The sequence below is a fragment of the Sminthopsis crassicaudata genome, chromosome 2, assembly GCF_048593235.1.
Source record: "Sminthopsis crassicaudata isolate SCR6 chromosome 2, ASM4859323v1, whole genome shotgun sequence".
NCBI lineage: Eukaryota > Metazoa > Chordata > Mammalia > Dasyuromorphia > Dasyuridae > Sminthopsis > Sminthopsis crassicaudata.
The window spans coordinates 225,593,987-225,658,204 of NC_133618.1; the positions used below are offsets into that span (position 1 = coordinate 225,593,987).

At 37.9% G+C, this 64,218-nt stretch overlaps 2 protein-coding genes across 10 annotated transcripts; one reads left to right on the forward strand and one right to left on the reverse strand.

Moving 5' to 3' along the window:
- Positions 1 to 22,101: 22,101 nt before the first annotated feature.
- Positions 22,102 to 49,913, reverse strand: SLC4A1AP (solute carrier family 4 member 1 adaptor protein). 8 transcript variants are annotated; one of them, XM_074288299.1, is made up of 14 exons: positions 48,945 to 49,913; positions 48,579 to 48,774; positions 46,659 to 46,781; positions 45,989 to 46,049; positions 42,782 to 42,921; positions 42,047 to 42,207; positions 39,153 to 39,222; positions 36,335 to 36,521; positions 31,990 to 32,101; positions 30,049 to 30,274; positions 27,084 to 27,176; positions 26,115 to 26,176; positions 22,769 to 22,839; positions 22,102 to 22,496 (listed from the first exon to the last, which is right to left on the reverse strand). In XM_074288299.1, the coding sequence occupies exons 1-14, from the start codon at positions 49,647 to 49,649 to the stop codon at positions 22,484 to 22,486; spliced, it is 2,220 nt and encodes a 739-aa protein (XP_074144400.1). In that variant the 5' UTR covers positions 49,650 to 49,913; the 3' UTR covers positions 22,102 to 22,483. The 8 variants fall into 8 exon arrangements, 7 of the variants coding, with proteins under 7 accessions (XP_074144400.1, XP_074144402.1, XP_074144401.1 ...); XM_074288301.1 differs by having other exon boundaries at positions 22,348 to 22,496; positions 22,787 to 22,839; XM_074288300.1 differs by having other exon boundaries at positions 22,388 to 22,496; positions 22,742 to 22,839.
- On the forward strand, positions 49,255 to 60,603 carry SUPT7L (SPT7 like, STAGA complex subunit gamma). Of its 2 annotated transcripts, XM_074288306.1 has the most exons (6): positions 49,697 to 50,070; positions 52,864 to 52,956; positions 53,786 to 54,420; positions 56,477 to 56,801; positions 57,587 to 57,824; positions 59,783 to 60,603. In XM_074288306.1, the coding sequence occupies exons 3-6, from the start codon at positions 54,008 to 54,010 to the stop codon at positions 60,043 to 60,045; spliced, it is 1,239 nt and encodes a 412-aa protein (XP_074144407.1). In that variant the 5' UTR covers positions 49,697 to 50,070; positions 52,864 to 52,956; positions 53,786 to 54,007; the 3' UTR covers positions 60,046 to 60,603. The 2 variants fall into 2 exon arrangements, with proteins under 2 accessions (XP_074144406.1, XP_074144407.1); XM_074288305.1 differs by lacking the exon at positions 52,864 to 52,956 and having other exon boundaries at positions 49,255 to 50,070.
- Positions 60,604 to 64,218: the final 3,615 nt, after the last annotated feature.

The following is a 64,218-nucleotide window of genomic DNA, read 5'->3' on the forward strand; positions in this document are numbered from 1 at the left end:
TCCATGGTGCTGTAATTTTTCCTGACTTTGCCTGTCCCGAGGAAGATCCCAGACATTTTATCCTGTCATATGTAGACCTCTAAACAAGAAATCCCCAACCACACACAAAACTGCTGAATTGGGCTAATGAGTCAGCAACCCCTCACTTTTTCTTTTGGGGAATAGAGGAGAGGATTAGGGGACAAAAGGGAAGGACAGAAACACAAGGACTGGAGATTCTGAGTGTCCCTCCCAATGTGTCTTTCTTCTTTTCCCTTGCTTTCAGTTTAGTTGAGCCTTAGTCTGCTCCTCTCTCCTGATACTTTTGGGCAGGCAGGCTCCTCCCACCTTAACTTAATGAGCAGTACTCATAACTGACCTTCATTTTTCATAACTGACCTCTCTTTTTCCCTAACAAAGGATTGTCTTCATCAGGAAGCTTTCCTGTTTATTAGTCATTCTTCATCTTGTGTGCATTTTATGGCTATATAGACAAAGGGGTCAGAGCATGGGGGTTCTCATCTTAGCCTTACTTCTTACCAGTGGTGGGATCTTGAGTCAAATGTACCCTTTCTCTAGATTTTCCAAAAACATACACATGATTGAAGAAGCTTCAAGCCTGGATCCTCTGACAGTGAGTCTACCATCTTTTCATTGGACCACAATGCCTCCAATTATCTAGATTCTAGCCCAGTCCCCTCCTAATCAAATCAATACTACTCTTGTTATTGGAAAGGGTGGCTCAATCTATGCCCCTAAGGTTCCATTCGCCATTCTAGCAATTATCCAAACCAAAGTGCCTCTCCCCCAGCCTTCACTCCCTTCCTGAAGAAAGGGACTATCTTCAATTTTTTTTAAAATTTCTAGTTCTTGGCACCTTTTAAGAGCCTTGTAAATGTTGTTTAATTCAGAGATTAAACCCATCTTCCTGATACTTCAATCTAAATCTTCTTTAATCTGAGACCACTGACTCTTTAGATCATATAATTAAAAGCAGGTAATGGCATTTGTTTGTCATATACAATTCTGCTACCTATTAGCAGAGCAGAGATTCCAGATGGACAGATAAAGTCAGGTGCTTTAGTCACATCCCATCGTGCAATTAAAAAAAAAAAAAACACAGCTTTGCCTTGAGAATTATTTTTTTCTCCTATTCTGCAGCTTTTCCTTCCCCATCCCTGTTCTTATTCCTACATTCCCTCCAGGGAAGAAAAGACCTCCATCTAGTGAGAAAACAGTAAAATTCAAATTCAAACATCTGACCACCTGCCCTTCTGCCTCCTCTCCCCATTCTTCTGCCCTCACTTTCCCTTGGACTGAACTTCTGCCTCTTCTTGTTAGCCTGACTTACCATTTTTTAGTCCTCATTTCCCTCTGACAATGAGAAAGAACAAGAATAGACTCTTTGGAATATGGCAATTCAGGAATTGCCAGAGATTTTTTCTCTTTTAAACACAGAAACAGGGCAGCTAGGTGGCGCAGTGGATAGAGCAACAGCCTTGAATTCAGGAGGACCCTAGTTCAAATCAGTCTCAGACACTTAACACTTCTAGCTGTGTGACCCTGGGCAAGTCACTTAATCCTTTTTGCCTCAGTTTCTCCAACTGTAAAATGAATTAGAGAAGGAAATGGCAAACTACTCCATTATCTTCACCAAGAAAACCCCAAATGGGGTCATGAAAAGTCAGACAAGCTTAAAACAACTGAATAACAACAAAAAAGAAGCTATTAGAATCACGGTAGCATAAAGCTTTACCTTATAGAACATCCAGTGAGTCATGGAATTTTAGACCTTCAATATTATCTAGTGTAGGGATTCTTAACTGGGGTCTGTGGATTTGTTGTTGTTATTGTTGTTTTTTAAAATTTTGGTAACTGTTTTTCAGTCTCATTGATTTCCTTTGTAATGCTACATATTTTATTTTATGAATTTAAAAGCGTGATCTGAGAAGGGGCCCATATGCTTTGCTAGACTGCCAGAGGGATCTGCGACAGAAATAAAAAGTTAAGAATCCCTGCCCTGGTCCAACCATTGCATTTTACAGATACAGAAACTGAGACCTGGAGTAGGAAAAAGACATGGCTGAGATCTCGGAACAAGTTAGTGATGGGGAGAGCTAAGCCTAGAGCACTCATCCCCTGACTCCTAGACCTTTAGTGCAGTGCCCACAGAGAAGTGGATGGCTGCCCCTCCCTTCACACACACACACACACACACACACACACACACACACACACACAGGCTTCTTTCTGAGAGCCCTTTTTGGCCTCTGGGGGCTCAGAACTTTTCTGAGTTTTCATCATCATCGTATCCAAAATGATGATATTAATCCATAATTATGCACTCACTCTGGCTGGCTCTGACATGCAAAGTTGACTTAACACTGGCCTGGGCATCTCCCAGTCTCCACCACATTTAAAGCAGAATTATTTCTGGGGACCCCCACTCAGCCGCCTTGCTCCTCACTCCAAAATCCAACACAGAGCAGGTTCCCAGAGGCTCTCCATTCCTCACAGTCACTGTGGCAGCTGCATGGCATAGTGGAGAGAGCTATGGTCTAGGACCAGTGCACTTCCCTGCTGTGTGATCTTGGGTGAGCCGCTTCACCTCGGTTTCTTCAACCGTGTTAGAATAATAGCACCTCCTTCCAAGGTTGTTGGGAGGATATTATTACTATGTGACATGATATTTGTAAAGCACTTAGCATAGCGTCTGATACATAGTAGATGCTGAGTAAATGCATGTTCCTTTCCTTGCTTCTTCCAATCCTCACTCTGGATGCACACCTGTATCAGTTATTGCTTTTGTGCTCCATTCTCTATCACCACTCTATTTCACTAATAGGATCATACATGGAGCACTCCACCCCACCTTCCAATTCAAAGGTTGAGCCCTGAATAGAATTTCTTCATGCTTTGTAATATCTGGCTGTTTTTGTTACCTTTCTCCCTGACTTCCTATGATTACATCAGTTGGGTGGGAAGGGAAGGGAATCATTTATTCCTTTATATATTTACATTGTGTCTACTACATACTCCGTATGAAGCACTTTTTACAAATATTACCTCACTCTATCTTCACAATAAAAAGGGAGGGAGGTGCTATTATGACTCCATTTGAAAAAAAATTGAGGTAGACACAGGTGAAGTGACTTGAGTCACACAGCTAGTAAGTGTCTGAGGACAGATTTGAATTCAAATCTTCTTGATCCAGGTCCAACATTCTATCCATTGAGCCATTAGAGGCTGAGAAAATTAATTGACCAGTCTTCTTCTTCATGTCAAAGAATCACATGTCGTAAAATCTGGAGCAGAAAGGAATCTCAGAGTTCATTTAGTCCTACCCTTTCACTTTAGAGAAGGAAAACAAGGCATGAGGAGATTGGGTGACTTGCCCAAATTCACACAAGGAGTAAGAATCAGAGATAGGATTTGAATGCAGGGTTCTCTCTTCTGTACCACCCACTCCAGAACTATACTTTCCTCCATCTCAAACGCTGGGCTAAGGTAGGGCTTCACCTTACCATCATCACAGCCTTAAGGGAAAACATCTTTCCCATGTTGTGGGGGGAAGGGTAGGCTGGATGCATTAATTAACAATTGCAAACAGCTGTGCAAACATCTCTTCCCCACGCAGCTGTCTTCCTCCTAGAATCTCAACATTGATACAAGACCACATATGGTTAGTGACAGAGCCAAATGTAGAACCCAGGCTTCTTGACTTCCAGCCCAGAGTCAGTTCCAGTTTGGTCTTGAATTCCTCCCCTCCCACTTACTTACTCTGAGCTTCCACCAAACTGGACTCTCCCCATCTCACTAAACTTTCTACCTGCAGCAGCTGTAGCCTTCTGGTAACACCTTTTCCTCCATCTGGAATAGCCTTCTCTCCATCTCAACCTCCTGAAACGTACCCTCCTTCAGGTTCCCTCCTCCAGATGTTTGGCTTTGCACTACAGTAATTCACTATATGAAGGGGGTCTTCACGATTGTTATGCTATGGACCCTCTTGTCAATCTAGTGAAGCTTGTGGGCTTCTCAGAATCGTGTTTTTCAATAAATATAAAATACATTAGATTACAAAGGAAGCTAATTATAAATTTGTGGATCTTAGATTAAGAAACCCCAGAATGGACTTCCATGAGCTCAAGGACCCTGTCTGGTTTACCTTTTATATCTTTCCCATTGCGTATCACAGTGCTCTGTGTGCACACAGTAGGTACTTAATAAATATTTAGGGAATTCAGTTTGGTTTTGAATTTCCAACATGCCATCTCATTTTCTGTGTTTATTAGTGTTGTGGATTTGCTGCCAGCTGGGGGTACAGCTTGTTCCCAATGCTGGAATGTTATGATGAACACATTTGAAAATTGTAGCAAGTAAGGAGTTAGATGGCTCTGGAAGCTAGGAGGAAGGAGCAAGGAAAGGATGTCTGGGGCAGGAGCCAGGGGCGGAATTGGGATTCATGTTTCATTGCCCTTTGGCCCTTGGGAAACTGATGGATGGGAAGTCAAGGTGACTGCCTCACTGCCCTCAGTCCTTAACATCCTCAAAAGTCTCCCAAGGGAAATTCAGCTTAAAAATTTCCCTATTCTCTGGTTTCCATTCTTTTTGCTCCACTCATGCATCCAGGTTTCTGCTGGCTTCCCCTGAGAGTTGCCCTGGCCATCCTCATCATGCTGGTGGAGGTTGTGGGCTGGGGGATAGTTGGCCACAGCAACACTGCTGGGGGAAAAAGAAGGAAGGCAATTCTTTCAAGAAGCAAGGTAATACAAGGTAATACAGGAACTCCAAGCTAAACTCATTCACTCTCATAGTGACCTGAGATAGAAATATGGTATAGGGGAAACAGCATGGGATTTGGAGTTGAGACCCTACTTTTCTAACTCGCCATGGTCAAATCACTTTCCTAATTTCCTATTTTATATAGAATTTGAAAGGCTGTATTTAGTCCCACCTTCCACACTCTATTGTATAATTTAATCAACTGATTCCTTGTCATGGTAAGTGACTTATTTGCTCAACTGCTGTTACACAGGCATTAATCATTAAAGGTAGGATTTTAACCCAGGTTTGTTTACTTATCTATAAAAGGAGAATGGTTGTATTAGATAAAAGTTAGGATCCACTTCTATGTTTGTGATTCTACAATTGCTTCTGGATCTCTCTGTAGTATTTGGTCACTTTCTCTGAATTAGATTATTTTTTTCCTCTGGGTTTTTCCCAGACAGTTTTCCCCTGGTTCTCCTGCCTAATGCCTACTCTTTCTTGGTCTTCTTTACTGGATCTTTATCCTTGATACCTCCCTGAACTATGATTGACCCTTAAGTTTCTCTCCTCCGATTCTCCTTTCTACCTGTACTATCTCACTTAATGATCACATTTGTTCCCATAGGTTCAATTATCATCTCTATGTAGATGATCCCCATATCTCTACATCCAGCCCTTGTCTGAACTCCAATCCTGAATCTCCAATTGCTTGGTGGACAAATGAACTGGATGTCTACAGGCATCTCAAGTTCAAGGTGTTCAAAATAGAACTCATCATCTTTCCCCTAAACACGCCCCTCTTCTGAACTTCCCTACTACAACAGAGAAAACTTCCAAGCTCCCAGTCTCCTAGATTTGCAATTTCATGGTCCTTGATAATGTCCTTTACAACTAACTGCTCTTGACTTCCCGCTCTCACTCAGTTCAGATACTTCCTTTTGAATAAGACTTTTCCACATCCCAAGGTTACCTTCCTTTTGCTCTATATGTATCTGGTTTATTTATTTACAAGTTGTCTCCCATTGATATATAAGGGCATTCCAGGGGTAAATGACTCTACTATCCTCAGTAGTACAATCATCCACAACTACTCTGAAGGAGTTATGATGAAAAATCTTATCCATACCCAGAGAAGGAACTGATTATGTCTGAATACAGACCGAATCATTCCCTCTTTCTCTCTTTATCTCTCTCTCTTTTTTAAAACTTGAATTTTCTTAAGGGTTTCTATTTTTATTAGGGTGGGAGATCTATGTTTTCTTTTATAACTTGACTTTTATAGAAATGTTTTGCATAATTTCACATGAGGTTTCTTAATTCTGGGTAAGGATAAGGGAGAGAACCTAGAACTCAACAATTTAAAAAAATATATTAAAAAAAATTGTTTTGAATGTAACTGGAGGGGGGTAAAATTAAATAATTAAATGAATTTTTGAAAAAGCCTTTGTATCCCCAGTGCTTGGCACAATGCCTTGCTTATAGAAAGCACTTAATAAACATTTGTTGAGTGATTGATTTTCTCACCTGGACTCCTCTAGAAACCATACGCTGACAGTACCTTAGATCATACACCTCAGAGGCCATCTGATCCAACTCCTTCATTTTACAGATGAGAAAAGTGAGACTCAGAGGAGTGACTGAGCCAAGCAAAGTCACATAGGTAGGATCTCTGGAAAGGATCTGAACTCAGAACCTCTGCCTCTTTCCTTTGTGCTGTCTCCGTATCTCCAAAATCATATTCTGGAATATCTAATAAATATTCAGTCAACAACATTTATGATAATGATACCAAAGATGTCTTAGGATCATTCGTGATTATTAATGGATGTCATATGGAACAAGGCTGAATGCAACTCCCTCTCCATACCAACCTTCTCTTCCATTTTACTGGCTGATATTCCCCAGGACTATCCTCAATCCTGGTGATGTTTGGGAGCTGGGGAGGAGAGGTCAAACACTCTTCCCTACAGAGTAAAGTATCACTTTCTCCATTCCCAAGATGAGCTCAGCCTTTGAAAAGCTCAGCCCAGTGTTTGCTTCTCACCTGCCAAGGAAAACAGACAATGTCGGAAACCTCCTTGGGTGTCTGGAGGGAGACAGGCTGCCTGCTCTCTCCCACCCAAATATGAAGTCATCTGGCCAAACTATGTCTTCGTATGGGAGCTACTCTGGGCTGATGTCAGAGTGTTTCCCTCCTCTGCCCTTACTTCCCATCCCCACTCTCATCACCCACCATGGTTTTATTCTGAGATTTAGTTCAATTCAATCTAACTCAACAAACATTTATTAAGCAATTATCTTAGATTAGATTAGATACTCTGTGAGTTCCTTGATAGCACACTGGGTCTTTTTGGGGGGGAGAATTTCTCACCTTTTTTTTTTTTCAACTCCAATTCAGAGTAAGTATGGTACCTGGCATACCATAGGCACTTAACAAATGCTTCTTGACTCAAACACAGAGTCAAAACTAAAAATATCTTGGTCTCAGGGAATTTAACTTGTTACTGGTGAGAAGAAAAAATATACACAGATAAATAAATGCTAAATACATATAAAAACATGAGAAAAAATTTCAGGGAGGGAGGGGGCATTTAGAATTGAGGAAATCACAATGAGGAAAATTTCCGAAAAGATTTCTTGTAGGAAATGGTAGTAGAGCTGAGCCTTGAAGAGAGCTGAAGTTTCCAAGGGATTGAGAGCATTCCAAAAATAGGGGAAATAGCCAGTGCAAAGGCATGTTGATGTGGACTGGACAAACTACCAACTTAAGTCTCTTTGGAAAGCTATGAGCAAAGATTTCAAGTCTTTAACTCAATGCATGAGCATGACTTGTCTAGGTTTGATTCAGGGATGTGCTGGTAAATGTTTTACAACCAGCTCTCTGAAAAGAGGGAGGAAGTAAAATGATGTGTATGGAGAAAAATAAGTAGGATGGTTCAATTGGACTGTAGAGTATATGGAGGGATTGCAATGTGTCATTAGCCTGGAAATGTATATATAAATGCCAAATAAAGGAATCTATATTTTTGTCCTGGAAACATTAGGGAGCTACATAAGCTTTTTGAGTAGGGAGTGACATGAATATTTAGGAATATTTATTTGGCAGCTATTTACAGAATACTTTGGGGAGATTGCATGAAGATGAAACAATAAAAAGATTACTGCAAGAAATTAGGCAAGAAGTGATAAACGTCTGAATTGGGATATTGTCTGTGTAGTTGGGGAGAAGATGACAAATGAAATGTTGTAAAAATAAAGCCTCTGGAGCAGTGCCCTTAATATACACTATTACTGTCTTAGAATCTTGAGAGATGGGGGATCTTTCTGCCTGGAGCTTTGCAAAATGGAGGAATTGGCTTTCTGATCCATGTTCTCAACTGAGCAGGACAGGGCAGGGGAGGAGAGGAAAAATAAAGCTGTGCAGACAATTATAGGGGCTAGCTGAAATCAAACTAAACGAGCTGATGTATTATCACAGGATAAACTCAGGGCTATTATTGATCCTATTATAACCAAGCTTTCAATTCACAGAATATTAAAACTAGAAGTGATCTTAGAAATTATCTAGTCCTCTCATCTAATGCCTCCTCAAGCTTATAATAAGGATGTGGATAGAAAGTCTAGAAGGTACTAGATGGCAGAAAGAATCTGAACTAGCATTTCAAAAATTGCCATGAATAATCCACACATCAGTAAATTCAATATATTACTTTAAGGTTTTAGGCCTGAAGAAGGGAAATAACTTGGCCAAGATCACATTGATCGTAAGTAGCAGAGTCAATATCTGAACCCATATTTGATGTTCTTGACTCACTGTATTATGCTACCTCTAGCCTGCTGTTCCTGATACTGTAGAAACTAAGAAATATATTTGGAACCTTTTAGTATGTGCTCTGTAAATGTGTGCATAAAGTGTGTATAAGGCTTTTCCTTTCCTCCAAGAGTACCTTGTGTGGAGCACATTGGCACTAGCCACAGAAAGGCAGGTAGGTTAAGTAGCAGCCAATATCCACTTAGCTCCTACTTCCTCCAGAGGCCCTGCAGATTTTGAACTACCATTTTAAATCACTTTGGAAAGCCTCTAGCACATGCATAGGCACAACTTGCCTGGGCTCCTTTCAGGGGTGTGCTGATGTTACAACCAGCTCCCTGAAAAGAAATGTAAATTGGACTCACTTTTAAGTTTAATCTGCATTATTAAAAATTTCTGCATAGCTCTTTAACGTCCACACAATCAACAAAACAATAAACCAAGCTCTGAGGAGTAGTTTATCAATTTCTGAAGTATTGATACACTGAAAATGAACAGTAAATTAGGTTTGAGCTGGCTGCAGCCACTCTTGGTTCCATAACTCTTCCCACTTCTTTTAATGTCTTATAAAGTCCAGGTTCACTTTCATCTTGCATAGCTTAAGGGATAAAATATTCTAGCAACTTATAATTTAACAAAATTGTTATGTCCCCATTCCCTTTTAAAATTCTAATCTCCTTCACAACTTTGCATGACCCAATAGGACTAAATCATCATAATATATGATAATCAATCAGAAAGCATTTTTTAAGTACCAGGCACTGTCCCAGGTTCTAGGTATGCAAAAGCAAAAGTAAAGCAGTGCCTGCCCTCAAGGAGTTTATATTCTAATAGGAGAAATCACATGTGCATATGTACCATGTGGGTACATGGTAGATACAAGATATCCAACAGCCCCTGAAGGGATTAAAAAGACTTCATCCAGAAGGTGGCACTTGGACTGTCTTGAAGGAGAGCAAACATTTGGGGATGTAGAAGTAAGAAGACTGCATTCCCATTATGGGGGACTTGCCAATGCATGGAGATTGGAGAGTGTCATGTGTGAGGAACAAGAAGAAAGTCAGTTTGGCCAGCCTATGGATTGTGTGAAAGGGAATAATGTCGTATAATAAGACTAGAAAGATAGGTTAGAACAAGATGATAAAGGGCTTTAAATGCCAAAAAGATTTATATTTGACCAGATAATAGGGATAATAGGGAACTAGTAGAACTTAACTGAATAAGGGATAACATGGTCAGAATTGTGCTTTAGAAAGATCATTTTTGGCAGCAATCAGGAGGATGAACTGGAGGACAGAAAGACTTGAGGTGGGGATCTCAAGGAGGCTAGGGTAATGATCTAGACTGAAAGGAATCTGATAGTCTGTGAGGTTGAGCCAGCCATTCCTAGGAAGATCTGAAATTCCAATGACCCTCTTCCCCCTCATAAGCAGGGTATTTACCTAAGCACACTTCAAAACCACATTGGAAGTAGATCACCTCGGAGTTGTGAACTGATCCAACCATTCTGGAGAGCAACTTGGAACTATGCCCATAGGGCTATCAAAGTGTGCATACCTTTGACCCAACAGTGTTTCTACTGGGCTTTTATCCCAAAGGGATCTTAAAGAAGGGAAAGGGACCTGTATGTGCAAGAATGCTTGTGGCAGCCCTTTTTGTAGTGGCCAGAAACTGGAAACTGAGTGGATGCCCATCAATCTGAGAATGGCTGAATAAATTATATGAATGTTATGCAATACTATTGTTCTGTAAGAAATGACCAGCAGAATGATTTCAGAGAGTCCTGGAGAGACTTACATGAACTGATGCTGAGTGAAATGAGCAGGACCAGGAGATCATTATACACGGCAACAACAAGACTATACGATGATCAATTCTGATGGATGTGGCTCTCTTCAACAATGAGTTGATTCAAACCAGTTCCAATTGTACAGTAATGAAGAGCTACTCCCGGAGAGAGGCCTGTGGAAACTGAGTGTGAACCACAACATAGTATTTTCACTTTTTTTGTTGTTGTTTGCTTGCATTTTGTTTCTTCTAATTTTTTCCCTTTTTGATCTTATTTTTTTCTTGTGCAGCATGATATTTTCACATTCACCAAGTCAATGAGCACTTATTACATGATTACTATGTGTTAGGGACTGTTCTAATTACAGGAAGTTCAAAGAGAAGTCAAAAACCAGATCCTATCTTCAATAGTCTAAAAAGAAAGACAACATGCAAATAACTTCGTACACTGGAGATGTGTACACACACACACACACACACACACACACACACATACACATATACACATACACACACACTATATATATATATATATATATATATATATATATATATATATATATATATATAAAACAACTTGCAGAAAGAAGCATTTGAGCTGAGTCTTGAAGAAAGCCAGGGAAGCAGAGAATTCTGTGCTTGGGGGGCTAGACAAAGGCTTGGAGTTGGAGGATGGAGCACCTTGTGGGAGGAAGAGGTCAGTGTAGCTGACTCATAGAATACATGGAGAGGAGGAAAGGTCAAGGAAACTGGCAAATAGGAAGAGATCAGGAGTTGGAGCGGGGAAGCTATCCCGTATCTTAATTTATTATTGTATTTGGATGCTATTTAATAGGCCTGCTCTACAAATGACCTCTGGGAATAATTGTTCCCTTGGCAAAAATGAATCTGAGAGATTATAGAAAGACAAGACCTTAATGTGCTGTTGGGGAGAACTACAAATTGATTCAAATATTCTGGGAAGCAAATTGCAATTAAACTAAGATGACCAAAAGGTTCATATTTTTCAAAGCAAAGACCTGATTGCTCAGCCATATATACCAGAGATCAAAGATAGAAAAAATTGCATGTACATCAGAATATTCACGTGTCAGCAGCATTTTTTTTTGTAGTAACAATGAATTGGAAACAAACTAGATGTCTAGTGATTAGGAAACACTAAACAAATTTTGGTACATAAATGCAATGGAATATTATAGTGCAGAAATGATGAATATGTAGAATTCAGAGAAGCATGGGAAAAGTCATATGAACTGACACAAGGAAATAAGCAGAACCATGAAAACAACATACATAAGGACAACAGCAATATAAATGGAAAGAACATCACCAAACCCCCCAAAATCAACCTTAAAATAAACATTTTAATGACCAAGTTTAGCCTTAAGGAAGAGATGAAAAAACATACCTCCCTCCCTTCTTTGCAAAGGTGGGGAATTGTGGGTGTGAAATATTTTTATGGTCAATCAGATCATGGGTTGGTTAATTTCGCTAAACTGTTCTTCTAAATTCACAAATTCATTGTTTCGAGTTGTTAATGAAACTGTTACAAGAGATGGCTTGCTAGATAGGTCAAGGGGAAAAATGCATTCAGGAATAAAGATGATGTGAAAACAAAAGTTCTTATTAGTTATTAACTTTTCACAAAAGTTTAAAAGTTTTTTAAAGCTTTAAAAAAAAAAGTGAAGCTGAAATTTTGGACTTTTACCCAGACTTGGTGCAGTCATTTGGGAGATTAAATGTATCTTTTAAAAGTCTTATCTCAGCCAGAAATAATAGTTAGCATTTATAGAGTGCCTACTAGATTCCAGGCACTGTACTAAGCGCCTTACCAATATTATGTAATTTGATCAGTCAGTAAATGTGATCTAATCTCTAATGAGGCTGGTAATTCCTTTGGGTCACATGAAGTTGAGAAAGAGATTAAAATCTTAATGGGAATGGGGGGACAAGCCAATTCTGATAAACTTATGAATTATTACACAATAATGATCTCTCCATCCTCAATCCAGATTAAATGAGATAGAATCCAGGCAGATGCTAGGAGGCTGGGAACACTTTCAGTGCTCACGAAGTAGAAACAAGTGGGCACCATGTCCCTTTCAAAACATCATTAGCGGAAATTTATAACAATGAGAGTAGGTGCATTTATAAAGAGGAAAACAGTTCCCCCAGCTGCCCTGGCATTGGTAACATGATGCAGCCAACTTACGGCGAGGAGTTTTTCCACTGGATTCTGGATCATTTGAAATTTTGAGTCTTCAGAAATGTTCTGTAATGTTCAGCCATTTAGCATCACCAGGGATAAGGATGAGACCTGTAGGAACACTGGTATAGGGGATGCCAGGATTTCTGCAACCTGAAGTTTTAAAGAGTTGCCCAGGGCACGGAGAGATTAAGTGACAGTAGTTGTCAGAGGCAGGACTTTGAAACCAAGCCTCTTTGCCTTCAAAGACAACTTTCTATCCATTCTGTCATGCTACAGAAGATGGATTTTTGCAGTAGGTTGTAGCTCTGGTTCACCATGCAATTTGCTATGTGTGATCCAATACATAAATAAAAATGTTCGTTTCGGGGAGGGGAGAACCTGAGCTATGATTTTATCAGTATGGCTCTTTCCCTGTGTGGAAATTTCCTCCATTGATAGATGAATAATCCTCCCTAGATAAAATTAATATTATTATTATTGTTGAGGCAATTACCCAGGGTCACAACTAGGAAGTGTTAAGTGTCTGAGACCAGATTTGAACTCAGGTCCTCCTGACTCCAGGGCTGGGGCTCTATCCACTGCACCACCTAGCGGCCTCCCCTAGACAAAATTATTTAGTGAAATTCGGCTCAGATTTTTCAGTCACTCTCTCCCCCCCCCCCCCATTGAATGACACCCAAGGTTGATAATGGCTTTATATTTTCTGTAACAAAGTCCTAACCCAAAGGAATGGATTTCTAATGGTAACTAGAAGCAGATAAGGGGGAATATTTTGGAGAAGAGAGAGCTTCCCTCTAGTTCCACTATCTCCACTTGCCAGCGTGTCTGACTAAGACCAGCTGCATCTCCGTGACCCATGGCCCCATTTGCTGCCTTTAACACCTCTAAGATTCTGCTTGCTTTACACTTCGTTTTCCCTCCTCTCCGGGCCAGGAGGCTTTTATTTTCTGCCCAGCAAATTGGGCCACTAGTGAGACTTTACTGCCACCTAGTGGTCCCAGTAGGGCTATTTCATAGCTGGCCCATCAGCAGGGGTTGAGTTTTGAGTTTTACAAAGTGCTTTTTATCTGTAAAACAGCTGGGCTCGACTTATGTCTTGACACTGGACTCTGATGACTTTGAGCAGAGCGTGATTTTGTGCCGCCCTGCCTCACTTGAATTCAATCATTTGCAAATCAAGACATCATTTTTCTGATGTCCATGAATCCTCTTCAAGAGCAATGGGGAGTGTGAATGTTATTTATCCTTATTTTTCAGGTGAGCATATCTGGAATCTGAGAGGCAACAGGTAGGAGATAGTAGTGCTCCAAATCCAACATTCTTCCCTCCTGCTCCACGATTTCTCAGTCTCCTTCATTAGCAAAGGACAGGGGAATGGAGGCAAGCACAGAATCGAAGCTCTACCTCTTCCTTCTCTCAAGCCTCCAGTCTGCAAAGACTGATTCCACTCACACATCTTGATCCTACTTTCACAACTATTCATTTCTCTCTAGGTTGCATCCATTTTTTAAAAAATTAATTATTTACTTAATATTTTTCACCAGTTACATTCAAAACAAGGTGTTTTTTTTTTTTTACATTTGTTTTTAAGTTTTTTAGCTTCTAGGTTCTCTCCCTTATCCCCCACCCACAATTTAAAAAAACCACATGTGAAGCTAAGCAAAACATTTCCATAAAAGTCAAGTTGTGAAAGAAAACAGATCTTTCACCCTAATGAAAATAAAAATCCTCAAGAAAAATTAAGTCAAAAATAGAGAAATAAAAATTGCTTCTATCTGTATTCACACTTGATTAGTTCCTTCTCTGGGTATGGAGTGGATTTTTCATCATAAGTTCTTCAGTGTAGTTGTGGATGATTATACTACTGAGACTAATAAAGTTATTAACAGCTGTACATCTCAAAACATTGCTATTACTTTGTATACAGTATCTTTCATTTTGTTCATGGAGGACTTTCCAGGTTTGCTTGTTTTATTGTTGTTTTCCTGAAAGCATCCTGCTCATCCTTTCCCAAAGACAATAAGAAAAACTTGCTTTGAAAATTTTTTTGCAATTACTATAGCTAATTGTATTCCCCCCCCATTTATTTTCTCTCTCCTTTCACCCTGTCCCTCCTCAAAAGTAATTTGCTACTGACTACTCCCTCCCCCAATATGCCCTCTCTTTTATTATTCTCTTCCCTTTCCCATATTCCATTCCCCTCCTTTTTTTCCTGCAAGTTAAGACAGATTTCTACACCTTCTGGAGTATGTATGTTATTTTCTATTTGAGCCAATTCTGGTGAAATTCTAAGTTCACCCTCTCCTCTTTTTTACCCCTCCATTAAAAAAACTTTTTCTCGCCTCTTCTTTATAGCAGATAATTTTCACCATTCTACTTCTCCCTTCTCCCAGTACATTCCTCTCTCACCCCTTGTTTCATCATAAAAAAAAATAGTATCCCTTCATAACTCATACCCATGCCCTTTATTTATATTCCTTCTAATGCCATAATGAGAAAGTTCTAATGAGTTACAAGTTATCATCCTCTCATGTAGGAATGTAAACAGATAAACCTTATTAAGTCCCTTATGATATCACTTTCTTTTTTTTCTTTTTTAATTATAGCTTTTTATTAACAAATAATGCATGGGTAATTTTTCAACTTTGACCCTTGCAAAATCTTCTGTTCCAATTTTTCCCCTCCTTCCTCCCATCCCCTCCCCTGGATGGCAGGTAGTCCAATACAAGTTAAATATGTTATAATATATGTTAAATACAATATGTATACATATTTATATGGTTGTCTTGCTACACAAGAAAAATCAGATTTAAAAAGAAGGTATAAATAACCTGGAAAGAAAAACAAAAATTCAAGCAAACAATAACAGAAAGAGTGTAAATGCTATGTTATTATACTCATTTCCCAGAGTTCTTTCACTGGATGTAGCTGGTTCTGTTCATTACTGATCAATTAGAACTGATTTGGATCCTCTCATTGTTGAAGAGCCATGTCCATCAGAATTGATCATCATATAGTATTGTTGTTGCTGTGTCTAATGATCTGGTTCTACTCACTTCAGTTAGCATCAGCTCATGTAAATCTCTCCAGGCCTCTCTGTATTCCTCCTGCTGGTCATTTCTTATAGAACAATAATATTCCATAACCTTCATATACCACAATTTACCCAACCATTCTCCAACTGATGGACATCCATTCATCTTCCAGTTTCTAGCTACAACAAAAAGAGCTGCCACAAACATTTTGGCACATATATGTCTCTTTCCGCTCTTTAGTATTTCCTTGGGGTATAAGCCCAGTAGTAGCGCTGCTGGGTCAAAGGGTATGCACAGTTTGATAACTTTTTGGGCATAATTCCAGATTGCTCTCCAGAATGGCTGAATTCTTTCGCAACTCCACCAGCAATGTATTAGTGTCCCAGTTTCCCCACATCCCCTCCAACATTCATCATTATTTGTTCCTGTCATCTTAGCCAATCTGACAGGTGTGTAGTGGTATCTCAGAGTTGTCTTAATTTGCATTTCTCTGATCAATAGTGATTTGGAACACCTTTTCATATGAGTAGCAATAGTTTCAATTTCATCATCTGAAAATTGTCTGTTCATATCCTTTGACTATTATGCTATCATTTTCCTGATTACCTCCTTAAGTTTCTCCAGAGTTCCAGGCTATATCTTGACCCTGGCCTTTCTCACTGGAAATTCACTTCACCCTTGTATTTCTCACACTGACCTTTCTCCCTTTAGTCTATTCCTCTGATTGGCTGATTTCTCCCAGCTTCTCTTTAGGATCACCAAGTCAGCCATGTCTTCATTCTTCTCCAGACTTTCCCTACCATAAGTCTATACGAGTATCCTCCCTCAGTCTTCTCATCTGCCCATTCTTTTTCGGCTTCAATTTAATTGCTGTCTTTTCCCATTAGAATGTAATCTTCTCAAGGGCAGAGACTTTCTCTTTGTATTTACACTCCCAGATTAGCATAGTGCCTGGCTCAAATAGATGTTTTTTGTTTAACTATATCAGAATTCTTAACCTTTATTATTACTATTATTATTATTATTTGGTCACAGACTCCTCACTGGGTTGTCTGATGTAGCCTATGGACCGCTTTGCCGAGTATGTTTTTAAATGCATAAAATATCTACAATTACAAAGGAAATTAGATTGAAATACAGCTATAAAAATACTGTAAAAGCCAAATTTGCAGCTTCCTGAAATATATTCACTGACCCTTTGAAGGTCTGTGGGCCCTTGTTAAGAAATCCTGGCATTACTGCACAAGAAAATCTATAAATAACTCCAAGCTCTTATTTGCATTTTGCTTCCTTCCAACTTTCTTTTTTTAAACCAGAACCACTAACAAAGAAATAAAATGGTTGGAGTTCCCCCTTCTTCACTCTCTGATGGAAGCCCTGTGACATCTTAGCAAGAAGACTCTAGCTGAAGCTTCTGTTGCTACCAAAAAACCTTCAAAGTTTATGAATCAATGAAGGAGAAAGCCCAAGGCATAAGGCCAAAGTCCCAAAAACAGTCAGGGCAGGAAGCACATGTGTGGTTCATCAAAGCTTACTGACCAGGGTGGATCCTTTACAAGTCATTGAGCCATGTCCTAGAAACTGGCTTGGTTCCAGGACTGGGCTGGAAAGTTCTGGGTCTATTCCCTGTCATAGTGGAACCCTCTGATAAAATTGATTCCTATCTTCTAGACCAGTGGTTTCCAAAATAGAGACCAATATCCACCCGTCAGAGATATAATCCCTATGGAGCGATCAGTTAATTAGAGGCAAGAGCAGGAGTGACATCTCATCCTCCCCAGCAGAAGCATCATGGGGTTTGTCTCCAACACAACCACACTCCCCCATGTCCCAAATCTCCCAATACTCCACCTTCTCCAAATGCATCCTTGGACTGCGCAAACTTCTAATGTCTTCCCTCTTCTGCACTGGATGTTGGCCCCCTGCAACATTACAAGCAGCTCTCTAGATGCTGAAAATTCTCTGCTCCAACCTTACACAGACCCTGCTTCCAGATTCTCATGGCCATAATAGGCCAACCCCCATCTGGCTCTTCACTCCAAGGCAACGGCTGACAAAAGCTTCATTCTCATTTTCAACAGGACAAAGCAACCCAGGATGAATAGGCAGGAATAGATTCAGATCTCATTATATTATCTTTTCCTCAAAAGTGGCTTCTGTTCTTTTTATAATTAAAGGCACCATACCAGCCATCCTTCTTCTCACTCACACCACACAAGCCATTTCTAATTCCTGTCATTTCTACCTCCATGCTCTCCTATTTTTCCATTCCCACAGGTTTTCTTCTTAGTTCAGGTTTTCATCATCTCTCCCCTGGATTATGGCAATACTCTCATAATTGGTTTCTCAGTTTTAAATCTTTCCTGTCTCCAATCCATCACTCTAAGCAGTTGCCAATGATTTTACTAAAGGGCAAGTCTAAACATTTTATTTCCCTACTCAATAAACTCTAGGGACTCCCTACTGACTCAAGATCATTTCATACTTTTGAAATTTACTTTTTCTTTAAGTTATATAATGCCATTTTATAAATATACCCATATTGAAAGATGAGAGATGAGAGCTCAACTTTTTAGCCAATAGATGTTCATGATCAAAGTTGGAAACCACAGCTCTAGCCCAGTGGGTACCTAGATTTGGGCATGGTTCTAGGCAAGATCTTTTTGACTTCAACCCCTGTCTTTTCCAAGGAGTAGACATGATAAAAGCAGTGTTTCAGGAAGATCAATTGTGCATGGATTAGATAAGAGAGAATGGAGAGAGACCCATTAGATTATTGCTGTAAATTGAATTCTGAATTTTTCTTATTAGATCATAACCTGTTCTACTTTTTCCTTTGCCTTGCAGATTTTAATCTTTTCTATGACATCCAAACCCTTTACCCCTCATTCTTCCCAGGCTATCAACCTTTCACTGGCTACACTCTCCTCCTATACCCATTTGGACACATTCTTCTTTAAAGTCCCTTATCCTCTCATCCTATTGCAGGCAGGTTATATCTACTGGCTGCTTCCATATACCCTACAAACATGCTCATGTTTCCCTCATTCTCAAAACATGTTCTCTTAATCCATCCATCCCTGCTATCATTTCATATCTCTCTTTTGTGACCAAACTCCTTGAAGAGGCTTCTACTTCCTTTCAACTCTCTTAGTCAGGCTTCCACTTCCATCATTCAGTCAAAACTGTTCTGCAAAGGGACCAGTGATATCTTAATTACCACATCTAATAGCCTTTCCTCAGTCCTCAATCTTCGTGACTTCTATGCAGCTTCTGACCCTAGTGATGACCCTCGTTTCTGTGATAACTTTTCTCTGTTAGTTCCATTTCTTTGAGAATAAATACATACAAATATACTTGAGTATATGGATTTACTCTCTCATTTATCCTGTATATATTGTCTGTACATACTTATTTAAACATTGTCATCCCCATTAGACAATAAGTTCCTTGCGAGCAAGGGCTGGTTCTCCCTTTGTATCTTATCTTTGTATGCACAGCATCCTGCCCGGAATATTGTTGTGCAGGTACATCTAACTCTTTGGGATCCTATGGATCCTCCATCAATCATATTTCCCATGGAATTTTCTTGGAGTGGTTTGCCATTTTCTTCTCCAGTGGATTAAGGGAGACAGAGGTTAAGTGATTTGTTGAAAGTTCCATAATGAGGCCAAATTTTAACTTCCTGACAGGTTCAGTGCTCTATCCACTGCGCCATCTATTCCAACTATTTAGCCTGCAATATAGTAGACAATTAATAAATGCTTCTTTGAAAATTGCATAAGAAGTAACGAAACTGAGGCAGTATCAATAGGGGGAAAAAAAGAAACAACTAGAAACAATGTGCAGAAAGAATTGATGGGACATGACTGATTGGCTTTGGAGAAATAAAGGCCAGTGAAGGAGTCCAAGATACCTTCAAAATAGAGCCATACATAGGTTAAGCTGGTTTTTACTAACAGGTTTTTCTAATCAGAACGGCCCTTTCTGTACCACATCTTCTTTGGGAGAAAGGAGATTTCTAGGTTGTTTCATCATACAGATAGCTCCACATCCATCTTAAACTTGGAAACATTTTTAAACATCTCAAACACAGAATTTGGTGAGCAATAAATGATAATATTTAGAGGTGGCAACATCATAAATAAGAAGCCTCTATATCCTGGAGAGGTCATTATTTGATGTTATGTTATCCATAGAAATCTCTGAGCCAAATGCCAGATCTGTTCCTCTGCATGCTTGGGCTGCTGTTGACTTCAATGGATCTGGCCATGAGAGTTGACCAGCTATTACATTCTATCCCAGAGATAGGATTCATGTTGTAAAAACCGTCTTGCTATTGCAGGAAAGACCACAAGGAAGCAGCAATGGGCCATCATTGTATCCAGCACCATGGGAGAAGAAATTTCTCCCTCCAAAAAAGGGGAAACGGAAAAGCAGAATTCCAAGTAGATTCAAAGCTGCAAACAGGCTCTACATATTTTCAGAAGAAAGAGACAGCACATTTTAATCAGTATTCGATACTTTCCCTCCATCTCTGCTCCTAAATTTGTTAGAAACAGCAAAGGTGGATTAAAGGGCCAGAATTCTTTTACTCTGTTGCACAAGTGTCTTTCTACAGAACTAGGACTGGGCAAAACCCTGGACTAGGCAGAAAGAGGGTCACTTCATCTCAAGATATTAAATTCCACTACTGCCAACGAAGAGGCCAACCACCAATAATGTTCTTAAGGTTGTGCTGAGAGGATCTGGATTTATTGGGAGGGATAATTGCTGGATTATGCCCATGAAGACAGAAACAACAACCCTAAAGAGAAACATGAATTGATTCCTCTCTTTTTCCCTGATCATTTGGATCAGCCAGACTCTTTTGTGCTCAAGGAAACAAATGGTAATAGCCTATATTTAAGAATATATATCAAATTTGATATATATATATATATATATAATTTGCACATTTTCCCTCACACCAACCTTTGTTTACTAGATAGTGCAAATACTGATGCAAATATCTCCATTTTATAAATGAGGAAACAGAGGTGCAAAAATGAAGTAAGGTATCCAAGGTCACAAAATAATGAATTACTATAGCACTTTAAAGTTTGCAAAGTATTTTACATAATTTTTATTTAAGCCTCACAACAACTCAAATTATTATTATCCCCATCTAATAGATGAGGAAACTGAGGTTTAGAGTCATAGAGAAAATACCAGGATTTAAAAACAAGTCTTTGAACTTAGTACAAAGGGAATTTTTTTCTTTTTAATAAAATAGGGAAATCAAGTCTCTTTTCATACTGGAAATTACCACAATGTTTTTATATATAATTTCATATTTAATATTTGAAAGGAAATATCTCTATGACTGCCAATTTTCATGGACTCTCTTAGTCACAGTGTGTGGAACACTTGGTTTCTAGATTTGGTTTGGTAAATATTACTTTTTAGTAATGTCTTCCAAACAATCCAGCTAAAATGGCATAAATACAATATGTAAGGAACACATTTTTGTCTCTGGATAAAATGGGTCACTAAATCCAAAAGCTAGGTATTTCTGCCCTTAGCAATCCCAATGGCTCTGTCACTTCTTTCTACCAGGCACCAAGAAAGCTAGACATTACTTCTCCTCAAAGACAATGGGAAGCCTACAGTGTAGAGTAAACTGCTCCCGCATCTGCAGCGTGTTGGGGAGAAATCCTAGGAACCACAAGTCAAGTCAGCTACCAGCCAAAGACTCTTTTGAAATAATGAAAAAAAAAGGGAGAACAAATAGGACAGAAACACAAGGTTGGTTAATTCTATGATTATATATCCTAAAGTGAGACTTCTGACAACTTTAATCATCCTCAGGAACTCAGTCCCTACCTCCTAAACGGAAATTTAAAAAGGAAAGGCCTGAAACACTGATGACAAAGCCCTTATGCTCAAATTAGGTACTTCCTATTTCAGTTTGTTTGATTCCTGTTGGTACTTTGTACTTCAATGGACCTATGGCCTCAATGATGAGGACACTCTGCAATGATGCAGGTCACAACTCATCCACTCTTCAATCTATGACATCCACCTTTGTCTGTACTCTTTCATAAATCCTACAGAGAGGATTATGTGCCTTTTATGTGCCAGAGGTCTTCCAACATTTCATGGATACCAAGGCAGCCCTGAAGCTAATATATCCCTCAATCTTCTCTTGGAACTAAAGCCCTAAAAAAATGAAACTATCTTTTGACCAAGGAAAATTCCCACAGGATGACAACAATGAAAACAGCCGCATTCATGTACAGCTTTAAATGCTTTAAAGCTCTTTAACAGAGGATATCTCATTCATTCCTCACAACAACCCTGTGAGGTATGTATTGTTATCTTCTCTTTATAGAGGAGGGAACAATGATTCAGAACTTTTAAATGACCTGCCCTTGATCACACACCAACTGAATATTAAAAAGTGGCCTTGATTACAGTTGTCTGGACTCCAAGTCTAAAATTCTAACCACTATACAATAACTAGAAAAATATTTTTATCTCATTTTTAATAATGTAAAAAACCCATGAAAACATATTTTTTTCCATATTTTACTTGGCATAGAAATATACAGTTCTTATCTTACATACATACACAAACTTTCATTTTGATGCAGGAACACCAAGCACATGAATCTTTTCCAAAAGGAAACAAAGGTCATCTGTTCAGGAAGTCAAGAATCTGGGTGAAGAGATTTTTTTACAAATGGTCGCCTAAATGCCTCATCCTTGGCCATTCAACTTGAAATGATGACAAACTGCACTGGTTAACACATGTGCCACAATGTTCCCTTTTGGATAGTAACAAATATAAGAAAGGACTTGGGAGCTTGAAGAAATCAATAGCCATATTTTTCATTAAGATGAGTCCTGCCGTCACCGCTCTGGCCTGGTTCAAAATAAAGAAACACATTTACTTTTCTAAAATCAGGGAACAAAAGAAACTATTCAACAGTGTGTCAAAAGCAAATAAAAAAAAAAAATAAAGACAGGAAAGGAAACTGGTACTTGGTGAAAAGAATATTTTTCAAATATATATCTAAGTACCAGATATCTTTTGTCTTTATCCTGGTGTACATTAAATGAAAATCTTTAGTGTCAGAGAGCTAATAAAATCATTCATATATCAATAACCTGGTCTTTAAAAGAAAGAATCAACACACTTCAGGTGGTACCCACACACAGTAGTCTGGATCATCTTCTGGATACTTGGAAGAAAGTATTTGTGGTATCTGCAAGAAAAAATGGGCTAATTAATTCCAGACACCAAAGTCCCTAAACATTCTTTATCTATTGACAAAGATAAAGAATGTTTAGGGATTATGTCTTTGATTGTTCTTTTAATTCAATACAATAGTCACTGATTTTTAGTAATTTGGAAAAAATAGCAATTCAATAGGATATTGACTGTCCTTATTTTCCCTACCTCAAGTGAGTGACAATTCTATTCTGTGTTAAAGATCACTGACTTCTGAAACCGAAAACATAATTACCAATAAATCATATAGTTCATGTCTTAACTTATTATTAAGAGTACATTTGTTTGTAAATTAGATAACTGTTTGAAAAAGGACTCATCTCAGATTCATAAGAAACTTATTGAAATTTATAGGACTAAGAGCCATAGACTTAAATGCCCAGTAGCTAAATGATCAAAAGATATAAACAGGCAATTTTCAAAGGAAAAAAAAATCTAATTTATCAGTGGCCATATGAAAAAAATTCTCTACATTATTAATAACTGGAGAAATACTTTGAGATTCTGCCTCACATTCATTAGACTTACAAAAGAGGTAAAAGAGAAAACTAACAAATGTTGAGGGATTGTGGGAAAACAGGTATTTGAAAGAGTAGTGAATTAGTCCAGATATTCTGGAAAAATATTTGAAACTACCTGATTAAGTTACCAAACTGCATACTCTTTGGCCCAGTTATATCACAACTAGGCCAATGTACCAAAGAAATGAAAGTGAAGGGAAAGAGGAGTAAGTGAACCTTACTTTACCTTTCAGGAAAATAGGAGAGCAATGGGATGTAGGAAGTAGAAAGGGTAAGAAAGGGCATATTGGGGGAGGGAGTGCTCAGTAGCAAAACACTTTTGAAGAGAATCAAGGAAAAGGAGAGAGAGAACAGCCTGGGGAGAAATACAGTTAACAATAGTAACTGTAAAAAGAATTTTAAAGGAAGTTTTTCTGATAAGGTCTCATTTCTCAAATAGAGGGAATGGACTCAAACTTATAAAAAATAAGAGCCATACTCCAATGTTTAAGTGATCAAAAGATATGAACTATGCCCAAAGAGCCATAAAATCATATCCTTTGACCTAACAATATCACCATTAAGCATGAATATCAAAAAATACTTTTAAAAAAAGGATAGGCAGGGCAGCTAGGTGACACAGTGGATAGAACACCAGCCCTGAAGTCAGGAGAACCTGAGTTCAAATCTGGCCTCAGACACTTAACATTTCCTAGCTGTGTGACCCTGGGCAAATCACTTAACCCTAATTGCTGCAACAAAAGAAAATTTTTAAAAAAGGCAATGGACATATATATACAAAAGTATTTGTAGCAGCTCTCTTCCCAGGACAAAAAATTGGAAATTAAGGGGATACCCATCAATTGGGGAATGGCTGAATAAATTGTGGTATGTGATTATGAGCAGGATGTTCTCAGAAAAACATGAAAAGTCCTCTATGAACTCAAGCAAAGTGAAATGTACTATATACAAAATAGTAATGTTCTAAAATGATCAGCTGTGAATGAGTTTACTATTCTAAGCAATATAATGATCCATGATTATTCTGAAGAACTTATGATAAAAAATCCTTCCTTTACCCAGAGAAGAAACTGAATGTGTCTGAATACAGACTGAAGCATATTCTCTCTTCTTTTTTTTCCCCCCTGAGGGTTTTTTTTTCCCCCCAGAGGAGGAGTTCTATGTTTTCCTTCATAGCATGACTTCTATGGAAATGTTTTGTATAACTTTACATCTCTTAATGGGGACTGAGGGTAGGGATAAGAGAGAAAATTTAGAACTCAAGGTTTTTAAAACAAATGTAAATAATTATTTTTAATGTAACTGGAAAAAATATTAAAGAAAGAAAAAAATTAAAAATAATAATGACCATATCAAGAATTTCTAAAATTATATTTTAAAACATTTATATATTTTTTAAAAATTCTACATTTTCCCCCTTCCTCCAGCTCAGTCACCAACTTTCAAGAAGCAAGAAATAGGATATCAATTATATATATGAAGTCATAAAAAGATTTTCATATTAGCTAATGCCCCCCAAATAAATAAAGTGAAAAAAATTTTGCTTTAATCTCCATTAAGAGTTCATCAGTTCTCTTTCTGGGGGTAGACAGTATTTTTCATTATAAATTCTTTGGAACTATCATTCATTGTTTTGATCAGAGCAATGAGGTCTTTTACAGCTGATCATAATATTGATAAATTCTATATACAATGTTCTCCTGATTCTGTTCATTTTACTTTGCATCAGTTTATAGAAGTCTAAAATCATCCCCCTCATTACACCTTACAGCACAATAATATTCCATCACAATCATATACCACAACTTGTCTAACCATTCCCCAATTAAAAGACACTCCTTAATTTCCAATTCTTTGCCATCACAAAAAGAGCTGCAATTAATTTTTGTATATATAAGTCCTTTTCTTTCTTTCTTTTTTTTTTTTTTTTTAATCTCTTTAGAGTATAGATCTAGCAGTGGTATTGCTGGGTTAATAGCAGCACCAAGAATTTAGAAATGTTTGATCCTCATAATAATATTGTGAAACAGCAACAGCAATTAAATATCCCTTTCCTCATTTTACAAAGGAAGTGGACTATTTTACTTAAGGTAATAGAGATGATGGAGGTAAGAAGCAGATCTAAGATTTAGGATTCCTAAGTCCACTTCTTTCCACAATAAATAATAAAGTACATAGCACTTTAAAAAACACTAATTAAATGCTTACAATATATACAGCAGGGGAAATATAATTGCTAAAAAATATATATATATGTATGTATATGAATAGCAAAAGTACAAAACAGAATGTAAGAGATATAAACACAGCAATAAGAGTTTCTGAAAGGGAAGATTCAGGGAATGTTTCCCTGAAGGAGAAGGATAACAGTGAACAAGAAGGAAGGCATTCCAGACATAGTATAGGCAAAAACATGGGGGGTGGGGGGAGAAGGGAGGAAGCATGGCATGGGATTTTGGTAGGCCACAATTTAATTTGTTTGAAGTACAGAGGGAATGGTGAGAGAAAAGATTGAAAAAGTAGATTAGCACAAGTCTGAAGAATTTCAGTCTATGTAGTATAGACTTGGGCTTTTATGGAGTAAGGACCCACCCAAACATTTTAAAGCATTTTTGTGACATGATCAAAACGGTGCATGGATAAGAGTGAGAGCTGATGAAGGAGACAGCAAACAACAGCTGCAGAAATGGAAAGCAGCAACACACAATTGGCATTGGAAAGGACATACTCTGCTTGGACCAGCAGCTTTCTTCAGTACTTCCTTGCTCTGTTTGCAGCTATTCTTTGACTCTGGTGGGAAAAAAAATACAAAGCCAAAGCTTTATTACTCCAATAAGCAAGAATTAAAACACACTAATTCTTGCTCCACCAAAGTCATAATCTTTTGGTCAAATCTGCTTTAAAAAAATATACTTTCAAAACCCTGCAGTTAGAATAAGTAACATAGGAAGGAAGTAAAAATCCTGGATTGAGTGAAATATAGCAACTCATCTAGGGAAAACTTTTTGTATCATTTTTACAAGTTCATAACAATTCAGTAAAAATAAAATATGGAAAAGAATTTTCTCCTTTAAAAATTCACATATTTCTAATCTAAGCATTCAGTAATCATAAAATAAGTATAATTCATACCTTTGGGAGAGTTATATGCAAAGTCAGTCATAATAGAATCCTAGAGTCTGAACTTTCAATTCCATAATTTAACTCATAAAAGGTAAAATTAGTTGGCTATTATTAATCCTTTTTTGCTTCATCATAATAAGGAATCATACTACCATAAAGCCTTGAAGTTTACAAAATGCTTTCTTCCCTCACAGTGCTCTAAGTTGTTGTAGTTGAAGGATTATTATGCCTTTCTTTATAGTAAAATTAGAGATGGTAACAGGCAGAGCCAGAAACAAACACATAGCCTCCTTACCCAATTCTGGTGGCTCATCCTTCTAGCCAGACTTTCTTTTGAGTCCTGAAATCTCTCCTGGGATAACACTTACCCGGGAACTCCTAACTTGTGTGACTCTGGTTAGTACAAAGGTACTTAGCATAGGGAGGACAACAGAAAAGCAGGCAAGAAGATGACCAAACTCCTTCAGCAGCTCTTTTACAATCTTTCACAGTCCTAGGCACTTGTGTATACTGCTACCCTCATCCTGTCATTTTGTTTGCTACCTTGTGTCCACTGCTGAGTCAAGGTGCTTACCAGAGGATTCCTCTTGTGCTGGGGCCTCTTCCTCACTTTCTGGGCATCCTCTGTTCAGTCCTTCCTGACTAGGCTGACCTGAGGATTCTGTTTCTGAAAAAAGCAGCACCAAAGCATATAGTCAGGAATGCACCGGAGATGGGGAAAGGGTGCTCCAGGCAAAGCACACTCAGTGCATCCGACACCACCTCTAGTACCAGCAATTTCAACCACCAACAATTAGATTTGGCCTAATACAGAGTGATCAACTTTCAATTTTAACAAACAGTTTAGTTTGGATTTTCTTTTACTTTCTATTCTGGGAATGGAAAAGAAATGAATCTTTGTATGATAAGAAGAAATTTCAAAGGCCATCTGATTCAATTCATTCATTTTACAGATGAAGAGATGGAAGGATGGAAAGGGAAAGGGACTTACCCAGAGTAACTTCGCTGTTTAGTACTAGGGCTGGGACTAAGTATCTTGAGTCCTCATCCAAAGTTTCTTTTCCTCCACCATACATTAACCCAAGAGGTAGTTTGGCTTTGATATTTTCTGGACAGAGAGCCCTTATCATAACTCAGGATGTTTTTGGACCATAAATAAGGTTGCTAGTTTGGGTTATAGATTTCACCACTATCAATTTCTGGCAACTTTAGAAATGAAATTGTATGGAGCACCCAGGAGAATCAAGAAACAGGAAGCTTTTAAAAGCATAAAGACACACTGTATATAGCTAGAAATATTTCTTTTAAAAAAATGTGAAAGTGTCTAGAAGAGAAACTGGCTAACAAAATAGAAGTTACACTCAAATTGTTTAGACCTGCAAGTGTTAAATCTTTTTTGTGTGTGTGCCATGGATCCCTTCTGAGAAAAATACTTTTTAATGCATAAAACAGAATATACAGTGGTCCTTGAATAACAGACATGACACCTCTATAAGATTCACTTGTTCTAAAGCTAACATTCCTATGTAGAAAAAGTGTCTGTGTTACACTGTAAATACTGTCGAATGAATTACCCAAGAAAACTGAATAGCAAGGACTCAAACGTTTTTTACAGGACACAGGGCCAGAAAGAGAAATAGATGCCCTCAAGGTCAAGAGAATGGAAAAAGTATAGAAATCAAGAACAATATTTATATATCTTAGTCATAATAAAGCAATAGTCCCAATTTATGGTAAATTATTCTCTGATGGATAGATGGATACCTTTAGTAATAGATAGTGAGATCTGCTAACAATGGGGCCTGTCACTTATTGCTATAATTTAGGATTAAGTCTGTATAGCTGTCTATAGTCCAAAAAAATAAATGCTTTACATAAATGAGAAGAAGCTAAGGTAGAACAAAAAACCTCAGAGGCTACCTAGTCCAAACCATATCTGAACAATCTCAATAACTATCCAAAAGACCTTTGGAGTAAAAGGAAACTCACCTCCTCTTCATAAAACCCATTCTACTTCTGGACATCCTGTGGACATCTTTCTAGGACTTCTATCACAGTTCTTAGATCTGACCTCTGATGCAATGAGGAGAATTCCTCTTCTGCCTAAAAGCCATATAAATAGCTGACAACAATCATAAAATCCCTAAATCTCAGCTTTTCTTTCTTTCTTTCTTTCTTTTTTAATTAAGGATGAGACTTATGTCTGTAACTGAGAGGAGAAAAATAATTACCACAACCAAGACTACGAATTATTATTATTATTATAGATTATTATTAAAGGCTGGGCATCATATGGGCTGGAGGGAAATGTCTCTCTGGGTAGGCTAATTTTATTCAATTGCCCCTAGAAAAAAAAGTAACTGCTAGCATCCAAGCTACTAATAAAAAAAATTTCCCATTCACTGGCCCCACAAAAACCAAGTATGAGAAATGGGATGACTACCATAAGGCTACAAATTTCTGACATTACACACTCCCTTCCTGGTATAACCAATCATCAAGTCATATTTTTATTCAAACAAGGTTTAGCAAGGCTAGGAGGTAGAGTATTTCTCTTGCTATTTGGCTAGATCAGCAAACAGATCTTTTCCAGCCCAACCAAAACAAATAAATAAAAAGAATCCCAGAGGCCTCTAAGTATTCACAAGTAAATGTACCAATAGAAGTTAAAAGGTCTACCCCAAGTTCACTCTGATACTAAATTAGAAACAAAATTAAAAGAGAGTGAAAATACCATGGTGAGAAAGTTCCTTTACTAACTGGCATATCAGCCCAGATTCTCAAAATGTGATCTAGGAATCCTAAGGAGTTCCCAAGAGGAGGTCTATGAAGCTAAAACTCTCTCTCTCATAATAATACTAAGACATTTATATTTCCAGTATATTAAATGCTAAGCAAATAGGTGGTACAATGGATAGAATGCAAGGCCTAAAATCAGAAAGACTCATCTCCCCAGACACTTATTAGCTGTGTGACCCTGAACAAATAACTCTCTTTACCCATTTCCTCATCTATAGAGTGAACTGGAGAACGAAATGGCAAGCCACTTCAGTACCTCTGCTCAGGAAACCCCAAATGGCATCACAAAAGTCAGATATTAATGAAAAATGTTTGAACAACAAATGTTAAATATCGATAGCTAATAATCCACATAAAAGTTCTGTGGGAATCCTTGATAAAATTTTAAATATATAAAAAGGTCCTGAGACCCAAAAGTTTGAGAACCATTGCTCTAGCACAGTGGTCCTCAAACTTTTTAAATAGAGGGCCAGTTCACTGTTGGGAGGGCCGGACCATAGTAAAAACAAAAACTCACACTATGTCTCCATCCCTCAGCCCATTTGCCATAATCCAGGGGGCTACATAAACATCCTCAGTGGGTCGCATCTGGCCCGCGGGCCGTAGTTTGAGAACCTCTGCTCTAGCACGTGTATAAAATGGAAACAGAATTAAGAATAAGATTTCTTTTTGTAAACCCATGACTTTGTAACATCAGGAAAAATTCTCTCCCTAAAAGAGAAAAAATGAAAAAAAGTTACCCTGTCTGGTGTCTATCAGTGTGTTCTGATTTGAAAGATTTGGAGTTGGACAAATTTCTTGCATTGCTTCTTCTGACTGCATTTCCATTTTAAGAGATGTATGATCCAGTTTTCCTAGTTCTTCTTTGTGCTCTTCTTCTTCTTCTTCCTCCTCTTCCTCTTCTTCAGGCTCATCCTTCATTCTTATTAAACTTGGAGGGAGTGCTGGACGCTTAGGGGGCAATTTCTAGGATGGAAGAAAATGGATAAGTAGGTAACCTTACATAACTAAAAAACCAAATTTCTCTAAAAGGGATGACTAATAAGAAGGGGGACAGGAAATCACATTGCAAAACTGATAATCTTTAAAGAACTGTTGGAAGTACACATTCCATGTGAAACGTTAATCTTTAATGACTTTAGTGAGTCTAAAATTAATCTCTGAGCTAAAAAAATATTAATGACAATACATTCAGAGTAACCTGTAAGGATAGAGAAGCCGGTTCCAAGAGACTAGCTGAAAGAATACTGTACAATCAAAAGGGCAATAACAAGCAAAAGAGAGTCTATTAATCATCTAGGAGAGTCAGAGGGTATTTTTTTTTTTTTTTTTTTTTTTTTTGAGGCTGGGGTTAAGTGGCTTGTCCAGGGTCACACAGCTAGGAAGTGTTAAATGTCTGAGACCAGGGGTATTTTCACTAGAAAAGAAAAATGATAGATGAAGACAGCTACTTGCAAGGGCTTGTTTTACTAAGCTGGCCTAGGATGCCAGAGTCTCAAAAAATATCACTCTGAAGCTATACATGGACTCTATAGAAGGACTTTTAACTCAAGGAGACAAGGAAAGTACATAGTGACAAAGGTAACAAGACCTTCATCTTAAGTTTTTGTAATACACTTTAAATATAGAGGTCACATTTCAAAATGTGCTACATGAGAAGGGCTCTATCTTGATAGCTGGCTGTGGGGAATAGGGTCAGTCTATTTCCCCATCTATAAAATGTGCAAGTTGGACTAGAAAATATCTTTGCTGAGGCAATTGGGGATAAGTCACTTGCCCCGGGTCACACAGCTAGGAAGTATTAAGTATCTAAGGCCAGATTTGAACTCAGGTCTTCCTGACTTCAGGGAGGGTGCTCTATCCACTGTACTACCTAGATGCCCCTGAAAATATCTTTAAACTCTAAAATGCCATGACAAATTTCAGCTTTTTAATAGGTAACTATTCTTTTTCGCTAAGAAAGAAAAGTTATATTCCATTCCACCTCAAGTATAAGTCCAGTCTACAAGGCTAAGCTTCTTGGTGACTGTCTAACTTAAACACAAGTTTGTTTCAAGATTAAAAAAATCTCCCACTGTTGCATATGCCAAAGAAAACTTATAAAGTGGTAACAAATATCAATTTACCAATCATTTTATCCATCATTTGGTTTATTACTCACACACACACACACACACACACACACACAAAAAGAAGTGCCCACTGCCTAAAATCTCTCCCCATTCACAGAGGGTAAAATAACAAATTTTAACTATACAACAAATTCGCAACTGCCATTTAGCATCAATAAATTTCACTATACCCTGATCTCTCCAAATGAGCTGGTAAAGAGTCTCTGGTTGGCTTGAATGAGAATCAGGTGAAGAGGCAGCACAGTACAGTGAGAATCCCAAAATATAGGACTAATAATAATAAAGTACTAGCTCTATGGTGACTGTGTATGCAAGTCTCTGGTGCTTGTTTTTGTTACCTGAAAAATGAAAAATGAAGGAATTGGCCTAAAGGATTCTCTTTTAATTCCAAATTCTATGACAAATAACCTTATCATAGGCACTGTAGCTCCTCCATAAACAATCACTCTTAATATTATGAAAGGATTTTATCTATTAATAAAAAGGCGAGTGAAAAGAGCAAAGGAATAATTCAAAGACCAAAAGTTTATATTTTCTTCCACAACTTACCCCTACTGTTCCAGTTTTTAATTTAAATTTGCTTCCTCCTTTCATTGCACCAAAAAGAGGCAATGTTAGCTTTTTAGGCTTCTTTTCCACATTTTCAGCCTGGTTTTCAGTCCTATTAAAAAAAAGCAATTAATACTACTATTACTACTACAACTAGTGAGTTGCTGCAACATGTCTGCTATGATATATAACACAATAACAAGTGACACCAAAAGAGTTTTCATTACATAGCAATAAAAAATGTATTCCATTTGAAATGATTACAATTAACATCACTCTATATCACTGTTTTTCACAAAAGTAGTCAAAGCAATTAAGTGCTGGAAGATATCTATCTTCCAGCCTGGTGATTCCCAAGTATGAAGAAAGTAGCAGCAGCTGTAATATTTTCACCCCTGACCCCAGCAGCTGTTACTAATATTTTAAGATTCCTCACTAACAATCCTATTGGGTGGGCAGCATAAGTATCATTGGTGCTTTTTACAGATAAAGAAATGGAGGCTCTGAGAAGTCACATAGCTGAGAAGGGTCAAGTCTGGCCCTCTTTCCAAAATACTTCCCAGCTTCTCTCAACCTTGCTTTCACCAAATTATGACCCCATGACATGAGTCACACAAGTAAGAGGAAATATGCAGGAATTATCTGTGCAGAGGTAGGAATTGTAGCCTTATGCTAACATTCCTTTTCTTCCCATTAACTTCTGAAGGAATCACAGTGACAACAATGAGCAGAGCAACAACTTTTTAGAAGTGACAGGAGCTACAGAAGTCAAACAAGCTCAGAGACAGAAAACTGTAACAGCTCTGCAGTGTAGGGGAAAATGAGAGTAATAAAATAATAAAAAGCTAACAATAGTAATGTAGCATTTTTAGGAGCTTTCTTCACAATAATCCAGTAAAGAGAGTAGTACTAGTAGAATAACCTGATAAGTTTGTATTTGGCACAAAGGACAACTCCACAAAGACAGTGAGTACTCAAAAATCCTGTCTAAGGATATCATCAGAAAACCAATTTTTATCACCAATGTGAAGAAATGAGCTATTATTTTGTTATAAATCTTAAATTCCCTTTTAAAACATTAATGTAATGTCCTGGCTTAATAGCTATGACATGTCAAAAGTCCAGCACTGAGAAAAACAAAAGCTCTTCCCGCTGCTAAAAAGCTAAATTAGAAAAAAAGAAAAATTGAGCTCTTAGTAATTGCTGCTTTCCAGCTTATTATAACCATGTCTGGAGGACCTTTCAGAGATCCCAGTCATACTCATATCATTCTTTTACCTTGAGATTGTGTAACTTCCTTCTCAGCCTCCTCTAGCTACCTTGATATCTCCTATCTGGGTCACAGATCCAACTAGGTATCAAACCCACTCAGAGCCCCCACTCTCATTCAGGTCCCTACCCCTGGCTTGGCCTGGCCTCTTATCCAGGGCCGACTGTTCCTGCCACAGGTCCCTTCCCATTCCAATTCTTCTTTCACACAACCACCTATGTGTTTTTCCTAAGGTACCCATCTGGCCCTCAGACTCAAACTCAAACAGTTGCTCCCTATTACAGCCAGAATAAAATATAAATTTGTTTGAAATCTAAAGGTCTTGATAATCCTTATTCCCCTCATGGACTCCACTGGGCTTCTTGCTTTTCTTCCCATTCCTTCTCTCATACCCAAACCTTTGCACTGGTTCACTCCAAGCTCAGAATTTATTTTCTTCCCTCTGACTTTTTAAATCTTTTTGACTTCCAATGAAACTTGACTCAAGTGCTAGCTTTTGCATGAGCTTTTCTGTTTTACTAGCTGTTCCCCCAACTACCTCCCCCCACATCTCTTCATTTTGTACAAACCACAATGTGTACATGCTGCCTCCTTTACTGAAAGGTAATCTCTTTAAAGGCAGAATGTTTAGATTTTATCTTTGTATCCATAAGTCTCAAGCACATAGCAGATGCTTAAGGAGTAATAATTCACATTTAAATAGTACTTTAAAGTTTGCAAAATGCAACCAAGGTCAGGTCAAAATGAGTTCATGACCTAGGAATAAAGAATGAGATTATAAATAAATTAGAGGAACATAGGATAGTTTATCTCTCAGACCTATGGAAGAGGAATGAATTCATGACCAAAGAAGAACTAGAGATCATTACTGATCACAAAATAGAAAGCTTTGATTATATCAAATTGAAAAGTTTTTATACAAACAAAATCAATGCAGATAAGATTAGAAGGGAAACAATAAACTGGGAAAACATTTTTACAGTCAAAGGTTCAGATAAAGGCCTCATTTCCAAAATATATAGAGAATTGACTCATATATAAGAAATCAAGCCAATCTCCAATTTGTAGCGTGCTGTTGTCTCCAGAAGCTGCCGGATTACTCTCTGGGAAGAGATCTGCTGTGTCTACTCAAATCTCTCAGACAGATTCTTCTTCCTGTAGTGAACCGTTGTCTCCAGGCAGTTGCTGTTAACTCTTGTCCTTAGAAGTGACTTCCCTTCCTGCAGAGAGCCCCGTCAAGCCTGATGCAATGCAGAGTCTTTCTCTTGAATCCTGGCTCTGAATCTCCTCCAGCTCTTATCCTTCTCCAGGCCGATCTGCTCTCTGGGCCCAGTGTTCTCTCTTTTATTCTCCCAGAGAATGGGCGTGGGATAATGCAAGGGCTTCTGGGAAGAACCACCTCAGCCAATGAGCCTGTTCCTTCCATCAAGTCAACCTGAGTTCTCACCTTGTAATTGTCCAACCTGAATTCTCACCTTGTCACTATCCAGACAACCTGAGTTCTCACTTAGTAATCCTAACACCAATTGATAAATGGTCAAAGGATATGAACAGACTCAGATGAAGAAATTGAAACTATTTCTAGTCATATGAAAAGATGCTCCAAATCATTAATAATCAAAGAAATGAAAATGAAGACAACTCTGAGATACCACTATATACCTGTCAGATTGACTAGAATGACAGGGAAAGATAATGCAGAATGTTGGAGGGGATGTGGGAAAACAGGGACACTGATACATTGTTGGTGGAACTGCGAATACATCCAGCCATTCTGGAGAGCAATTTGGAACTATGCTCAAAAAGTTATCAAACTGTGTATACCCTTTGACCTAGCAGTGCTACTACTGGGCTTATATCCCAAAGAGATCTTAAAGAAGGGAAAGGAACCCACATGTGCAAGAATGTTTGTGGCAGCCCTTTGTGGTGGCCAGAAACTGGAAACTATGTGGATGCCCATCAATTGGAGATTGGCTGAATAAATTGTAGTATATGAATATTATGGAATATTATTGTTCTGTAAGAAATGATCAATAGGATCATTTCAGAAAGGCCTGGAGAGACTTACATGAACTGATGCTGAGTGAAATGAGCAGGACCAGGAGATCATTATATACTTCAACAATACTATACAATGATCAATTCTGATGGATGAGGCCATCTCCAACAATGAGATGAAGAACCAAATCAGTTCCAAAAGAGCAGTAATGAACTGAACCAGCTACACCCAGAGAAAGAACTCTGGGAGATGATTATGAACCACTACATAGAATTCCCAATCCCTCTAATTTTGTCTGCCTGCATTTTGGATTTCCTTCACAGGCTAATTGTACACTATTTCAAAGTCCGATTCTTTTTGTTCAGAAAAACAACTGTTTGGTCATATATACATATATTGTATTTAATTTATACTCTAACATATTTAACATGTATTGGTCGACCTGCCATGGGGGGGGGGGAGGGAAAGAGGGGAAAAATTGGAACAAATGGTTTGGCAATTGTCAATGTTGTAAAATTACCCATGGAAATATCTGGTAAATAAAATCTATTACTTTTTTTTTTTTTTTCTTTTTTCTGAGGCTGGGGGTAAGTGACTTGCCCAGGGTCACACAGCTAGGAAATGTTAAGTGTCTGAAACTAAATTTGAACTCAGGTCCTCCTGAATTCAGGGCTGGTGCTCTATCCACTGCACCACCTAGCTGCCCCAAATAAAAACTATTTAAAAAAAAAAAAAGTTTGCAAAGTACAGGGAAGAAAGAGAAGGTATATTTTTGTTGATTAAAAAATAAAATTTCATTCTAAGATAAATAAGCAAAAGTTTTACAAAGTACTTTCTCTGTAAAATCCTGTGCTATTTTACAAATGAGTAAACAAGTTCTGAAAAGAGAAATAACTTGCCATGTTCACAGAGCTGACATTTGAAACTATACTCCTGAATACGTCTCATATTTTTTTCTACTATATCATATATTGCTTCTAATCTCAGAATAGAAATAACTCAATTCCAAATGTAACATTACCAACTTTTGCTTATTTCAAATTCTATTTCAAGTTCTAAACACTGTTAACACTCACTTTTTTAGCTCTGGCATCTCTGTTGGTTTCACAAGTTTAATGAGCCCTTTAAGTCTCTGCTGCTCTTTCCTCAGCTCAAAGGTTCTTAAATGAAGCTTTTTCCGGGACACACCATCTAATGTACTCCCTGATTTGATTTCTGTCATGAATGCATCCAAAGAATCCTGAGGTATAGATTCTGACAGAGCTGGCAAAAAAAAAAAAAAAAAAAAGAGAGAGAGAGAGATAATATTAATAGATAATATGTCTCTAAAAGGTCTAGAGACAATAGTTACACAGGACTTAAAATATTAAGGGCATAATAGTAATATAAAATGATACTAAGGTCATAGAATTGGATCTTAAGCAATCATTATGATCATACCAAATGTGAATTCCATTAAGATTGGCACCAAGGAACAGCACTGCCAAACAGCAATGGAACATATTTAATAAAGAACATTTTGGAAGATAACAGAATAAGAATAAGGAAAACCAGGCTAACCAATCTCCTAAAATTTCCCTCAAAAAGTGACAAGATATATTAAAGAAGAAAAATGGGGGGAAAAACACAAAATATAATTTAAATATAGCCCCCCCCCGTAAAGCAAAAAGAGTACTAATATAATTTTTAAAATATTGTTGTTCTATTTCAGATATGGAACAGAGAGTTTATTTCTATACAGAATGAAGAATTTGCAGTTTAAAAGGCTCACAGTATATACTACAAGAATAGTTAAAAACTGAATTCAACTACTAAAAATAACTGGTCAAAATTGACTAGAAGGTTAATATTTTGAGCCTCATCAAAACAATAACACAATTATACAATACTATAAAATATTGTTTCAAAGCAACTGAAAAAAGCTAATAAACCAGAAGTAATACAGATGGAAAAAAAAAAGCATAAAGTTATTTGAGTTGCACATAGGTCACCATTATTAATCTAATTTCAGTGACCTGTCCTGGTCCCATATCCAGGATATATAAAGAGGGTGTGTCCTGAACCCAAGCATCTACTATGTGTCAAACTGTGCTTAGAAAAATATTATCTCACCTGATCCTCACTACCCTAAAAAGGAGGTGCTATTATTGTTCTCAATACAGAGTTGTAATATTATAAAGTAATTCTTTTTTGAGGAAAGTAAGGAAGGAAATGCAATCAGGATAAAGTGACCACCAGGGTCATATAGCTAGTAACTGTCAGGTGTCTAAGGCCAAATTTGAACTCAGGTTCTCCTGACTCCAGGGCTGGTGCTCTATACATTGCACCATCCAGCTGTCCCAAGGCCAATTTTTCTTTTTTTAGATTGAACATGTGCAATTCTTTTAAATATATTTTCATATTCATCATGCTACACATGAAAAAGATCAAAAGATGAAAGAAAAAAAATGCAAGAAAAAAAAAAAAGGAAATAAACAACAGCAATAAAAAAGTGAAAATACTCTGCTTTGATCCACATTCAATTTCCAGAGTTCTCCCTCTGGATGTAAATGGCTCTTTTCATCACAAGCCTATTAGAATTTCCTTGAATCACTTCATTGTTGAAAAGAGCCAAGGCCAATTCTTAAATTAGATAAGAACATTAGAAAAGTTCATTCAGAACACAGGCAAAAATATCAAAAGAAATTATGAACATTAGAAATGGAATAGGGCACTTGCCTTAACAGATTTCAAAATGTATTAAAAACTTCCTGGCAATAATGTAATACAGAGAAACAGATCACTAGAACTATCCCAAAATAAAATCTTAAGAACATAAAAAAATAATATTTAATAAAAACACAAAGAAATGGAATCATTATTCAATTAAAACTCTTAGGAAAATTGGATAGCTATATGGAGAAAATAAATTAAAATCCATAATTCATACTAAGTAATGATATACTTTTAACTTGATAAATAGTATTAGTATTCAAATTTTTAATTTTAATAATTTTATATAAGAGTGGAAGAAAAAGTAGTGATATATTTAATACAATTTTCAAGAGTAAAAAATATTCATCTAGCAATCTAAAATGAGCAGAATGATGAAATGAGCTCCTGTGTCAACAAGCTCTGGGATACTGTTAAAAGGGATAAAGAATCCAATTATGCAAAAATATTCATAGATATTTTATTTGCAGTGACAAAAATGGAAAACGACCGGTCTGTTTTTTGGGTAATAGATAAATTATAATACATAATAATGCCACACAACTCATCCAAAATGATTAATACAATGAATTATGGAACAATCTAGAGGAAATGATACAAAGTAAAACCTATAACATACCAACTCTGCAAAAATTTTATGGATGAGGAAAGTAAGGCTTACAAAAGGTGATTTTTCCAAGATCACACAAGTGGTTTGGTTTTGTTTTTTAAAATTGAAATTGAAATCCAAGTCATCTATTATATCATATTGCCTGCTGCTCAAGATCATAGAAACTCCTTTCAATTTATTAAAAAAAAACACAATTGGCACTCAATAAATTCTTACTGAATGATCACATAAATGAGTCACTGATTCATTCATTTCTGTGTCTATATCTATGTTTCCAAATTGATCTAGCAAGAAGAAAATCAATTTTTAAAAAATCAGCATTCTACTGTCACCTCACTACAGTAAAAGATAAAGCAATCCTATTCCTGGCTTGTTTCAAAAGTTTCATAAACAAATCCACAAACCACTAGTGTATGTCTATCACTGAGAGATCAATCTATCTAAATTTTGAAAATCACCAGAAAGTCGATCATAGTCATTTAAAGATTTTCTATTAAGTTGTGTCAGGGAGTGCAAGGAGTACCCAGATTAATAAATTTACAGATCACTTAGAAATAATGAATGCGTCTTACTTTTGCCTGAGACTTTCAACTTCTCTGAAATCTCAGCAAGTTCTTTCTCTGCATTATTCAACTTTCCAATCTAAAAAAAATAAAAAATAAAAAAGTTTAGCATCAGTAAACAATCAGCCCTTTCATCCAGCTATACTACTAGGTCCATATCACTAAAGAGATCAAAGAAAAGGAGAAAGAACTTACAAGCAGTATTTTAATGATAGCTAAGAACTGGAAAACTAAGAAAGTACCCACCAACTGGGAAATGTCAGAACAAGTTGTTGTTAAATGAAGGTAATGGAACAAGAAATGAAAAACAAGATAATCTCAGAGCAAACTAGAAGGAATGCTATGAACTCATGCAGAATTCATTTATATAATGACAACATTTTAAAGAAAAATAACTTTGAAATACTTGAGAACTCTGATCAATGCAATGACCAACTATGATTCTAGAGGACCAAACTTGAAGGATACTACTACCCCCCTGCTAAATAAGTGACAGACTTAAAATGCAGAATGACACAAGCATTTTTGGATAAGCTTTTGTTCTGCTTGATTCTTCATAGTTAAAAGGGTTTTTCCTTTTCTTTTTAACTGTTTAACTGGAAGTAAAGGAATTAAGAGTGAATTAAAATAATTAGAAAAAAATATATATATTGTATGTATTTTCCTTTCCTATTCTCAGATCTTTGATTTGGAAAATCTTTTTTCTTCTCTTTTTTAAAACTGAAGCTGTAAGTGTTTTATCATACATATTATACACACACATATACATATACATATACACACGTACACACAGAGAAGCAAGGTACTAGTGCTTAAAGTGGCAAGGGTGGGGGTGGGGGGGACGAGGTGTTGGAAAGAAAGTGTTAGGAAAATCTACATGTAGAAAATGGAGCCTAAACTACATCTTTTTTTTGCTAAGGCAATTGGGGTTAAGTGACTTGCCCAGGGTCACACAACTAGAAATGTTAAGTATCTGAGACACTGAGCTACATCTTAAAAGCAAGAGAGACTCTTGAGGCAAAGGTAAGGAGGGAGTACATTCCTATGAAAGCACAGAAAGGCACAAGATTAAGTGCCATATATGAAGATAAGAAAGAAGGCCAAATTGGCTAGATCTGAGAATAAGAAAGGAAGTAATATCCAACAAGGCTAGAAAGATAGATTTGGGACAGGCTGAACTTGGCTTTTTTTTTTTTTTTTAAGCTAAATAGAAGAATTTTAATTTTATTCTAGAAGCAACAGGAAGCCATTGAAGTGGGTTAAATAAGAAAGTAATATAGATCTTCACTTAAAGAAAATTACTTTGGCAGCAACGTGTGGGATGGCTGGAGTATTAAGAGGTTTGAGGCAGATACCAATCATGAGACTGTTAAAATAATTTAGGTGACAGGTGATGAGGACCTAAATTAGAGCAGCAACTGTGTGAGTAAAGAGAAAGAGTTAGATGTGGCATAAGTAAAAATGACAGGATTGCCAACTGCTTAGTTATATAGAGTGAGAAGGCATGTGAGGTCCAGGATAAGGCTAAGCTTAAGCATCTGAGATACTGGAAGGATGGTGTTTTGGATAGAAATAGATAATTCTGAAAGAGGACTGGATTTAGGGGGAAAGATAATGAGCCGAGGTTTAACATATTAAGATGTGTCTGGAACACCCAGTTTGAAATACCAAATAGGCATTTGGCAATTCAGAATCGAAATGGAGGGAGCAGGGAGAATACTACAACTAGATATTTAGATCTGAGAGTTATCTATAGCTAGTTAAAATTTAAGGGAACTGATAAAGAAAACAAAAAAGAAAGATAAAGGGAAAAGAGAAGACCCTCCAAGAGAAAATTGTGGGAAATCCTCATTGGTAAAGTGATCAGCAAAGATCGAAGAGGTCAGACAGATGGCAAGCAAACCAATAGAGACTAGTGTCACAAAAATCCAAAGAAAAAATATCTATTGGACAAATGCAAGAGAAGTCAAGAAGCATTATATATGAGAAAAGATTATTTGGGAATCAAAAGATCATTGGTAATTTTGAAGAGAAATGTTTCAGTTGAGTGATTAGGTCAAAAGCACAATGGCAAAGGGTTAAGGAGTGAGTCAGAGGAAAGAAGGCAAAGGCATGGAATTTACACAGCTTTGAAGAAGTTTGGCTGAGAAAAGCAGGAGAGATATAGAACACAAACTCGAGGGAATAGATAGTAGAGCCCAGTAAAATTAGGTTTTTTTGGGTTTTTTTAATTTTTGGTTTTGTTTTTTAAGGTTAGAAAGTATGTTTGAAGACAGCTAGGAGAGAACCAGTTAACAGGGAAAGGTTGAAGATTTAAGAGATAGTAAGAATGACTAAGGATTAAAAGTGTTGGAGAAGACCAAAGGGGATAGACTCAAATGCACACACTCTTGGTAAAGAGAAGGGTTCTCTCTCATAAAGACTGGAAGAAAGGAAAAATAGGAGATACTGAAAATGTCAGAAGAGTGAGATTGAAAACACGAGGCAGACTTCAAATTTTATTTCACTTGGTCCAAAAGCACTGGTTAGTGACATTTTTTTCAGTGTAAGTCAATGGAATAGGAATTGGCTATCTAAATTCTGTAAACTGCCTGAAAGAAGGCTTAGAATTACCCTAAACAAGTAAAAAAAACCAAAAACAAAAACAAAGCAAAAAAACAAAAAAACAAACAAAAAAAAAAGGTACATTTTGGAATCTAATGCAAATATAATCTCAAAATGCATTTTATTTTTCCTTGTGAGCCCATGCTAAGAGTTATTTTACTTTTCCTAAATCTTGAAGATCTTTTTTCTTCTCTTTTTTAAAACTGAAGTTATACTTATTTCTCTATTTCAACACATTAAAGTATTTTATCATATAACAAATCTAAATAAAATAATGCTATAACTACTTCCATATTTACCAGTGAATCATAGGTCTCTGGCTTATCATCAATTTTTCCAGCTTTTTTCATCCTGTTAAGTCGCTTCTTCTCAACTAAGCCAGTTCGATCAAGGAATGTATCATCATCACTGTCATAATAATCTTCATCCTCCCAGTTCTTGGCTTTCCTTTTTCGAGATACTAAAGTATATTAAAAAAAAAAAAAAAAAAAAAAAAGTGAAAAGTTAGAAAAAAAATTTAAGGTTTTTTTTTTTTAACTGTCTTTTGTTTTTGTAACAGTTATTTCTGAAAATACTCTCCCTCCTTACTAGATCAAACTTTCCCTGTAGCAAAGAAAATATCTGACAGTGTCAATAACCTTCTGCCCTATTAGTCTTTCTCCTTTCTTCTGAGAAGTATTACATTATCTATTCTTCAGTACCACCAATGATTTGGCTACTCATAGTACAACTTTCTTTTAGTGATGTTTTCATTTGAATAGTTGTAATCATTGTATATATTATTCTTTGTGATCTGTTTATTTCACTCTGCATCAATTCATAGGATTATTCCCAAGTTTCTAGTGATTCTTCATGTTCATCATTTCTTACTATACTACAATACTGTATTATATCCATACACCACAGCTTTTTAAAAGGATGGAGGAAGTTAAGGGCAAGCTAACTTAGATAACAAAGATATTATAGTTTCATCTTTGACAGTTTTCATAAGAAATGCTGTTAAATGTCATCAGATGCCTTGCCTGGCTACTGACCCGCCTCCTGACGTAGCAAACCCAAAGCATCAAGCATTCGACAGGCTTCCAGGGAGCACTGGATCATTGCTTCCTTTTTCTTTCCTGAGTGAATGGCCTCAGCCACCAGTTGTTTTCCTGATGAATCATCCACAGGCAACCTATAATGATTGCAAATATCAATGAGGAAAAGGAACTTCATAGGTGATAATATTTGCCCCACATATCTGAATGGCTTAATTTAATTAAACAATTCAGCACATTTATTAAATCCCTATTATGGATGAGGCATTGTGCCTCATAAAAAACAACTTCTGCTCTCAAAAAGCTACAATTCATTAGATTATAAGCACCTTGAGGGCTTTTGCCTCTTTTTTGCCATAACAGTTCTTGGCAGACAGTAGACACTTAATAAATGTCTTTTGATTGTTTGATTATAGGAAGGGGATGGATACAATATGTACATAAATAAATAAAGTCAAACAATATAAAGATGATTGGGAAGATGAGAGATATCCTAGACTGCAATTCTTCTCCCATTACCAGAATGCAAAGAGCCAATAATGCAGCAAAACCAGCAACGATAGGAAGAGGAAAATGGAAAGAACCTGAAAAAATTAATTTTTTAAAACAGAAAAACAACTTAATACCAGCTCACCAACTACTCAGTCTCATCCACTTTCCCCCTGGGCCCATCCCATTGGCCCCCTGTGGCCCACACCACCTGTGCTGATCTGGGGCCAATGTTTCTACACAGTTTCAGGTACTGTCTTTTAGAATTTACTCTTTAATAGTGGCCCAAAAGGAACTGATCTCAGAGTGAGCGGAGGCTCATGAATCGGACCACTTCCAAGAACTTCAAAGGGGGATAAAATGTAAAGGAGGGAGGAGCCCAAAGGTACAGCACCTGCTGCAACTCTTTGAGTTATAACTTTTCAAGTTGTAAGAACTAAATAGTAATATCCAGCTGTACATTCTAAATTGTAAGAACTAAATAGTATTGTACAGGAATACATAATAGACATTTAACAAATGTGTTGAACTGTTTAATTGAATCAAGCCATTCATATGGCAACTCTCCAGGAGAAAAAAGGTAACCAACACAGAGATTTAGAAAAGAAATAGGGCCACAGATTACTTTCAATCATGATACTCTGAAATAAAAAAAGAATAAGGACTGGAGAAAGGAATAAAAGAATAAGAAACACCTTTATTACAAAACTATCACTAAGGAAAATCGGCAGTGATTGATAAAAACAGATAAAAATTTTACCAAGAAGGAAAAATAAACAAATATTTGAAGAATCAATCAACCCATAAGCATTTAGTAAGCACCTACTGCTGTGGAGGCAAAAAAAGAAGCAAAAGATAATTCAGATTCTGCTCTCCAGGAGCTCATAATGTAATAGAGGACACAACATGCAAACAAACATATGCAAAGAAAATTATATCCAGGACAAATATGAAATAATAAAGAGAGAAGGCACTGCAAATTAACAGGGATAGGAGAGGTTTCCAGTAAAAGATGTGATTTTAGTTTGAACTAAATGGAAGCAAAGTAAGTCAGTAGGTAGAATGGAAAAGGAATAACATTCCAGATATTCAAGACAAACAGAAAAATGTTCAGAGCTGAGACATGGCCATGTCTTGTCTGCAGAATAGCCTGGAGGCCAGTGTCACTGAATCAAAGAATATATGTCTAGGAAAAAGGTATAAAAAGACTAGAAAAGTAGAAGGGGGCTAGTTTATGAAAACAAAAGTCTAATCTACAAAAATGTCATTTTCATAGATGAATACAACAGTCAAAATCAAGATTTTACAAATAGCTCTAAAAGATCCACTGAAACAGCAATAAAGCAGCCTTATAAACCTTCATATTGATTTAGAAGAGCAATGAATTAAGTGAAAATTTAAAAGAAATGACAGAAATGAGAACTAACAATAAAGAAATCATCAAGTGCCAAAAGAAACTAGAGAATTAAAGAAAGGCAGAAATGATGTAGTTAAATGTAAATAACTATAATCTCTGGGGGGAAAAACAACAGAATTGCAGGGGCAGAAGAAAAATTAACTGAACAAAATTAAAATGTATACAAAGTTGTATAAAAATTATTTCAAGAGGGAAAGCATACTTGTTATGGGCCAGAATTCTGAACTTGAAACAAGCATGCTTACAAGGTACTAAGTGGAATCGAGGGAAAAAATAGTTATCTAGTTTAACATGGTTCAGTTTGAATGATTTAATCCTACAACAAATAATGGTTTCCTAGTGATATGATTGGTTTATACTCAGTGTAGAGCTTATAAGCTGGGAGCCTCAGCTAGGTTCATTCAGATACACAGATAGACAAAGACAAAAGCCTGGAAGCAGAAGCTTAAGCTCTCAGAACCAAGGGGAGGAAATTCAATTCGATCTTTGATCTTCCTGGTGGCTGGCCTGGCCTCTTGCACTTCCCCACTAAGACCAAGGCCAGACTGAAAGGCTCTCCAGAAAGCCACCCAGCATCAGGAAAGGAGACAATAAAGACTTTTGGACTTTTAACACCTGGCTGTCTTTGTGGTGACTACTGAACTGAAACGAAGGCTGCCCCAGAGACCTCCAGAAAAAATGAAATAAGAACATTACACATACTAATAATGGGAAGATCACAAAAGCATTCCTACACTAACTAGCTGGTGAGTTCTTCAAAGGAAGTTAGAAATTTGGTGAATGGGAAATGAGAGAGTATAATCCAAACATGGGGACCATTGGAGATGAGATATCAAAAGTCAAATATGGAAAATGGCTAGTCTAACAATGTGATAGGAAAAGAAATTATATAAAGGGAAATAATATAAAGAAAAGATGAAAAGAAATAGGTTGATAATTTTTAATTTTATACTAGAGGTAACAGGAAGTGAATAAAAATATTAGAGTAAGGGAGTTAAAAGGTCAGGGCTATAGTTTAAGAATATCAATTTGGTGAACATGTGAAAAATCAATCAAAAAAAGGAACAGCTAGTTCTCAGGTAGTTTTTTTTTCCTACTCGCTACTATAATGCTTCAAATTCCCCCCAAAGAAAAGTAAAACCCCATACGGAGGCAAAATGCAATAAATATCATGAAATACCAAAACCCAAACTCAGAACTAACTTCTTTTATAAATCTAGTACTCTTAAAATTCTTATTTAGGTAAAGTAAAGTTTAAATGTAATTAACTTGTAAAGGGAAATGGGAAGAACACCAACCTAACTCTGCAAAGCCAGGTACTATGTCCCTGTTCATCATATTCATATTCTAATTCTTCTCCTACAAAGGAAGGGAGAAAAAGAGAGATTTGTAATAACAACTGAAAATACCTTATTATATAAAATTCAGTTATTAGTTGAAATTGTTATACCAGAGGAAGAAAATAGGGTTAATCCTATCTAAAATATATTTTTAACCACATGAAATTACCATATATGATGAGAATTACAGAATATTACATGGCTAAGAAACAGAAAGTCTTAAGAACTTGATTCAATTTCCCCAATACTAAAGTTTTTTGCTAAGGAACTTGATGCAAAGCTTTTGGAATATTAAAAAAATATTCACTGTATAAACCTTTTTGACTGCAAGACTTTTGAGGATATCCTTCTCATTTAATCTAAACTTTTATATCCCCAGTACTTAGCAAAATGCTAGGTAAACAGTAGGTATTTAAATGTTTGCTGAAATTAATTACTGTGGAATCCAGAAGGAACACATTATCTTTGAAGGCACAGGTTAAGGCAGAATTTGAGCAGTTATACATCATACACAGGGAAAGTAGGTTTTAAGACATTTTTAATGTACGGCATTAAACTAGAATCTAAACCATAGAATCTATGGTATAGGATATGCACAACTTCTATTATCAAAAGTTATTTCACAGACCTTCTCTTTCAAAGAACCCCTGCAGAGCCTTTTTGGGATCCTTTATATAAAATGCCTCACGTTCCTGTTGAAACTCTATAACAATAGGATTCTCTTCAACTTCATCTTCAATGGCATCTTCTCCTGCAGGAGAGGGGTTAGGGGTAGAGTAAATCAAAGAGAACATTAGATATATTATTTAAGCAGGAAGAAAAAACAAATAGAAAATCTCACCAAAATCACCTATCTTATTTCAATAAAGAAGAGTTACGCTATACAAAATTGAAATAATAAATGATAATTCTCACCACAAATACCAAATGTGTTCCATTCATCAATATCTTAAAACCAGAAGGAAACTGATATAAAGGACAGGCCAGAGAAGTATAGCCTTTTAGGTGAAGTAGGTAAGTGCTATGAAAAAACTCACACCCATTTAAAAAAGGAAAAAAAAAAAAACTGAAACCATTCATTTACCAATTTGCCTTCAGGAAAAAATCTAAATTTTTTAATTTGGCAATCTCAGGCCTACCTCTACAATTTCCCTAAAATAGGAGTTTACTGGAATAGACTGTGGACCAGAACAAATTGTCAGCGTTTTCTCAAATTTCCCATGGTTGGTATGCGCTCACATTCTTTCATTTTAAGTCCTACCCTGATTTTAAAGCCCAGCTTCTCTGAAGCATTCCCCAAATGTTCAAGTCCTCAACTCCTGCAAGCATACTGTTCTTGTTATTTATTTGGTATACGTAGGACAGCTTATTTTGCTATTCTTCCTTTTATGCACATACATATTTTATATCCCTAGTGCTTAGCAGAATGCCATGACATGGTAGGTATTGGGAAGTTCCTTGATGCTATACAGAGATGAAGAGAATTAAATAACTTCTCTAGGCCCCATCTGTAAGAGGAAGAGTTTGACCTAAATGATCTTCAAAGTCTTTTCCAGCTCTATGATTCCATAAAACATCTGTCTTTTTCCTGAAAATATACATACACCTCTCTATATATAAACACACACATGCAAAGGAAAATTTTAGTATTTTTATTGGGTTCCTTTTTTTTTTCCCTGATGCTGGGGTTAAGTGACTTGCCCAGAGTCACACAGAGCTAGGAAGTATTAAGTGTCTGAGATCAGATTTGAAATCGGGGCCTCCTGAATTCAGGGCTGATGCTCTATCCACTGCGCCACCTAGCTGCCCCCTATTGGGTTCCTTTATGCACATTTTCAATGGCGACAAAAGGGAAAAAATTTTTGGTAGAGGGTCCCTACATTCACAGAATCTAAGCTGAAAGAGAGTCCTCTCATTGCAGACAAGGATACTGAGCCCAAGCTTTGAACTCCCAACTTCAGTGCTCTTTCCACTACAACCAACTGCTTCTCCTTGTCCATAAAAGAACTCAGAGCAAGAACACATGGGCCTTTTTACACAATGTGCTATTTACTTCACAGTCATCAAACCTTTCACTGGACAATTTCCTCACTGTTTACTGTACCACAAAGCAGGGCCTTCTCCCGAGAAGGTGACCACGTGGACCGGGATCCAGAATTAAATAACTGCAGTAAGTGCCTTGCCTATAACCAGGACAGAGTTTTTAAGGTCACTTACTCCAGCACTCTCCTCTTACAAATGGAGAAACTGAGGCTCAAAGAGTTTCGGTGGCTTGCTGCAGGAATGGGTTCAGACAATACACGGCTGGCCATAATGACAGCCTAAGTGGATTCTCATGAAGTTTCATTCACATTTATTACTCTTACTGTGAGTTAGTTCCGGACCTGTTGGCAGCTGGGTGACCTCAGGCCCACTTGTTTTAAAAGTGGGCATAACGACAGCCACTCCTCTACAGCCACAGTTCACAGAGCTAGTGGGAAGACCAAAGGGTCCCTTTCAAACACAAGATAAGAACTGACTTCCTTTGTTAAAGGCTTGCATCTCTTACCCATTCCCCAAGTACAGCCCATCTCGGTGTCCTGACTACTAGAGTTCCTCGTCTCTTCCGCGGCCCCTGCCTCCTCTTCCTCATCGGAGTCTTCCCCCAGCATCTTCTTCTCTAACTTCCTCTGCTGCTGCTTCCGCAAAGCCTTCAGCTGAGTTACCGTTAGCTCCGATTCCGCCTCCTTGTCATCTTCTGGCCCCTGTTGAATCAAGTAAAAGAACCCTTTAGGATGTGCGGGCAGAAGCCACAAGGAATTGTCCCGGAACCAGAAGGCGGAACCCCTGCTTCGGGAAGGCTGACGGAACGCCGCTACGCGCTCCGGAGGCGGGCCGCGGGCCCGCGGGGCCCCCTCCCCGGACTTCTCCTCACCTGCAGGATGAAAAGGCGCGTGCTGCCTCCGAAGCGGAGGACGTGGCCCACGCGGACGCGGCAGTAGGTGCGCGGCGGCACGCGACTTTTGTTGAGGAAGGTGCCGTGGGTGCTTCCCAGGTCGTACAAGTAGAAGCCGCGTCCGCGGGGGTCTTGTTCCCCGGCGGGGTCTCCTTTCCCGGCGGGGTCCCGCGCGCGGTGCTGCAGCACGGCGTGGAAGCGCGACACCGAAGGGTGCTCCAGGACCACGTCGCAGCTGGGCAGGCGCCCGAACACGCAGCGGCTCTGGCCCTCCAGACTGCGGCTGCTTAGGATGGTCCCGCCCTTCAGGGTCTCCAGGCTGTAGGGAGCGTCGGGAGGGCCCCCCCATTCTGGCTCCTTATAGGGGGGAGCCGGAACTGGGCTTCCGACCGGAGGAGCCCCAGGTGCTGCTCTGCACGACCGCGGCTTGTCCTCGGCTGGGGGCCCGGGTCCGGGCTCCTCCTCCACGTCTCGCCGCCGGAGCGGCCGGGCTCCCCGCTCTCCAAGACCGCCGGCCCGCGAAGGCTCCTTTTTCTCCTCTTTCCGCTTCTCCTGCTCCCGGGGAGCGGGGCCCGGGCCATGATCTCCCGGCCCCGAAGGCAAGGGCAGGACCGGCTTTTTGAAGTCATCCTCGGGTGGCTCGGAGCGGGAGCCCAGCTCAGGCTGAGAGGAGAGCTCCGCCATCTTCGCGGAGTCCGGTATTTAATAGTGTCCGCCGGAAACCAGACTCCGAGAGCTCCAAGTTCCGCGCTTCGGCTTCGAGCTCTCCGCGGGAAGGGGACGGGCCGGAGCTTACCAACTTCAATAACCTCCCCCGAGCCCTGCAATCCACCCACTGGAGCGAGTTACAGTTCGAATACTATCGAATAAAAGGCGAAGACTTGGAAAGGGAAGACGCCTTTACGTGTGGCCATGCTTGGTGACGACTTCCGGCGGCCGTCTCCGACTGCAAGAGAGGAGCTTCCGTCAGCGACCAAGTTCGGTGGGCTCTGTTCTCGATCCTCCGCGCAACGTTCCCCGGCCGTGCTCTCTCCCACGGGCGTCTCCGGGGCTTCTGGGCCTTGCTCAGACGTCGCCCCCCTCCCAGCCGCTCCCCTGGAAACCGGTAAATATCCTCCCCACAGCACCCCACCTCCACACCTCCTTCAGTCCAGGGGCTGGTCGGGAGGGACCTCCGAGGTTATCCAAGGTTAACCCTTGGTCTTCCTGTGGCGGAAAGTGACGCCTAGAGAATTTAAGGGGTCATTAGTGAGTGACAGGTTTCAAACCCAGGACCTCCCACTCTAGCACGCCTTCCACTGTACCAGGCCAGCTCACATCAGCCTAGCCCCCGGAGTTTTACTGACGGGGAAACTGAGGCCAGTGAAGGCCAGGGACGGGCTCTGATACAGATAATCAACGTCCCAACTGGTGCTGAATCCTGCTCTTCAGCTTTCCAATGTGCAGTTCTTTTTTCTGTCCCATACTCTCTCTCTGTTTTGACTGTTGCCAAGGATCCTTCAAGATGATTCCTGAACCTATGTGCCCCTCCCCCTCACAAAGGAAGAAAGTTGTAAGGAACCCCAGAGGCCATCTAGTCAACCTGAACATGAATAGAAATTCCCTCAACAATATTCTTTATTATTATTATTTTTTTTTATTTACAAAACATATGCGTGGGTAATTTTTCAACGTTGACCCTTGCAAAACCTTCCCCCCACCCCCTCCCCTAGATGGCAGGTAGTCCAATACATGTTTGTAATGTCCGGACTAGCTTTCTGGAGGTCCTCCAGACGGACCTTGGTCTCACCACGAGGATGGTCAGGAATAGTCTAAAGTCTTTATTGTCTCTTTCACAATCTGTACACTCTGACTGACTGTGTCCCCAGTTCTCTCAGTCCTTAAATACCCCATTACAATTACATCATTACAGCATACTGAGTATGTGTGAACTAGAGAACCATTATATCATCATGCTAATTAAGTATGTGTAAACTAGAGAAACATCATCTCATCAATCACAGAGTTAATACCTTGTTGTAAGTATCCTTGTTTCAAGTATTCTTCTCCAGAGTTCTGACCCTCTACATATATTAAATATGTTAAAGTATATGTTAAATCCAATATATGTATACATTTTATACAGTTATCTCGCTGCACAAGAAAAATCGGATCTAGAAAGAAAAAGACCTGAGAAGAAAAACAAAAATGCAAGCAAACAATAGCAAGAAAGAGTGGAAATGATATGTCGTGGTCCACACTCTCTGAGTATAGGTGGCTCTCTTGATCACTGAACAGTTGGAACACTCTCATTGTTGAAGAGAGCTATGTCCATCAAAGAACAACATTCTTTACAAAATATCATCCAATCTTTATTCAAAGATTACCCCTAAAAGGGAACCCAAAGCTTGAGAAGGAAAAAACCACATTGAACGTTGGGATACCTCCAACTACTAAGATGTTTTTCCTTATTTCAAGCCAAAATTTTCTCTTTTGAAAAAAAGAGGAAAAAGTCAAATACTTTTTCAATGTGAAAACTTTTCAAAGATAGCAATCAAATCCATCTTCAAGTTTTTCTTTTCTCTAGGTTAAATATACCCAGTTTTCTTTCAGTACTTCCTCATTTAGTAGGATTTCTTGATGTAACCAGCAAGGCAGCAGAGCATGGCCTAGTGGAAAGAGTTCTAGAACTGAAATTACAAAAACTGGGCTTAATTCCCACTACTGATTCTTTTTTTTTTTTTTTTTAAATTAATTTTATAATTATAACTTTTTTTGACAGTACATATACATGGGTAATTTTTTACAACATTATCCCACTCACTTCTGTTCCAAATTTTCTCCTCCTTCCCTTCACCCCCTCCCCTAAATGGCAGGCATTCCCATACATATTAAATATGTTATAATATATCCTAGGTACAATATATATGTGCAGAACTGAATTTCTTGTTGCACAGAGAGAATTGGATTCAGAAGGTAAAAGTAACCTGAGAAGAAAAACAAAAATGCAAACAGTTTACACTCATTTCCCAGTGTTCCTTCTCTGGGTGTAGCTGATTCTGTCCATCATTGATCAATTGGAACTGGATTAGATCTTCTCTATGTTGAAGATATCCACTTCCATCAGAATACATCTTCATACAGTATTGTTGTTGAAGTGTCTAATGATCTCCTGGTTCTGCTCATTTCACTCAGCATCAGTTCATGTAAGTCTTTCCAAGCCTCTCTGTATTCATCCTGCTGGTCATTTCTTAAAGAACAATAATATTCCATAACATTCATATATCATACATAACTTATTCAGCCATTCTCCATTTGATGGGCATCCATTCATTTTCCAGTTTCTTGCCACTCCAAAAAGGGCTGCCACAAACATTCTTGCAGATACAGGTCCCTTTCCCTTCTTTAGTATTTCCTTGGGATATAAGCCCAGTAGTAGTACAGCTGGATCAAAGGGTATGCACAGTTTGATAACTTTTTGGGCATGATTCCAGATTGCTCTCCAAAATGGCTGTATTCTTTCACAACTCCACCAACAATGCATCAGTGTCCCAGTTTTCCCACATCCCCTCCAACATTCATCATTATCTTTTCCTGTCATTTTAGCCAACCTGACAGGTGTGTACCCACTACTGATTCTTAGTGACTTTGTGAGCTTGGATGACAACTTTAAACAATGTAAAATACCTGTAAAATATGGATAGTAATAATTATAGTATCCATCTCACAGGATTTTTGTGAGGTTTTAATGAGAAGCACAGGTAAATAACTTGGCAAACTTCAAAATGTTACATAGGTGTCAGTTCTTTTACTTCCTGGCTTGCCATGGTTAAGGCATGTGTCATCAGGAAAAAAGATGAGCTGGTCACAAGAGCATGAGATAACCAATGGAAGACTCATTTGTTCAACTTTCTTTCAGATATTCCTAAGAATAAGGGAAGACAGCCAACATATTAGGTGGAAACCCTGTTGCAAACTTAGGGAAAGATTGCAAAGGAATCTGATAGAATAGGTAAGCATGGATGGATTGCAATCTGCATCCACATCAATATCCATAATTGGATATAATATTTTAGTTCTCTGAACAGGCCTGAGTGTAGCCAGACTTCTCTGCTCATGGAAAGCTATTTCTCTCTTAATTCAGCCTAGAATCATGCTCATATCACACTGTTGACTCTTGTAATGTTTGCAGTCCATTAAATCTCCTAAATCTTTTTTAGATGAACTCCTTTCTCTCATTCTTGTTTAAACAGCGCTACAAATGGAAAGTGGGTTGAGCTGCCAAATCTAGGTTCTGTCTCTATAAAGGAAAACTTTGGGTGGAGCTTAGGGCTCTACTTTCCAGCCCTCTAATTAAAGGGGAGGGGAGGCAAGGCTGAATTAAACTGGGGTGGGGGGGATGCAGAAGGGGAGTAAAAAGGCATTCACTACCTTCCTGAGGTCTTCTATTCCATTTTAAGCTGATTTTTAAGGAAGTTTTTCCTTATATCAAGCCTATATCTGCCTCTTAGCATTGTTCTTAGTTTTACATTTCCCTACTTCTGGATACTATGCATGCTATCATAGCATTGTTACCATTACTGACTGCTTTAAAGTTTTGAAAGATTTTTACATATAGAATCTCATTTAAGCCTCACAACAACCCTATTGGGTACATAATACAGGAGCTGTTATTATAGCCATTTCACAGAACTACAAATATCAGAAACAGGACGTGAACCCAGGTTTTCTTGACTTTTTAATAAAACTAAAACTACCTTAGCTTTGATAACTGCTGTCTATGAGGTATCAGTTTGCTTGATTGTGATGATAAACATCTTTTTTTTTTTTTTTTTTTTCAGATCAGAAATCAGGTGTTTCGTCAATGAGAATTATGCTGATGCTTCTTCAGTACTGCTGCTGCATACATTTTTCTAGGTCATTTTAGATGGCCCGACTTCTTACTCTGACAAGAATGATGTAAAAAGGTGATTTAACCAACTTGCTTTCTGTTTTGGAAGCCTGTTTTGTGAATTTGGAAACATTGCTCTTGTCAGACTTAATCTAACAACTCACTCTCAAAAATGCTAAGATACTGGGGAGAGATCCCAATATCATCCAACCAAGCTAACAGAAGCTCCTTTGATTTGCTCCCACGGGAGTTCCGACTGGTGGAAGTCCAAGATCCACTCTTGCACCAACCCTCTGCTAATAAGCCACGGCCAACCACCATGTTGGACATCCCATCAGAGCCTTGCAGCCTCACCACCCACACAATCCAACTGATCCAGCACAACCGTCGCCTTCGAAGCCTCATTGCCACAGCCCAGGCCCAGATGCAGCAGCAGGCTGAGGGCATCAAAACTGAAGAGAATGAACCTCTTCCATCCTGTCCAGCTTCACCCCCCCTCCCTGATGACCTGCTTTCTTTGGATAACAAGACTGGCAAAATGCCATTCCAAATCAGGCATAGTGATCCCGAGAGTGACTTTTACCGGTAAGGTAGGGATGTAACATAGAATATCTACTTAAGAGAACATGCATAATGAGTTGACCCAATCTATTTTAAGTACATAGTTAACTATGTAAAATACAGTCATTGCTCTAGAACTGGCAAGCTGTTTACTTTGTTCCTCTAGGTATTGAGTAATTCATATCAAGTGAGTAAGAAAGAATGTATTACTTTATTCTCTAACTTAGCAAGCCTTTTATTAAAAAATTAGGTTTTGAAAATAAAACATTTCTATTTAGAGGAACCTTTAACAATACAGCTTTATCTTACAGGCATGAAGTTGTTATCAGTAAGATAGAAAAGTAGAAGTTTTGCCATAGCTTTCAGGTTTTAGATTTTCCCCCCTATTTTCTCCCTTTACCTTTTCCCTCCTCTTTTCCCACTCTCCGTAATGTACAGTCATCTTATCCTATTCTTCCCCCCCCCCCCCCCCCCTATTTTTTTATAGATTTTGAGAGAGTACCTTTCTGGATATAATATTGTTCCCACTTCAACCCATTCTGGATGCAAATAGGATTTCAGAACTATCAGCCCTCCTCTCCCATCTAATTCCTCTTTGTCACTTATTACTCTGGCATCTCATTCATATAGCATGTTGTGTTGTTTTGTTTTGTTTTGTTTAATAAGAGCTTGGGGGAGGGGGAGACATGGTTCCTTTGCTTTCATTTCTGTTCTTTCCTCTAGCCTGGAACCCAAAATCCAGAACTTTACCCTTCTATAACTGCCCTCAGCCAGCAGCTACTTTGACCCACTGATTCTGCACTCACCAGGAGTGTGCTGTTTCCTTCTTGTCTCAGCAGCACAACCAGGCCTAGCATTTCTTATCAACAGAGGTTCCTCCATTTTCCCAAACTCAGACCCCAATTCCCCCCACTATCCAAAAGGTGAAAGTTCCTATGGTTGAGGCTGAAGCTATCTCCAAACCTAGATAGCCCCAGGTCTTTGAGTTTGCTGTTTCAGCGGAGCTAGCCTAGAGTGGTTTATAATTTACACAAACCAAATCTCCATCAAAGGGGTCTTTCCTTGGATCTTCTCCATTTGTCCCAGGAGGACCCTTTTCTGCCTCAACTCTCATATGTTTTTAAATATGTATTTGCCCTGCAGTGAATTTTTTAAATTTATTTTTGGGGAAAATCTGGACCTATTTTCTGACCTATTTAACCATCTTCCCAGAATCCTCCTGGGTTTGGGTTTTTTTGTGTTTTGAGGGTTTTATTTGCATACTATCATTAATTCTTTATCATGAAACTACATGTCATATTTATATGTCAAACATATCTTTGATAAATAGTAAATTTTTCCAGTATAGCCAAAATTTTGTTTGTTTGTTTTTAATAAAAATCTATTTTTTCTTGCTATCTTTTCCCTACCCTATTTGCAAAGGCAAAGCTATAGGAGGGAGACACTCACTAATGTGCATAATAAAAAACATTATTTTATTTACATTTCTTTAATTATTAGTGATTAGGAACATTTCATATGGCTAATGATATTTCTTCTCAAAACTGCTAGGTCATATCTTTTGACTTTCTATTAGGGAATTTGTCATATCTATGTTACCCTTAGTACTTTGCTGGAGGACTTGACTGTTTCAAATAAAAGCACATAGCAAAGTGGAGAATATTTCCCCCGTTGGCAGTGTTTATCCACATGTGACTGTTTTGTACCAACCACAAGCTTAAAGAACTGTTCGATTTTAAATTATTTTTGTTTATAGTTATATAAGCTATTTGCAGAACTAGGTAATGTTGTTATTGCACTCAAAGTTCACAAGAGGTAAGTGAATATGTTAGATAGTAATAACTAAAAATAATTATTATATCCATAGATTAGTGCATGGAAACACAGGGGTTTAAGTTAGCTAAAAGAAAATATAGTTGGGAGTGTCTAGGATATGCTCAGACAGTATGAGAAAGAAACTAAGGGAGTTAACTTGACCCAAATTTTCCTATAACAATGAAAAGTGAAAAAATCCTAGAAAGGCAGGAATAGGTTTCTGCCAGTGTGTGCCCTTATAACGTTGCTCTCTCTGTGCTTTCAGAGGAAAAGGAGAACCTGTGACTGAATTGAGTTGGAATTCCTGTCGTCAGCTGCTCTATCAGTCAGTAGCCACAATCTTAGCTCATTCAGGCTTTGAATGTGCTAATGAAAGTGTCCTAGAGACTCTAACAGATGTGGCTCATGAATATTGTCTTAAATTCACCAAGCTGCTGCGCTTTGCTGTGGACCGAGAGGCCCAGTTGGGGCAGACTCCCTTCCCTGATGTTATGGAGCAGGTGTTTCATGAGATGGGCATTGGCAGTGTGCTGTCCCTGCAGAAGTTCTGGCAGCACCGAATTAAGGACTATCACAGTTTGATGTTACAGGTGCGGAGTATGAAGAAGTAAATAATTAAAGGAAACTCAATCGAGGTTCTCAGGTTCCCTTCTTCCTCAAGTTGTAGTAGGGACTAAAAATTGTAGGAAAAGGGAAGAATCTTAATCTTTGGTAATCTTGTCCTATTACTGTTGCCTAGACCTCATTCTCTCTTTTCAGTTGGGTGCCCAACAGTAATAATCTCTAGAGATTGAAACTAGATGACAAGATGTGCTATTTAAAAAAAAAAAAAAAAAAGGTAAAGACCAAGAGAAAGTAAATATATTCAGGGCATTGAACTCTAGACCAGAAATTCCTGTTCAATCTGATTTGTGACCTTAAGCAAACTTCTTGGTCATTGCTTCAGTTTTCCCCAAAGCTAAATGGGATAAAGTATTTTCTAATATGTAAGAAAAAAAAGTCTTCCTTACCCTAGTAGGTGCGCATACCATATATAGTTATACTTAAAAGAAACTTTGGTATACATATATTGCTAAATGTTAGTTTTTATTACTAAAAATAGAAGCTTTTTTACAGTCCTTCCTATTTTGTATCATCTTTCTTTACATTTTCTACATATAGCTCTGTCATATGAAAAAACTTTTTTACCTCTCATGCCTTCCTTTTTTTAAAACAAAACTCCTTCGACTTTGAACTTATTTTAAATCTCTCTGTCATTCATACTCTTCCCTTTCCAACCCGTTTACCCCCTTTTTTTCCCAGGGAAAGAAAGATAATGAAGACCAACTTGCCTTCATCATTCTTTTGGAAAACTTTGTCTCTTGCCTGCTGACAGGTTAGCAAGAAGCTCTCTATGGAGTATGAGAAGATTGTAAATCCTGAGAAGGCCACAGAAGATACCAAACCTGTGAAGATCAAAGAGGAGCTTGTCAGTGATATCACCTTCCCTGTCAGTGAGGAGTTGGAAGGAGACTTGGCGTCAGGTGATCAATCTCTGCCTGTAGGAGTGCTTGGAGCTCAGAATGAACGGTTCTCATCCAACCTGGAGGTTGAAGCTTCTCCACAGGCTTCAGGTAGGACAAATTCTCTTATTCTATGACACTGACCCATTCATTCAGCTACTCTTAACTGCTTTTGCATCCTTCCATATGAAAACAGACTAGAGGAAATGATAGCTGAACTGGAGATAAAAGAATGAAAGAGAAAGGGAGAAGAAAAGAAAATTAGATGAAAACCCTAAAATTTTAAAATGCCAGGTCACAAGATATCTTAACTGGATGCTTGGATTCTGAAGATATCTTCTTTCTACTTTGTCTGTTCTTTTTGGAAAAATAGATTGAGCTAGAAGAAGCATTCTCCAAAATGACTTTTAATTTATGGGATGATTTCAAGAAAGTTGCTGAGTGAGTCACATTATCTTCTCTTCAAAAAGATTGGGAAGCATAAAAATGCACCTCCTAGTTCAGCCATTTAATTTTGCAAATATAAAATGCCATTTAGAGCTTCATCATTTTCTTTTGCCCAATTAAATGATTAACCAATAATAGGACCAATCAATATCCCCTTACATCATAATACTATTATTATTAATAATAATATATAATATAGTTTTATTCTGGCCTCTTATGGTGTCATGGCTCTTCATGGCTATAAGATCCAGAATTCCCCAACCAGGGGAACTTTTAAGCCTCTCCTTAACCAAGGGACAGCCTTGACATCAAACAAAGAGACGAGAGCTCCAGTTTGATTATAGAAGTGCTTTAATCTGGCTTACTGTCAAAAGAGTCAGTGGGTCCATATTCAGCAAGAGCTGAAAAGAGATCCAGGGTAATTATAGAAATCAAGCAAAGGGAGTTAAGTTATAGAACAATTAATGCAGTTTGACTAATTGGGTTACTGCTTGGGAATGAGGCTTGATTCCCAGGCCCAGGATCCGGGTGTATCAGGTTAGTGCAGGTGATCAGATATTCAGACACTCAAGGCCATGTGCTAGTCAGTTTGAATTAAGTTACCACGCTCACACAAGGTTATTTGCTGGGTACTGTCCTTTAATGGCCTTCTTATTCTTTGTTAGGGCTTTCACCCCAATAGCAACCCTCTCAAACATCCCAGTAGAGACCCCACGTTCCACTGCTCTGAAGCCCTTGTTACTGTCCCAGATGGCTGTGCCACTAGGACATAAATTTGGCAGGTCCTCCTAAGGTGGAAAGGCTTTAAGTACAGATTCATCTAGTGTTAGACTCTATATTATTATATAGAAATAAACCTAAATATGTTCAAGGAGTATCATCACTGAAGGGCTGCAAAGTGTTGAAATTTTTGGCCATACCAACTCTCAAAGATGATACACTTAGTTATTACCAGATTGGAAGCAGCATTGTAGAACTAGTACCTACATTAATACATTATAGATCCTTGAGGTTTTAGTGGTAATAGTGGTAGACTTGAGAGAAGTCAGACCTCCTTTTCTTTTTTTTTTTAATGTTTTTAAAATGTCAGGCAAAGAGCCTCTTAAGTAGGAAAAAAAGTTGGAGAGCGTGGCTTGAGAAAAGAGTCTGAGAGAAATTACTGAAAATTCATAGAGCAGTCTACCATTCATAGATAGAAAACTTCTCCCATCTCCGGATCAGACATGGCCAAAAAATATTTGGCCAAATGAGGAGAAAAATAGTCTACTTTTTTCTACCTGGAACAGTGTCAAGAAGCCAGAACAAAGGGCCAGAAGACAGGTAACTTGTAAGACAGGAAAGCAGAGGAAGTTATTTCCATAAGTCCCTGAACTGGGCAAGGAAACTCCCAAACTTTTAATCTCCCCTTAAATATGCTGTGTTCAGGGTTCATTTACCTTTGAAAGTGATATTATGGAGGGCAACTGCCATGATTTTTCCTGGAGATAGCTTCTTTGTCATAGACAGCACTAGGCTGCATGGACTATTTATCTGACCTACTATTATATTTCTTATTTATATTTATTTATGTCTTTACTAACCTGCATGCATTTGTTTTTTTGTAACTGCTGGGCTGCTTCTAGGTGCTGAGGTAAATGCTTCTCCTCTTTGGAACTTGGCCCCAGTAAAAATAGAATCACAGGAGAGTGAAGAAGGCACTGTCTCTGGGCATGGCGTGCTGGGCAGTGACGTCTTTGAAGAGCCCATGTCAGGCATCAGTGAGGCTGGGATACCCCAGAGCCCCAACGGCTCAGAAAGCAGCTATGGATCCCACTCCCCTGACAGCCTCATGGGATCCTCCCCTGTCTTCAACCAGCGCTGCAAAAAGAGGATGAGGAAAATATAAGAGGAAAAGGAAGACTTTTTTCCTCCTGACCAACAGGGTGGCAATCACACAAGAACACATCCCCATGAACAGTGAATTGCTATGGAGCGGTCCAAAGGCTCCAGAGACCATTCCCAAAATCTCCAAAAATAGATTTGGCTGAAAGTGTTTCTTACCCTTCATGGAGACTGTCAGAACAGTTTTGTGTAAACAAAAACTAAAACAGAAACCAAGGTGCTGATGATGAGACCAGAATTCTGTTTTGGTTTTTTAACACTGATTTTGATGTGTTGTGATGACTTGGGATCAAGTTAGTTCACCACTAAATCTGGTTCCTCTTTTCTACCATGAAAAACACAAATATGCTGCAGCCCATCTCAGTGAGAGATAATTATGGTGATCAAATTTGTTAAAACTATTACTTAAATAGCTATGTTTAGATTTAGATGCTGTATGCATAGGATTTTGTATATATTTATTTTGTTTGGTTTACTTTGATAACAAATGGAAGTCACTGTGAATCAAATATTGGTGCTTCAAAGCAAATGACAACACAAATAAATGGCTTCTACCAATTAAGGTCAGTAGTGTTGCTCATGAAACTTTTATTTTAATAGCTAGAGACCTGTGGTGACACATCATATGACCTCCTCTCTCCCCACCCCACCCCCAACCCTCCTTTCACTTCATTGTATAGCTTTTCTTTTTCTTTCTTGTCCTGCAGTCCTCTAAAGTATGTCTTTCCCACTAGTCCCTTTTTTGCAATGTAATTACCTTGTTTTATCCTCTCTTCTTTCCTCTTCTTTCACATTTAAATATGTGTGAATGTGGAGCTTTATTAAGAACCTACAATTTGATTTGGAAGACTGATGCCTTGTAAAAGAGGCAGAGCAGAATGTGGCTAGGTTAATTAAGTAAAACTGGGAAAAATAAAGGGAACTTCTTGGGATGTGGATTGGCAGCAGATTTAATGTTCTCTTTAAGGTATATCAAGGGATAAAGTTGTTCTAGTTCTGCTGCTCTCATAACATTGAACCAACATTTACCAAGCACCTACAAAGACAAAAAACAAAACAAAACTCCTCAGCTCAATGAGCTTGTGTTGTAGTGAGACATTATATAATATGCATAGATCACATACTAAGTAGAAGCTTGACTTCTGACCAACACTGACCAGGTCTGATCCTGACCTACTGATCAGACTGCGTTGAGAGTCATTTTTTTCTTGTTAAGTTGTTATTCCTTCTTAGAGTTACTTCAGAAAAATCCTAACATAACTCATGGTAAAACTGTGCCTAGGTTTCCCCAGATGGAGTTAACAAGGTCTCCAGCTTGCATGGCACAGTGGATAAATGAAATGTTTCGGGATAAAGTCAGGAGGACCTCGGTCCAAATTGGGCCCCAGATGCTTCCTAGTTCTGTGACCTGGGCAAGTCATGTAACCTGTTTGCCTCAGTTTCCTCAACTGTAAAGTAGGGATAACAACAACTACCTTGCAGGGTTTTTGTGAGGATATGAGATAATATTTTTAAAGTGAATAGAACAATGCCTGGCACATTGTAGTTACTTAATAAAAATGGTTATTCTCTCAATATGCATCATGGATATTAGGTATGGGACAGCTTTTATTTCCCACACAGAAAATGCATGCAAAGGACTTGAGAAGCCCTTAAAGAAATATTGAAAATATAAAAAGTCTACAATCTATTAGCTTTCTCCATGATCCCAAGATTTACGAAATGAAACTTGGAGTTATTATTAGAGCAACATCCTGACATTCTAGGGAAATTCTTCTCTTCCATAAGTCATGTTGTCCCTACTGATAGTGTGTCACTGTAGTTTAAATTCTTCCCAGGGAAAACATACTTGAAGCAATTCACTTCCTATTATATCCTCATGATTCCATGATTCATGCTCTCCATGTGAGGCACTACACAGATATTATGTGGATATTCTTTCTCCAAGAAAAACTGAATTGGCAGCAATTTTCCACTTGGGAACTACATGGTTGTGTAACTAATGAGAGGTGGTTCGGCAACATTAATACATATTGTATTTTATAACATCTCAATAATTTTACTGATAGAAAATTGTACTTTATACACACACACACATATTTATAAATAATTTATGAAGAATTGGTCAGATATCCTATATGAAATATTTAAATCACATAGCTAATCTAAATTTTTTTCTTACCCAACAACAGAGAAAATTGAATGAATAAAAAGGAAATTAGATTTACATTTTCTCTCATCTAAATTCCAAAATCAATTATCTAAATTTAAAAACATAGAGAAAAATTAGAAGAAAATGGAATTGAAAATATACCACAATTTTGAAAAAGCTATTAAAATAGAAAAAAATACAGACAAAAATAGATAGGTTTGATCACAGAAAACAAGTTTATTGTACAAAAAATAATCCACAATAAAACCAGTGGAAAAAAATCTGTTTATTGATATGTTATTGATAAAAATCAGACATATAAAATCTATAAAGAATTAATGCAAATTCTTAGAATAAATGGTTAAGGGGGTTTTGTATGGGAAATTCTTATAAGAAACCTAAAGAATCACCAGAAAAGTTCTCAAAACTCTGTCGTAGTCAAAAATATATACATTAGCTTTTTTTTTTATCAGACTTATAATTTGATATGTAATTAATTCCCCATAAGGAAACTCCTGCCAATGCAAGACAGTATCTTCTTTGCAACCAAGTCTTAGAGACTTGTCTGAGCTACTGAGAGGTCAAGTGACTGCCTAGAGCCAAAGAGCAATATGTGTCAAAGGTAGACCTTAAACAAAGAAGGCCAGCTCTCTATCTATTATGACATACTGCCTCTGATGTACAAGCCTATCTTTACTACATGGGCAAAAAATTGTAATAAAATTCAGTGTTGATGGGGTCATAAAAAATGATACTCTATTAAATGACTGGAGGAAGTTGTGAATTGGCACAATTTTCTATACAATAATATGTGAACATCAAAACTTAACAAAATTTGAGTTGAAAGGGACCTCAGAGGCCTTCTACTGCAGCCCATATTTGAAATTGAATACTAGTTGAATGTTAGCTTCTTAAGGGCAAGGACTTGCTCTTTTAATTTGTTTATATTTTCTAAAAGTTAAAGCTTAAGAATTTATACAGAACCTAGAACACTAGGGACTTCATCTTGTACTGTTTTTTAATACTTAGTTGAGCTGACATGGCTGTGACTAACTCAAATTACACAACTTCCACTAGCTCCTCTGAATCAAGCATCTCATGCAGAAAAATAGTCCACCAGATCTAAACATTCTAGAAAGCAATTTGGAACTATGCTCAAAAAGTTATCAAACTGTGCATACCCTTTGATCCAGCAGTGTTGCTACTGGGCTTATATCCCAAAGAGATCTTAGAGGGAAAGGGACCCACATGTGCAAAAATGTTTGTGGCTGAAACTGGAAAATGAGTGGAAGTCCATCAATTGGAGAATGGCTGAATAAATTGTGGTATATGAATGTTATGGAATATTATTGTTCTGTAAGAAACAACCGGCAGGATGATTTTAGAGTCCTGGAGAGACTTACATGAACTGATGCTGAGTGAAATGAGCAAAACCTGATCATTATACACGGCAACAAGACTATACGATGATCAATTCTGATGAACGTGACTCTTTCCAGCAATGAGATGATTCAATCCAGTTCCAATGATCTTGTAATGAAGAGAGCCATCTATATCCAGACAGAGTACCGTGGGAACTGAATGTGGAACACAACAGCATTTTTACTTTTTTGTTTGTTGTTCATTTGCATTGTTTTTTTACTCATTTACTTTCCTTTTTGATTTTTCTTGTGCAACAAGAGAATTGTATAAATAAGTTTACACATATTGGATTTGACATATATTTTAACGTTTTATATTTTTAAAAAATAGTTCACATAATAACCAGTGACTTCTGAGGTCCCTTCTATCTATAGAATCATGATGCTATGACCCAATGACCAGATCCTATTACAGAGATCCTAAAGGACATATTGGATTCTAATCCTGGGCCCTAGACTAACTTAATTACTAGCAACGTTTTCTAAAATCAGTAACATTAACATGTTTAGACACGGACTCACAGAAGGAACATTTGCTCTCTAAACTATTTCTTGAACCTAGGCAACCAAGTTGCTGTTTTTACCAGATCCTATTTCTTAAAAA

Coding starts and splice junctions, on each gene's coding strand:
- SLC4A1AP (XM_074288298.1), bottom strand. CDS start 49,649: ATGGCGGAGCTCTCCTCTCAGCCTGAGCTGGGCTCCCGCTCCGAGCCA. Junction 32,102..36,334: donor GAGATGCCAGAGCTAAAAAA/GTGAGTGTTAAC, acceptor TTTTTTTAATAG/GACTGAAAACCAGGCTGAAA. Junction 26,177..27,083: donor AGCACAAGAGGAATCCTCTG/GTAAGCACCTTG, acceptor TTTTCCCACCAG/AGTCAAAGAATAGCTGCAAA.
- SUPT7L (XM_074288305.1), top strand. CDS start 54,008: ATGCTAAGATACTGGGGAGAGATCCCAATATCATCCAACCAAGCTAAC. Junction 54,421..56,476: donor CCCGAGAGTGACTTTTACCG/GTAAGGTAGGGA, acceptor CTGTGCTTTCAG/AGGAAAAGGAGAACCTGTGA. Junction 56,802..57,586: donor ATCACAGTTTGATGTTACAG/GTGCGGAGTATG, acceptor GCCTGCTGACAG/GTTAGCAAGAAGCTCTCTAT.